Raw genomic sequence first — 71,171 nt, forward strand, 5'->3', positions numbered from 1 at the left:
CAAGTGTGTCTTTGCATGTGTGTATGTGACTCCTCACGTGCAGCTGTGCACTCTTGCTGTATCACCCCCGTCGTCAGTCAACCCCCCTCTCCAGCAGCGCCCTGGGGGCCTTCATTATGTAAGAAAGACATTACTGCAGAACAGAGGCAGAGAGGCAGAGAGACATTACTGCAGAACAGAGGCAGGCAGCCCTGATAACTCTGGCAGCCTCTGCTTCAATACAACCCGCCTAGGCCCCCATAACTCCCTCACACACACACACACACACACACACACACACACACACACACACACACACACACACACACACACACACACACACACACACACACACACACACACACACAGAGTCAAAGCCTGCAGCTGGATAATGGTGAGGATTGAGGACTTTTCATATTTGTAGTCGAGCTTGTTGAACAATACAGGAAATATCAGTTAATCATATTTAACATTATAGTACATTTTCTTCTCTTTTCTTTTGTGTCAACTACTCTCAATCCCTCCATAAACCATCTGTGTTCAATTATCCCCTCTACATACAAGCATACAACCATTCACATATTTCTCCACTGCAATTTCTTAATCTTTTCCATCTCTTCTCCTCCCTTCTCAGCGGTCCCCTTCCCCCTGGCCCACCGGCTGACCATGAAGGAGGTGTTTGACGCCGAGGGCCGGCCGCGGGTGGACCTGCTTAAAGCTCACCTCACCAAGGAGGGCCGGCTGGAGGAGGCCGTGGCCCTGCGCATCATCGATGAGGGTGCCGCCATCCTGCGCCAGGAGCGCACTATGTTGGACATTGAGGCACCAGTCACGGGTATGGTATAGAGATGAAGAATCAGGGAATGCTAAAATTTGAGGGGGAGGGTGATGAATGTAAATTAATCTCTAATTTAATCAGTGGAAAATGGTTAATTGCTGATTTAAAGCTTAACTTGATATCAGTTAAATACAATGTGAAAAACTCCATGTCACACATACACACACATAAAAAAATCTACGTGTGTGTACATGATTGTATGCACGCTTGAGTGACAAGCGAATAGATCACACACTTGCACAGTGAGGGCACAGATAGCAACAGTCAAACAGAGAGAAAGAGAGACGGGAAAAGAGATGGAGCTGCGGAGCAAAAGGCAGAAAGATCAGTAATTACATATTAATCAGATTCCATTCGTCGATTCATTAATCTGCCATATGTATCTGCCACCCTTTTAATATGAACTGTTGTTCGGTCGCACTTCACTGAGAGAACCAATTGGCACTTATGCACCTCACAATAGCAGGCGCTGGCTTTGGTAATATCTGCATGTATTCCCCTGCCAGGGAAATGGTATGAACCGAGGAGAATGTGGAGGGGAGGAGGGGGAGATTGAGATCGATGGAGAACAAAATGGAAAACAAGTTTCTGAGACGATGACAGAGAAGACAGACACGCAGGCAGGCAGACTTAGACTCTCTCCACCTATTGACACTGCTTGGTTAATGTATTTGCGTGTAGTTGCATGTGTTTGTGTGTGCGTTTATGCAAATGCGAGCTGTGAGATAATTCTGTGTGGGTTGCGTGCCCACGCAGAGTGGGAACATAGCTCGGCTTTCACAGGTACAGATCCCCGGGGACGACGACAGATAGACAGGCAGATGGAGAGACAGTCGATCATAAGCAGCTTAGTGCAGAGGTTCTCAAACATGCTCATTCCCAAGGAGCAACATATTGATCCATGTTTCCAAGTTTCTCCGCTTCTACAGATTCTGACCCAGAAACACCCACCTGAGAGGATTTTTTTGTCTTCGTTAGCTGCGATTGGAAATAGCCTTAACTTTCAGAGATAAATCTATGTCAGAATAATGCAGATTCTCAAATACAATGTTGAGGAGAGGGTCTAAACTCTTTAAAATGCGGTAAGATAGACCAACTAGTGAGTAGTCAGGCAGGTGGACAGCTGACAGGTTTTTACATTGTCACACGAAGGCTTCAGGGAGAATAAAGAGACAGGTCTGAGGAGGCAGACTGATATGGCTCAATTTCACTCATGCCATTTTGGATTCCCAATTCCCAGTTCAAATTAAAGAGAATGCTTTAGGAGTAGGCACAAAATCAGACATTAACATGGCAAGCAGATGGAGAGACAGACAGACGTAGCCAGTCAGACAGATGCAAAATGGCCATCGTAAAATGGCTGCAGAGGGGAACTATGACAGCAACTAAAAGTGAAAGGAGAGGCCAGACAGATGGTGAGGGAGGCGGATAGGAAGATGTATGCTGGCAGATCATACAGACAGACAGTCCTGAAGTCTTTCAAAATATGAAGCATTCAGAATATGAAGTCTGATCTGAATTAGATCCAATAGTCCTGGATATGAAATGCTTGCTGTGAAGTCTTATTATATCATCACTGGAATAAATATCTGTTGATGTAAATGCAGTGCAACAGCAAATGATAGTGCCATGTAGTACCATGTAAACAAAAACATCTTAGGTATTTTAGCCAGATGATAAAGAGTCTACAGCCTTGCTAGCAGCTGTGTGAGACTGTAGGCATAGTGGTACTTTGAGCTGAATGCTAACATCAGCATACTAACATGCTCACAATGGCAATGCTAACATGATGATGATGATGATTAGCAAGTATTATGTTTATCAGTGTTCACCATCTTAGCTCTGTGTGTTGGCATGCTAATGTGCTGAGTTCAGGCTGATCTCATTCATTTTACAGGTATCCAGGTGGTTGTAAGTCAAAATATAGTTCAAAAGTTATAATTTTATCCTGATGATGGTGCTAAATGAGAAATTAGGGAATCATCAATATTATTACAGTTCATCCCGAGGGAAGCGTGGATACCAATTTACATCCCAATCCAGACAATAGTTGTTGGAACAAAGTGGCCAACCAACAATTCACAGGCAGACATTGCCATCCAGAGAGCCATGCTTGCTAGCGTGGATAAAAACAAAATGAGAGGATCTTTTCCAAATCCCTGAGGAATCCCTTTTCTGACAACCTTTTTTGACTTTTCTAACATCTCAAAGTGACTACATTCTTCTACAAAATATCATTTTTGGTAGATTTTGGCTAGATTTTTTTTTAATTTTGTTAGACAATTTAGTGATGTATGTAGATCAGCAGATTGGACAGATTAAAAGTCAGCCACATGGAACCACTGAAGCAGGGGTGGACATGCATTCACAGTAACTGAATTGTGGAAACTGATTATGTGACTGCAGATCTATTGTTATGATAATCATAATACTATTGTGTGCCATTTCCACAGTGTGTGGAGATATCCATGGCCAGTTCTTCGACCTGATGAAGTTGTTTGAAGTTGGAGGTTCTCCTGCCAACACACGCTACCTCTTCCTAGGGGACTATGTGGACAGGGGCTACTTCAGTATTGAGGTAAAATCGGACCCATTATCTACCAGTGTGCATTCTTCCCTATAGCATATACCTCATATCCTCATTTGACTGTGTATGCATCCAATCAAACATATTGTAAGCTCCCTATATTGTGTATACAGTAAGCTTACAACTAAATCCATGCCCATAATAATGTATATTGCCCAGAAGACTATTATACAATTTCCGTGGGCAATGTTTATTTCACTGTTGAGGTACACGGTTATACCACTGTAGAGTATTTAATTTGTTATGAATGTGCAAAACATTCAGATTAGCACTGACACACCATACATGTTTCTGATAATGTTCATACCAAGGTGATATAACCTAAAATTCACCAACAAAGACCTGCTATCATAAAGATCAGCTTTCACCCACTAATTAGATTTAGCAGCCTGTGTTCGCCTATAGGACATAATAGATTCAAGGTCAGTAATTACTATATAGCATCCTCCTCACTGAAATATGTATGGGAACTGAATGTAGATAGTATACTACACAGAGGGCCGTTTGGACATTTGATTCTTTACGTGAGTGCAATAACATATTCTTGTGATTACATTGTCTGGAAGAAATGCATCACAGATGTGACTTGAATGTATAATTATACAAACATATGGTGAACGCCTTTGCTTGTTGAGCCACTGTGGCATAAGGGATGTATCACTGACATGGAGTGAGTTTGGGGAGCAATATTTAGGCCACCTTCCTGACACACTTCAAGGGCACATAGACAGAGGACTTAATGTGGAGCAGGGATGTTAGTGAGTAAAGGTGTGAGAACACCCTCTGAGCCATTTGTAGGGTTAACAAAGTGATAACAGTGAGAACATATTGAGTAGTAGGCTGTGCGATTCTATGTCTTACACACAACAACTGGAATTTTGTACTCATTTTCCCCCCTGTTAATCAGCACGGTTTGATTTGGGATAATTCTTTTCCAAATCCTGTTTACGTCTATCTTTAGACTGGGGTAAGGATCAATTCGCTTTCAGCTCAATTAATTTAGGCAGTGGATGCTTCATTCAGAGAAGGAATTCCTAGTAGCAGCTCCATCGTGATTCTGTGTCACGCTTTGAATTTCCAGTTTGAGTTTAATGAGGGGAACTGAAAGTGAAATAACTCCGCCTCATACAATTACTCGCAAGCAATGGTGTGCCAAAGCAAATGCTGATTTCACTGTGGTGTGTGGTTTAAAGGAACAGCTCAACATTTTGGGAAATACTATTCACTTTCTTGTTTAGAGGTTGACAAGAAGATTGATACCATTCATATTAATGCATTATAAATGTGTCCAAAATGCTTAGGTTTCCTATGCAGCTGTTGATCTCTAATCACTTTTATGCTTTTTCTTCCCTGGTGAACTTTTAGTGTGTGTTATACTTGTGGTCACTGAAAATCCTCTACCCAAAGACGCTCTTTCTTCTACGGGGAAACCATGAATGTAGACATCTGACAGAATATTTCACCTTCAAACAAGAATGTGAGTAGCTCTTTTGTTTTCTCCTCCTTTTATATGCTCCACCTCTCTTTCAACCGACTTACCCCCCTCTATATTTCTGTTGTTTTTTTACTCCCTCAAGCGCCATCTATTCTTTTTGTTGAAGTTACTGTACAGTTGTGTAAGATTGCAATCATTATTTTCAGTATCGATTCATTTGCTGATTATTTTCTTGATGAACTGATTCCTTTGGTCTAAAAAATGTCATGAAATTGCTTAAAGGCTGACATCTAACAGTACGAAACCCAAAGATATCAAATTTCCTATCTTTTTCATCTTACTAAGAAAGCCAGTAAATATTCACACAGGAGAAGCTGGAACAGAGACATTTGGGGCATGTTTTGCTTAAAGACTAAAAGACTATATTGGCATCTAGTGGTGAGGTTGAACACCTAAATACTCTGCCCTCATCCTTCCCTTTCCAAGGACATAGGAGAACATACAGTTTTGGCATATTTGGCATCTCTGCTCTGGGCTATTGCAGAAACATAGCAACTTCATGGAAGGGGACACGCTACCTATGTAGATATAAAGGGCTCATTTTAAGGTAAAGAAAACAGGATTATTAGTTTCAGGTGATCATACAGTAATTAAAACATACTTTTGAAAATTATATACCATTTCTGCCAAGTTCCATATCCACTAAATTCCCCTAAATTCTGCATACTGCACCTTTAAAATTCTACAAACTGCAACCTTTAAACAACAGAATTGATCATTTGCTTATCCTCACCTCTCTTAGATACTGTTGCTATGCCTGTCAAATTCCTCATCCTCACATGGCATCTATGCACCTTCCACGATAATAATGGCAACCAGACGCCTAGTATTTTTTGAAGCATTGACAATATGATGGAAGAAGACAAACACAGGCTTCTCGTTTCTAGCCGGGGACCATCAACTTTGCCAGCTGAAATGAGCCAATAACATTAACATTACGCTCGATGAGTTGGTTGATGATCCATGTAGAAAACATAGAAAGAAACAAACTGCATTGGTCTTGTTTTCAGTATAGTCCTGCAGCATGATAATGAAAACTGTAAGATCCAACTGCTTCTTAACTTACACACTTTGTCAATCTGTGGGTTCGGTTAGTATACTTGAAAATATGAACGATAAAGCATAAATCTAGCCTCTGTTTCATATGGCTTTGGTTCCTAGAGTGTAAGCTTCTAATAATCTAATATAGAGCAAGTCAGAACGTCTAAGATTAACCTAAACTCTGATAGGATCCAGGACTTGCTTGATACTGCGGGGGAATACTACACAGTGGATGTGCTATTGTGACCTGACCTTCTTTCTTTTTTTTTTTTTAGCTAATGAAATGCTCTTTGGTCTTGGAAGTAATGCTGAGTTAAGTTTTTACAACACGACATTTGCAGCTTACAATAGTGCTGATTACACACTCCATTACTCACACTTTTGTTGCCTTTTTTGTGTTTTTTTTGGTTTTGGAAAGCTCTTTATGTATGTAGTACAGCTCTTACTTCAGCCTCATGCACACCACTTCCCCTCCCCCCAAATTCCATCACCGTCCGTTCTTCCTCCGCTTCCTTTTTCTGCTACTGGCAGTCTCTTCCCGCCCTCATTTCCCACACTCCGATCCATCCCTCTTCTGCTCCTTCTATCCTTCCTCGTTTCCTATTTCTCACTCTCTCTCTCTCTCTCTCTCTCTCTCTCTCGTCTGTTCTCCTCCTCCGGCTTTCATCCACCTCTTCCTCTCCCTCCCCCGGTCTCTCTCCTCCTCTCTGACTCTCTCCCTGTGAGTTTCGGCGTCCTGTCCGAGAGTGGGTGATTAGCAGCAAATTAATTTGGCCCTTAATGATTGGCTCAGGGACTTACTCCTCTGTGTCTGATTGGCCATGGGACGATGAAGCTAATTTCCCTTGGTGCTCGTAGCGAATAGTGGTCGCCCTCAATTACCATCTGCTGTGTGTGTGAGTGTGTATGTGTGAGTCTGTGTGTGTGTACCACAAGTGTGTGCAAGTGCATGTACTATGACTGTCTTCATAAATGTTTGAGTGTGTATGTGTGTATGTCTGTGTGTGTGAGTGTGATGAGTTGACAACTGGTGGACCAGCAATAATGAGCTCTTGCTCTACACAAGGCAGATGGAGAGGTTGACAAATACACTCCTCGCTGTCACACACTCACACACAGACACACAACACACACACACACACACACAAATGCTGGCTACTGTACATTGGCACTCTGCAATACCGGCTTTGATTGTGTACGTGTCGTTCTCATGTCCTCAAACTCTCCCGTCTCCTTCCCATCCCTCTTCTCTCCTCCCTTGTCATCTCCTCTCCTTCCTCTCCTTCTCTCACCGCTCTTAACCTCTCCGCCTTCTCCTGTCTCCTCCTATCAATCTCTCTGCTTCTCTCTTTATGAAATTATCATTCTCCCTTTCTCTCCTCCCTCCTGCTTGCTCTCATCCAAAATCCACCCTTCTCTCTCCCTTTTTTTCTTCTTCTTCTTCTATCTCTCTCTCTCTCTCTCTCTCTTCTCCGATCTCCTTTCAGCTATTTTAATCCTGTGATATTGTTTTGTGTCAGATGTATTGTAACGCCCATGTGTGAAATGTACTTTAAAGATGCTGCGTGTTGGATGTCTTCATTGATATCACTGCCAAATCAAAGGAGTTTTTTTATAAATCAAAAAATCTGCCTCACAGTGTCTCTCCACTGCTTCATGCTTACCTTTGGGTCAGATTTTGTTCACTAGAAACAGAATCATAGTCTTTGTTGCATTAATAATACACTGTAATGTGGAGCATTTTTTCCACAAATGTACATTTCTTTTCGGAGAAGTGGCATTTTTAAATCATCAGAGAGCAGAGACACAGGTCATATGGGACTGCTGGAGAAGAGATGGCTGCATAAATTAATAATGTGTTATGTTGAAAATCCTACATGTTAGCGCTTTTACACCCAAGTGAACTAAATTATGTTTTCAGAGGATCCGTACGAGTCTGTTTGAAGCCTTCATATGACGGAGGGTCTTCAGATCCGTCCATGTAAAAGCTCCATGTTTGTTTGTTCTCTGTGCTCCTTGTGCAGTGTGAAATGGTGACAGGGACCGACTGTACGTTCACAGAGATGTTGGTGATTCAAAGCATGTCAAAAAGGCACTTTGTCTCAAGTCTTGAAATACGCCCTCCTCTCCTCCTTCTCTCCCTCCTTCCTCTCTAACCACCTCCAGGTAAGATCAAGTACTCGGAGCAGGTGTACGACTCCTGCATGGAGGCGTTTGATTGCTTGCCCCTGGCAGCCCTGATGAACCAGCAGTTCCTGTGTGTGCATGGGGGGCTTTCACCAGAGATTCACACGCTGGACGACATCAAGAAGGTACAAAAAGAGCTACACACACACACACACACACACACACACACACCATTTATAATGAGCAAATCTACCCTACAAAGGCAAAACACTTACTACTTATTTTGTCACATTTGAGTTAAGATGAGAATCAGACTTGTTCACATCTCTTTTACCATGCAAATCCCATCGAAATATGATGTCAAAGAAATGAGAAAACAGCTTTCTTTTAATAGTACAGTAACTACAAAACAAAGCTGACTAAAGAGCAAGCCAAACTGCAGCTTTACTGGCTGTGTAGTTACTGCATTCAAGCTTTGTATAGCTGCCCAGGCTGCTGTAACTGCACTTTGGCTCGGTAAACTAGAAGCTGCTGTCACTCTTACTCTGCCACAGGGACACAGCCAACTAGAGAACTGTGCTAATACAAAGCTAGCTGGACTTAGCTAAAGCTAAAACTACATTCATTTTTTTAATTTTTCCTTAGCTGTGAATGAATAATAACATATTTTTATGAATGGACAACGTTGTATTTCAGTGTGTCTACATGACTGGAAATGAGATAGTATCTTAATTCTGTCTCAGTGGAGAAAAACATGCTAATGCTGACTAGCTTAGCAGATCTCAGTTGGTGCCATCACTTATCATTTGACACAGTGGGCTTAAGCTCATTTTAAATAGTAAATTAATTTATTGTGTTAATTAAAACAGAGATACATTGAATCCCTATGTACTATGTACTGTTAATAATCAATGTTTGTTTTCCTAAATAAACCAGTTAAAATGTTGCTGAAAAAACAAATGCTAACAGTTAAGGGCAGAAATTGGATCTTTTGGGGTATTTACAATAATGACCCTGAAAAGACATAAAATGTAGGCATTACAACCTGTCTAGCTATTATACAATTTTCTCTCTAAACTTTCCTGCTTCTGTCGGTACACTGCCTTTGTAGGGAAGAAGACACATTAGCAAGAATTTAGTAAAATTGTCATACTTCTACTCGCTAAGAAAAATAATGCTAATGTATGTTATCAACGTATGTGCAGCACATACATACTTAAGCTTCTATTCAGCGATGTGTTGTATACTCAGGGGTTTAATAAGAATCCAGCACCAGAGAATGAGAGCCGCACACATGCTGTATGTATACAGTTCACATACAGACTACAAAGGCACACACATGAACACACAGACATGAAAACACACACTTCCTCGTCTAATGGCAGTGTTTCCATGGTGAATCTGCTGGTGTGACATCTCCCTCCTATGTGGTTAGGGTTGCCATGGAGATGCTCTGACAGTATGTTTGTGTGTGTGTGTGTATGTGCATGTGTGTGCATGTGTAGGCTATGTGTTTGCTTTTCTTTCTCCTCTGATTTACACTATAGGCGCTGGTGCATTTCTGTGCAGTTTATATCACTTCCTAAAATGTTGTGTTTCTTTGTGTCAGTGTATTTCTTTGTGTGACGGAGCATTCGTGTTTACATTTTTGTGTATTTCTCTGTGTGTGTTTGCATGTGTGTTCTATGTCCTAGTTGGACCGGTTCAAGGAGCCCCCAGCGTTTGGGCCCATGTGTGACCTGTTGTGGGCAGACCCCCTGGAAGACTTTGGCAATGAGAAGACCCAGGAGTACTTTGGCCACAACACAGTCAGAGGCTGCTCCTATTTCTACAGGTACTGTGACCAAATGACTCTTCACAGTGTCCACCTTGACACCAGCATAAAGAAATATTGCATAAGAGTCCTGACAGTTTATTTTAGACTCCGATGTGAGTGAATATAGTCTGGTAGCCTTAGATCCCTATGCTGATGAAGCTCAGAGATATGAACTAACTTGTTATCCAAATAAGCCAGACTGAATGCAATATTCTGGTATAAAAATACACATTGGGAACACTATTTTTTAAATTAACAGCTGACAGATGCAGCCATAAATAAGACTGATCCTGGAATGTGTTCCTGTGTGCCTTGTGTTGGGTTTATTCGAAATGTTCTCGAATGATCTAGGTGCCTCATGATCGCCTGCCATCAGCTAGATATGACTTTCATCTACAAATCATAAATCTAATAAGTTTTTAGGTGGACTTCAGGCTGTTGGTTTGGGATGCTGGTGATGAGAAGAGAGAGAAAGAGAGATGCCTGCTGTGTGGTTACACCAGATCCAAGATCCAATAACAATCACTGGGATTTGTGCAAGAGACTGAAAAATCTTGGCCAGTTTGCATACACACACACACACACACACACACACACACACACACACACACACACACAGACACACACAGAGGCAGGCATTGAGTATATGAGCAAACACATAACCGCAGCACATTCACAAACACACAGTTAGGTTTCAGCATGAAACGATATCCCACAATCCCCAGGGAGACTGCACGGTTCTGTTGCTATGACGACTGGCTACTCCTGCCAGATATGGAGTGATATTAAGATACAGTGAGAGAAAGAGGGAGAGCAACATAGAAGGAGGGTGGTGGTGGTGGTGGTGGTGGTGATGATGCTGGTGCTGGTGGGAATGGAAGATGAAAGATGGAAATAAAAAAATGAAAATGGAGAAATGACAGGAAGCTGAAAGACAGATGGAGCATCTGTGCATTCGTACGTCTTGAAGTCAGTGTTATGACATGTTGTCTGTGGTTGAACACAGTGATTTTCCCTGTTTAGCAGACACAGCATCAATCGACCAACCAGTGTGCACTTGGCCCCCATAGCACTGGCCATAAACCTTGCTCAGGTCTGCCTGAGCTCACTGATGCCCCCTGCTGGTCTCAGTAAGACATGACATTTGAAAACAAGAGGCCTACTCATCTCCCACTGGTGGACCCTAAATACTTCCATCTGTTTTTGTGGTTTACAGCAGTCTTGCTTATAACATGACATGTTTGTTATGCAAAGTGGTTTTTACTGGATCTTTTGGATATTTTTCTTGCATTGCCCCAGTTCACATGCATTTACTTGCTGTTTCTCCTCCTCTCTTTCTGTCTCTTTGTCCCCAGTTACCCGGCAGTGTGCGAGTTCTTACAGACCAACAACCTGCTGTCAATCATCAGAGCGCATGAAGCACAGGATGCTGGGTAAGCTTCGCTGACTGACTGGCACGGCTCAGTCCTTCTTTCAGCTTGACAGGAAGCACCATTTAATGTAAAGGCTTAATGTACCTCGACATTTCATGTACTGCGCTGGTATTTTTCTTTTGTCAGGGAATTACCACATTATTCCTTCAGTTACCCTCAAACTGAGTTATAAGCATTGTTCGAGTTTGTTATCAAAGAACGTGTGACTGAGGAGCACAAGCAGCAGTAACAGGAACTAAGTCATCTCTTGAAAACAGCGCAGTAAGACGAAGAGTCATGAAAGGTTGTTATAAAATAAAGGGGGGAAAACACACTTTTCTGACCCACAAATCCATTCCTGGCATCTGTTAGTGAAAATCCTCTAAATATAATGCAGCATTTAAGGCAGCACTGTTCTGATTTGGGCTGTTTCTGAACCCATTAGCACCATTTTATCTGTGATGAAGCTGTGCAGTTTGGGTAATAGTCCATGAGTCTTGTGTTGGTCAATAGAAATTATATTTTAATAGGTTTTGTACATGTGAGTAGAAGTTATTCTATAGTTGATTTTAAAAATGTTTGTTTTTTTTCACTTTCGCACTTGAAGTTAATCAAGCAACTCCATACAATAAAATAATCTTAAATTGATTATAATGTTCTAAAAGACTGTAAAGTGGTCTGTGCCCATGTGTGTGGCAAGCAGCCAATCAAGAGCCTGTTTGTTACAGAGTCATGAATTTACCTTAATTTGATAGGCTCATGGTCAGACACAGTGCACAGTGGTCAGCTATGGACAAAGTTTTCAAACTGTGCTGATGATTAATTAGCATTGATGATTTAACATAGAGAAGCTGCACTGAACACTGGCAAAAACACTACAGTGAAAGACATAATTAAGATCACTGTAATCAGAAAACAGCCAACACACTCTGCTAGACACCTGGATTATCTTTTAATAATAAATAAACTGGAGTCTTAATTATCAAATCCTCCAGGGACCCTGCTAGAAGAGGCTGCTTATGTTCTTTGTTTGTGGGCACTAATGAATTATGTGTGCTTGCTTGTGTGCATTTGCATGCCTGAAGTCAGGTCTTTGTGTACATAAAACTAATTGCACCCACACTTGTTTTTTATTGTCTCTAGGTCTCTACATCTGGCCCTAAAAAGTTTCAGTGCCCTACTCAATGGCACTTACCTTACCTTGATTTCCTCAGCCGTGCCAAGGACTCTGTCCTCTTTATTTGGTTTTAAATGTGTGGTTGTCTTGCCTTCAGCCACAAATCCTCAGTTTTCATCCACAATGTTTAGTTTGAGTGGCTGTAATGTGGGTGTGTTGTTTGTCTCTCTTTCCTCAGTTATCGTATGTACAGGAAGAGTCAGACTACAGGTTTCCCCTCTCTCATCACCATCTTCTCTGCTCCAAACTATCTGGATGTCTATAACAACAAAGGTCTGACACACACACACATGCACAAATACATAAATACACACTTGCATAGATAATTTATGCACACATACTGAAGCATGAGCACTCCGGTGCAATTATTGTAGACTGAACAGTATGTTATTTCTCATGCAAGACTGAACGTTACATAACAATAGAAACAGCTGATGATGAAGTTGTTATGTATTAATAACTACACACTGAATGTTGGTAGTGGATACTTTCAAAACAAATAATGTTCTTCTAATATGACCCCAATAAATTCACTTATTTTGCAGATTTCTTTACAAAATGTGATCATGTACAACAGTGCAACTAATCAAAAGACTAATGTACGTGTGTCTGTGTGTGTGTGTGTGTGTGTGTGTGTGTGTGTGTGTGTGTGTGTCCAGCGGCGGTGCTGAAATATGAGAACAACGTGATGAACATCCGTCAGTTTAACTGTTCTCCTCATCCATACTGGCTGCCCAACTTCATGGACGTCTTCACCTGGTCGCTGCCTTTCGTGGGAGAAAAGGGTATCTCACACATTCACACACATGCACACACATATATCCTCCTTCTTAGACTCTCACACATATGATACAGTTATAATGTTTTTGGAGAATCCTCTCCTAGACTAAGCTGAAATGCCGTTCAGTTCAAATGATTTTATCACTGAATCTAAATCTGGGGTTATTTGAGGTTTGTTGGCTTTTGGGTTCAAACCCGGACAGATCACCATGTTTTAAAGAGCCTCAAGAATGACAAATCCTGCTTTTGGGGGCTGACATGATTTTGTGCAACATGTTTGATTTAAACTGGCAGACTCTGGTCAGACTTGTGTATCCTAAAGCAGTAAAAGCATAAAAAGCACAAACTTCACTGTTGATAAGCTGCTTTACAGTTTTATTTAGAGGCATAAATCTCGTTTAAAGTACTATAAAATAGCAGCTTTTCTGGCTCAGTTCACTCTTGTACAATAAATTAAAACAATGAAATCTGACGTAAAAATCGAAGTCGTCTTTGTTATATCACTGGAAATTATATTTGTGATACATTTGTATGTGCTAAAGCTTCTGGATCATCTATGAACATAAAACAGTGAACCATTCTGATAAAGGTGCAAATGGCCTTTTTTGAATATATGTGATCCTTTTCCCACTCTTCATTGGGTCATGTACTTCGGACACCTTTAGATCCCTTTCATACACTTAATATTGTTCTGATACCACTTTTAAAAATGCATTGTCTGAATACAGCTATTATATCAGCTTAAAAAAGTGGACAACCCTTACTTACAGGATTAGAGATTGGTGGGTAGCCAGAGCTTAGTCGGATTTGTCCTTCACTGCGTCCCTGGTTAAGTATGAGCGTGTCTCTGTTTTGCCCTGCAGTGACTGAAATGCTAGTCAACGTCCTGAGTATCTGCTCTGACGACGAACTCATGAACGATGGCGAGGAGATCTTCGACGGTAAGGAACACACAGCAGTGTGATTTTAACCACATGCAAGCATGAATGAATAAATAGCTGAAATATATTCCCTTATGTCTCATTTTGTGATGATTCTGCAAGAAATCACATTAATGACAGAGATTTTGTGTTTGACTCTCTCACAGCCAGCGCAGCAGCAGCCAGGAAAGAGGTGATCAAGAACAAGATACGAGCCATCGGGAAGATGGCCAAAATGTTCTCAGTTCTACGGTGGGTCGACTTCTGATTAAACATCGACGTGTCTCTTTGAACTTCTCAAGAAGTTCTCAAACAGTCACCAGATTGTTGCTTTTCTTTAACTCACATTCCGAGTGTTTTAATTAGCAAAGTGTGTTTTTTGAGAGTTTGCAGGTGCACGCCGTGAGGAAGTGTGTAATTCTCTGTTGTTCTCTCTTCATCACCTGCTTTCTCTTTTTATCCACACATCTGTCACGCACACACACGCCATGTCTGTCCGTCTCTCAGGGAGGAGAGTGAGAACGTGTTGACCCTGAAGGGGCTGACCCCTACAGGCATGCTGCCAAGCGGAGTGTTGTCTGGGGGCAAACAGACCCTGCAGAGCGGTGAGTGTTTTTACTCATCCACACACACGCTTATACACACACACACACTCAGACTTAACCCTGAACACACAAACAGATAGAAAACACCCACAAAGTACACACAAGGCCACCTTCAGATTCTCCAGCCTTCTTTCCTCTTCTCCTCCTCGACTGCTGATTATCTCCTCTCATCCTTCTGCCTCACTCTCTCCACCTCACCTCACCGGCGCTGAGGATACTAACAGCCTGCTCCTCATGTGTGTGAGTGAGAGACAGAAAATAAGAAGTAGTAGTGTAAACAGATAAACACCTCCAGACAGCCAAAGTGCGTGTGTCTGCATGTGTGATTGAGATAACGAGCTAACACCAGCTACTGCTAACACCAGGTGCCCTCTAACCCTGCAATGGCCTCAGTGCTGCTCTGAGAGCCCCACATGAATAAAGCCTGAAACATGCTTTTGAGTTTACAGATCTGGAGGTGTCGTGTGTAACTATTTGTATTGGTATCATCGACAAAAGTTACACTTTTAACATTTGCACATGTATAGGGTAGGTCTCACAGCGTCGTGAAGAGAGGTCACCTTACTGCAAGCTGCACATCGATCTACTACATTTTCCTTCTGTGTGATTTTTTGTGTTTAGATTCCTTTTTTTAACAACTTGCCGGTTGTTGGACTTGATAACCTTTTCTGCTCAAATGGTCAGTATTTTTTCAGAAGTACCTACATATAACTCCAACACATGAGACGCGCTGAGATTTTGACAGCGGGTACATCAACTCCTTGACAAGCCTCTGCGAGCGATTAACACCCATATTCCCCATCTTTGCGCCCTTAACCAAAGACATTAACACATATCTGCACAGAAGCATGTTTCAGCCTTCACTCCTTTCTTCTTCTCCTCTTTCTTTCTTTGTACTTCATCTCCTCTCTCGGACTCTGTCATCTCCTCTCTCTTCCTGTCCTCCTCTCTCTCTCTTCTTCTTTTATGTTTGACCATCCTTCAGCTACCATTGAGGCCATTGAAGCCATCGAGACAGTTAAGGATGCTGAAGGTAAAATCCCACTCATTTCACTGTGTGTGTGTGTGTGTGCGTGTGTGCGCGATTGTGTGCAGCATGGCTGCGCTCTCAGCCACCCATGCTCATAAGGTCATAGATTTTTCTTACCCACGATGCACTGAGCTCTTCTAACCGCATCAGCGCTCGCAACAAAGCCTAAAAACCGCTGCACGCTGAAGCCACCACATTAAAACACACTAACACACAAACATACACACACTCTCTTTTTTCCTTCTCTTGGGAAACAGGAACTACACACTACAGCTTCTCTCCCAACACACACACACACACACACATTTATTTACACCCTATTCAGATGTAACACACACTGCACATCGCACACAATGTTTTCTTACACACACACATAGATAAGAAGAGCGGGGCTGTAGGTAGGAGTGGGTGTTGTGAAGGAAGACGGGGTCACTCAGACCTCCTTTCGTCTGCGGTGTGTTAGTCTTTTTTTCTTTATATTCTGTAGTTGCTGTAGTTCTGTAGAAAATGAACATGCGATCAATCTGTTCCTTTACAAGCAAACAGCAGAACAGCTGCAGAAATATAGATGTATATTCATTTTACAAACCAATCCCAAAATATTTCATATGTGGGAGAATATTCTAAACTTAAGATTTGCTTTTCACTGACCTTCTGATCATATCCCATGGTCTCAAATGGTTCACATGACCTAAGTTTTTATACCGTACTTTGCACATGTGACGACACCTGAGTAAGTTCCATTTGCTGAAGAAGACTTTTTGATGTGGTTGAAGTCTGTGCAAAGTTCCTCTTTAGTGTAAAATATTTCACCACAGATATGTGCTCTCATGGTAATAAAATAATAAGTGTCAAAAAAAAGAAAAAGAAGATCAATTTGGCAGATTTCATGGAATTAGGTTTCACTCAAGAGGCCCCAAAAAGAAAAAACATGTCTGTATGGCTAAAAGAAGCCAGGACAGGTCTGCCAGGTTCTCGCTGTGCTTCTGAACAGATTGTGGTCATGGTATTTGTGTTTACTATATTGTATTTTGTGTAGGCTTTATAGGTTATTACACGCTTTACCTAACTGTAGTCTTTATGTTTGTATATTAATGCTGTCTGTAGCTGACCCGAATTACAGCCCATAATTTGTTTAAGCAAATAAATTATGGGCATCTCTCGTGTTATGTTTTTCTGTTATGTAATTTGATTTGTTAGTTGGGTGTTAGCTGTCTGCTGGGTAACATGGTGTCAAACTGTATTTGTGAGTAGCTGCATGCATGCAAAGGTAACGTGACAGTAGCCGTTGTTCAAAAGTGGCGATAATCTCTTTAGACAGACCTCCTGAACAGCACAGGAGCATCTGTCCACACAGAGAATGCAACTCAGCTAAATTCAAAACCTCATGTTGTGAGATTGTGTTGGTTTTCGTGGAACTAGTTTCGATAACAAACACAGTCACAAGCTTTAATTGTCCCCCAAAATATGATTCAGTTTTGTCTAATGTAAAGTGATCCTCCAGGATTGTAGAACTGCTCTTCAATAAACATGGAAAACTCAAATAAAAGAGTCTTTTTTAGAAAAGAAAAAGAAAGACTGGTCAAAATTGAAGCTGTAAAACCTGAGATATCATGAGTTTTGGTCCCTAGTTTGGCTCAGGCTCCAAAAATGCATAATTCAACCAGTATTTGGACCTTTTGTATGTCGTTTGAATAATCCATACAGAAGCAGAGAAATATAAAACAAGTTGTGTTTTTATGGGAGAGTTGTGTGCTGGAACTATTTCTTGGCGAGGACCAGTCACTTCCTTAAGTCTCTTTGTCATTTTGTTATCATGAAGTTTCCAGCAGAGACTTCAAAAGGTCACTATGCTGGGCCAAGAAGTAGTTCCAGCACACAGCTCCATGTAAAACCACACATCGTCTGCATACAAGTTTTACCCTTTTTTTTTCAGGACAGTGCCAGCTTGGCTAGCTTGTCATTTAACTCTTGCCAAGAAAGAGAGGGTTAGTGAGTTTTACCCAAAACTGTCAAACTTTCTTTCTCCAAGCCCAAGCCGAGGTAGCCCTGACGACATCCTCCCAATGACTAATCCTGAGGAATAGTTGTGCCAAGTTCATTATTACAAATTCGATCAAATTAAGCCAAAATCTATAATGTGGACAATAAAGACATGAACTTCACAAATGGCCTGACACCTTTCCTTTTATATTTGCTCATAGACGACTTCATTTTAGGATTAAGCGGCAACTCTTTAAACAGTCGGATTGCTGTCAAAAACTCGTCACGTCAGAGACGCATTTTAATAACTTATGAACGACCGCTTCTGTGCAGCTCTGCTTTGTTCCATACCAGGTGTCTACTGATCTAGGATCAAAGGCCAGGTCGCACTGATTGTCACATTCACTGTGAGCCAGAGGTCGAACTAATCCTAGCTCAGCATTCAGACAACAGATGAACACTGGCTGATGTGTGTGGTGTATGAACGCTGTTGATGTGCATATATGACAGAACCTTGTTTATCCAAACCCAAAACTAAAGGGAGCAAAATCTGGATCAAAATGTCTTTACTGGTATGCTCAAATGAAACCATTAAAAAGACGAAATACACTTCAAAACATACACTTAACGCTTTGTAAAAGTTTTTCTTATCTCATTTCATAAATTAATAAAATGTTTGGAATTTCAGTCCTTTTCAGTGCTCTGAATATTTGCTTCAAGCCTCCAGGGGTTTGGATACACAAGATTCTACTAAATGTCTTGTTAAATATTAACTCTACGTGTGTGTATGTATGTATGTGTGTGTGTGTGTGTGTGTGTGTGTGTGTGTGTGTGTTGCGTGTGTGGGTGGGTGCTTTCCCGCTTGTCTCCCGCAGCCATCCGAGGCTTCTCCCCGCAGCATCGGATCAGCAGCTTCGAGGAGGCCAAAGGTCTGGACCGCATCAACGAGCGGATGCCACCGCGGCGCGATGCCGTCAACAGCGTGGGCCTGTCGATGGGCCGCATGAACATGGGAGAGCCCAATGGGACCGACAGCAACAGCAATATACAGTGATGGACATCCACTCCCACATGCCCAGACACATACCTGCAGTTACAACACTGATATGGTACTCATTTATAGATACCTGTACATAGGCATATATACACAAGAGAAATCTCTCCCTCTCTCACACACACACACACACATACAAACACAGTATTTCATACATTTAATAGGCTTCACACACAAGCGATCACACACACACAGACATGATTATCTTCCCTCTTCCCGTTGCCCTCAGCTGTATGTAAAGGCATGAGCATACCCGGACTTTACCACCAAAAGGCTGAGTCTCTTCACTGAACTGATCAACCCTATTTAGAGAACTACAACTCCCATGTACCTGCACAACAACAACAACAACAACAACAACAACAACAAAAGGAAAGAAAACACGAAACAAAATCACGCCCCATGCAAAACAGGAGGTGCTGCTGGTCACCGCGTGTATCACCATTGGGTTAACAGTGTCAGCATGACGTGGCCGTGTCGCTGGAGTGTGTTTTGTCGGGCTGGGCGGGCAGGCGGGCGGGCATGTGTTTTGCACGGAGGGAGTGTAGGGGAGGGGGTGGGTGTGTTGTGCATTTAAGATATGTATGCTTCTTTTTCCTGTTTGCATCCCGAAACAGGAAGCGGAACCAAACTTGCAATGGGTTGATTTTCTAGGGTCGTGGATATGCCTGCCTGCGTGCGTGCACATGATTCAACGTGTAAATGTCCGTGTGGTTGTATTTGAAGAAAAAAAAAAGAAAGTGTTTTCGTTCGCAAAAACACGTGCAGATCGGCGAAAAGATACATTTTTGACGTGAGGAGTGTTACGGTTGGCTTATCTGTCGCCGTGAGATGTGTGACGAAGAATATCTCAGCTGCAGTCTAATCTGAGCCCTCGCTGTCCTTTCATTCTCGGGAGGAGATTCCCGTTTGCTTTTGTAGCACTACACTGCACCCACCCTCCACTTGAAGTCGAGTGGAAGCCCCACCCCCATTCACCCCTTCATCCCCTCTGGTCCCAGGCCAGTTAGCTCTCGGGAAAGGCTTCAAACTGGGTCCCTGGGTCAGATTGCGAGCAAGTGTTTCTCCCTACCTGTCGTGTGTAAATAGGATACATAGAAAGGTTTTATTGCACATCTGATGCATATGGTCACAGGATACAAGATGCAGTATAGCGGAAGTAGAATGCTTTATATATAATGTGAGGGAGCCAGGGGGGAGTTGAAATGTGAAGTCATACTCTACTCATTGTCTTTCTACATCCTCTCTTTCTTCCCGCTTTGGTTGCTGTCTGTGACCAAACAGCAGTGACAGCTGGGAAACCTCCAGCCTAAAAAGCAGGAAATGATATTTTACAGAGGAAACAGACTCTTCTGGTGAAGGCAGCAGCCAAGACAACAAGAAGAAGTCAGAAGAAAAAGGTCTTTGTAAAGCATTTATATTAACGCATCAGTGCATGCAGAGTTAAGTTCTTTGATAATAATGTGAAGATTATATTTGTGCTCTGTGTTTCACTATGGTAGGAAATTCTTTTCTTCTTGTTTTGCTGGCTAATATAAATGAACTGAGGAATAATGAGTAATTTATTTTGTACATAATGTTGATTTTATTTATTTTTTGTATTAATTTTGTGTTATACTTTCATTTTTTTTCATGTTTTCTTTTTTCTTTTCGTTCTTTTTCACGACCTGTGTTTCCAGTTTTTTTTTTCTTCTTTTCGACACTGTACAGAATGACAGTACGCTTCTATTCAAAAGTGTCGAGTCCACGTTCTCTCCTCTCTTCTTTGTCGATGTACAGGAGTTGTTTTTAATGATACATATGAATAACGATAAACAAATATTAAACTAGCATTGACCATACTATATACAGAGGCACAGGCATTCAGGCAGCCAAAAGCATGATTGCATGGTTAAAATTTGCGCTGTTCAAAGCAAAAAGCAGCAAAGACACATTTTAACAGAAGAGCTGGTGTGTTGCCGTCACAATTTAAAGGAAAAAAAAGTGTACTCTCTGATCATAATTCTTGATGATTCCTCTTGTTATTTGATATTTATGATTCTATGATTATTATGATTCTATTTATTATGGACATTATTCTTAATATTTAAGCTCTCTCTCTCTGCTGGTTGCTCTTCATGTTGCGTTGCTCCTTGGTTGATCTTGTTGTGCTTCTTTGGGAGAGGTGAACCCCCCTGGGAGACCCTGTGCCATAGAAATTGTGCCACGGTTCTTTCTCTCTCTCTCTCTTTCTCTATTTCTTTCTCTCTCTCTCTCTCTCTCTCTCTCTCTCTCTCTCTCTCTCTCTCTCTCTCTCTCTCTCTCTCTTTCTGTCTTGACTCCCCAGTCACTAACACTGTAAGCATGCCCCATGGGACGATCCACTTTTTTACTCTTGAATAAAATATGCATGAACCTTTGGTATGGATACTGAGCCTTTATTTCCTTGCCACTGAGCATCTACACACAAACACCCACACCCTCCACACACACACACACACACACACACACACAGATAAACCAGAAGAAGCACCCTGAGTTCATCAAGGCCAGTCAAACTGACTCGACCCGTCATACAGTTACTAAATCAAGGTTTACATAGTGGAAAAGTATGATAATCATGTTCTCAACTCAACTCAACACACCTGTTCACTGCACAGAGCTGAACCCTGTCATGTAGGAACAACAGGCAGCTTTAGAAGATAAGAAAACTGTACTATAATACTTCCTTAATAGCTTTATTGTTTGTATGTTCACTTTACAAGCACCTGTAGCTGGACTGATTTCAGGAGTATACTAATTATTCTAAACACTCTTACTTACAGTAGCTTGATTAAGATTCATAATGGTGGAGGATAACTAAATACATACATTTAATTACTGTACTTAAAGATCCCCTCAAGACATGTTTTAAGGAAAAAAAAAACCCTACTGTGAATGATAATTTGTGTCCAGAGTCTATAAATATGTAGATATAATATAGGTTGACTTCATTGTAAAGTCAACACATGCTTCACATTTCCATTTCACACTGGTGTAAGTTGAATATTGGACCATTATTGGCTTCAAAACTAGTTATGGTAAATAGTAAACGACTGCATTTATCTAGTGCCTTTCTATTCTATCTAGTCTTTACACTACAAGCCACATCCACCATTCACACACATACATATTCAAAACCTGATGGCACAGCTATTAGGAACACTTTAGGCTTTAGAATCATGCCCAAGGACAGTTCGGCAAGTAGACCGGAGGGACCGGAGGAACCGGAGATCAAACGGCATGGACATCCTGTTCTACCTCATGAGCAGACACCACACATCACCAAGTTGTCAAGATGTCACAATCATTTGTAGGTCCACCCTTTGAAATCAGATATTCAATTGAAAACAGCCTATTGTATCAAACTCTCCACATTCATCATTCTGTATAGTAAAGCTCAAACATTCAACTGTAGGAAGAGGAAGAAAAACACATTTTGGAGTGGAGGGGGACTTTATGTTGAAATTCCCCACCCGACTAAGAAACTATACAAACCAAAATCTTGGTACTTACAAATCATTTTATTTAAATGTTGGTGAAATATGAATTATTTGATTTAGTTTAAATTTATTAAGCATGAAAAACTTGGTAAAAACAAACAACAAACCCAGAATCAGTATTTAAACTGCCCCCTAAACATATGATATGTGTATAATCATATAATGTAAGGTTCACTTTGTGTCCTCATTAAACCCCCTAAATCTCCACATTAGCTGTGTTCGCGGTATAAGACACATACTCCCTGCTAAATGCTAAAAATAATTTGGAAGGAAATCATTTGCTGTGACCTTCACATTCCCCTGACTTCAACTCCCAAGATTCTGCGGAAGGGAGTCATCGCGCTCCACAACTAATCAAAATACCAATTAAGGGAATATCTTTTGGAAAAGTCATCCCAGACTTCTCAGGATATATGATAAGAAGCATTAACACCGTTATGTATTAAACATATATGTATATTTGTCATCTGTCTGTAAATTGTACTTTTTGACTGGGTATCCAAATGATTTTAACATAGGGGACAAAAAATGACCACCAACATATCAGCCTGTTTGCCTATTTGACTATTTCACAATTTAACTGGAAGCCAACTCTCCAGTACAAAGTTAAAAATCGGTTAGCATTACAAAATTATTTATAGTTTCATAAAACTTCCTCTTTCACAATACTCTTTTATAAACATTGAATTACTTCATATCCCCATGCTCTCTCTATTTCTCTCTCTCTCTCTCTCTTTCTCTCTCCATTTCCTTCTCTCCCTCCCTCTCTCTGTATTCCGGGAAGACTTAAACACAGGTAGAGAAATAATACACTGAGAAATCGAAACTGAAAGTGGTGGATGATGAGCAATGGGGCGGAGAGAAGAAGAAGCAGAAGAGAGGCAGAAAGAAAAGACAAAGGACTATCTCTCATTCCGATCACAGCAAAGACAACAAGGTGAGTGCCTGCATACATCTCTCCCTGGTTTAGTTGCATAATGTAACTTAGATGGAGTTAGACTAACTATACATTGTCAGACTGGATTTTTTTTCTCTTAACAGTGAGAGAGATCACACATGTTGTCTGAGCTCAGTAGGAGAAGCTTGTCTGTTTTTAAGCCCAATATTTCAAGCTAGGTTATGTGTGTTTGGTGCACAAAATAACCTTATTATTTGATATGACATTGTATATAGTTACTACCGACTAGTATAAACTATAGCAATTGTGCTTGAACTGGAATGAATTGTGTGTTTAACTTGCATTTCTCTCCACACAACTCCCAGTTATGTCACAGCACATGTTTATCTATAAACAGAATATAACTGGCCACACATGCAACACACTCATCAAAAATCTGAATTCAAGTGTATCTACGAGCAGGATTCCTGACATCACAACTAGTTTGGATGACAGTCGTGGTCCAATGTGCAATTTATGAGTGTAATGTGGAAACTCGAAACCTCCAGTGCACAAACACTGAGAATGACCTCATATTGAAGTTTAGACATCTTGTATCCAGCAGTTCAACTTTTGAAATGAAATCTATTTGCATATTTATAGATTCTGGATTTTTAATAAGCTGGAAGGAGGACTTTTTTTTTTTTTTTTTTAATTTTTTATGCAAAAAACACATCAGATTCACACTCTTATTCAAAGCAGTATATTTTGTATATGTCTTAAAACATTTCTGGAGGGTTAGAGTTTTAACTGGTAGCCTTTATGTAATATTTGCTATTATTGAGAGAACCTTGAATGTCCAAAATGAGGTTAACATCCAATATTTAACACATATTTCTCACTTGACTACCACAAAGTTAAGACTTTAAATGGTTTTGAAATGTTTTGTATGAGAGTTGGCTCTGCACACTGAGTGATAAAAGCGCACTCTGACACTGGGTGACTGCTCCCTCACAGATGCAGTGCCTCAGAGATCAGGATGCTCTCATCCCTCGACCTCGTGGGGATTTGCCGAAGGTGTGTGCTGCGACGCTGGCTGCCCTGACAATAGGAGGCATATGGGTTTCATCTACTGAAAGGTTATTTGGCTGGGTTGCCATGGTATTACTCATCCTGACCCTTGGCCCTGTGCTGCATGGAGTGTGTCTGCTGGCAGAGGAAATGCTGCACCACACAAACACTAGGTGAGAGATAGGAGCTCCTGTTTTTGCATGTGCATTGCAATTTGCATTTTGTTCATGTGAGAAAGAAGTCAATTTGGATTTCATTGCGTGTGGTCTGATGTGACGTGGGTTTATTTCTGAATGATAAATATTCATTAGAGTGACTTTAATATACGCAATGTTAAACATCAACAACTAATAGATTGGGATTCCTTGGTATAACATGACAGTTTCTGTGGTACACACGGGTATAGTTAGTATAGTTGCTAAATGAAGTCCACGTTTCCCAGAAATCTAGTTGCTTTCTATCTCACACAACATCTGGCATGTCATCACTTTTGTTGCATCACTGTGTGTACAAACTCTCTCTTTTGCTTTACTCCATCTCTGTTTTTCTTACCAGATATCGAGGCAGAGCGCTGGTGAGCCAGGTGCTACCAGCCTGTGGTTTGGGGGGGAGGACCCTGCTGGCTGCAGTGCTGGCAATAGTTCTGCTCCACCTGGCTGGAGATCCTCTCTCGCACCAAGGTCAAAGCTGGAAACTCCTCTTCTTAACCGCTGGTCTCTACCCGCTGTTTAAAAGCCTGGGAGTGCTGGTGAGGTCCAGACAACAACGAACATCATTGTCTTTGTGTTTCTGCCGATAAACACACACACACACACACACACACACACACACACACACACACACACACACACACACACACACACACACACACACACACACACACACACACACACACACAAACACAAAAAAATCATATAGATGTTGGTCTCTGAATATAAAAAATGTATTCTGTATTAAAGTGTTATCAAGCCAGGTAGGAGTGGGCATTACAACTTGCAGGATCTCAACTTTGTTTATGTTTTAGTAGCTACTGAAAACCAATTTTATGATTAGTTTAAAAAAACAATACTTCATTTATCTAATGAGGCCTCACTGTCTGTCGCTGCCCCAGAAAAAAGCCTCTGATGTGGCAATGAGTCTTTGAACAAAACATAGCCAACACAAATGTGACAAGGTGAACATTCAGCACTGTCACACAGAAATGAGACCAGTGTTTGTACAACAGCCTGATCTCTGATGTCATTCTCAAATTGAGCTCCACTGAGGACGTCCACTGAGTCATTTATCAGCACTCAATGTTGGGTAAGCATTCATATACTAAATGATATCTGGCATAAATTCCACCATTCTGTAATATGACCTAAATCAACTACAAAAGCGACATTTCAATCTAGTCTAACCAGTCTAACAATCAGCAGAAAGGAAATTAGTGTGTGAGTGTGAGAAGCACAACCAACTCCCTCTTTACCTGCACCCACACGTTCATACATCCCTCAACAGCCAGCTAAAAAACTGACTAACATCTTGTACAACTTCTCATTTCACATTAAACAAGTTTTTAGTCTACTTTGAGCCTAATTTAAAGGAAAGTTAGGGTTAGGGGTAGGGTTAAGCAATTTCTTTGGAGGTTAAGGTGGTAAATAGATAGATAAACACGTTATTGATCCCAATCATCTATTCCAGTTACACTTATAAAAGGTAATCAGTATAAATAGACTAAGAAGTGATGATTGCATGTACTTCTTGTCCTGGAGAAGTAGAAAAACTGGCAGAGATACTATGTCTCTCTCTTTACAATCCTCAATCATTTAGATCATTTAGAGTACCTCACTCAGGTCAGGGCAAAGTCATAACATTACTTTTTACCCTGCCTCCACACCCAGGTTCAGGTATGTTATCAGACACCTCAATTTTGTTTTCGCTTCAGCAGCTACCACCCACACCTTTACACCCATATCCAGAACATCTTCTTCGTCTTTAAGCTGTTTATTAATGAGGGTTGCACTTCATGTGCTTGATGACAACTAGCTCTTGTTCCCTTTGACTTAAAACACACTTACTGCAAATGAATGTAATGTAATATGAAAAGATAACTGTCATCATTACAGCTCACAGCGCCACGGTACATGTGAAAAATAGCTCGGTTTTAACATAAGAGGATTATACTTCAGACAGACAAGTTCCTATATGAGGACACTCCTTGAAGCGTGTGTTGATTGTAATTGATATGGCATTTCCAGGGTAAAAATAGGCTGGAAAATATGCCTCCGCCAGCGAGAATGACCAAATGCTCACACTGTTCTCAAAGACTGGATGTGTAATTTTTTGAACAAAGCTCGCAAAAAACCATTGTAGATTCAAATCCAGCTCAAGCTCTAATATAGTCGCCCTACATGGAAAGGGGTAGCTTGGGTCCAGGGAGGCCCCTTTTCAGTTGTTGGTGAGGTGTTTTGAGGTCCTGCATGGGTATTTCTGTGCAGGGTCCTTCGGATGTGGAGGTGTCAGACATCTGCGAGGGGAGGAAGATGAATGTAGCACATGGCCTGGCCTGGTCCTTCTACCTGGGCTACCTGAAACTGGTGCTGCCAAGTCAGTAACAACAAAACACACACACACACCATTTGATTTCTGTTCTTTGAATTTTGCAGCCATCTTTTGAATACGAGTTTTACCTGCGCAGACTTTACTATGTACTTAATATAGTTGGATATAGAGTACTCCTTTTATACGTACAACCCCAACTAGAACATGTTGTAAATTGAGAAAATGAAATATAATCCTACACTCTTTTTATATGCAACACTCCAAGTAAAATATGCAATATATTGAGTATTCATTGAATTATAATCCTACACTAATGAATTAATATGAATAAACAGATGTGTGTGTTTGTGTGTGTCCACTCAGGATTAGAGGACTCCATCGCAGCATTTCGGGCCACGCACCAGGCCAGCGCTCAATCCTGGGGTCGCGGCTCCAAGAAGCTCCTCATCCTCATACCAGTAAACGCCAACATCTCTCACAAGCTGGGAGACGAGGACAACAACATCCATTTCTACGACAACCTCCCTAACAACGAAATAGACAGGGCGGGGGTACGGGGACGGGTCTACAAGCACAGCGTCTACAGAGTAGTGGATGAGGATGGGAAGGTTGGTGAGAAGTCCCTGAACAGGTTAATCACAGACCTGTATGCCTGTATTATTCTAAATTTAATACCTGGTATTGGATTACTACATAAACTTCTCTCAGGTGCAGCATAAAATATTCAGTTACTATTAAATAAGGTAAGAGGAGAAGCTGCAGTTTGAGCTACTTGTGCTGTAATTCAACTCAGTGTCGGTTTTCTTATTGCCAGTGTGGGCTGGAAGACTCAGTGTGCTGATGTTTTCTTCCTTTGATCAGATTTGTAAAGACTGCATGACTTAAATGTGAGAACGAGAGAGAGAGAGAAAGAGAGAGAGAGAGTCGGAGTAAAGTCATTTAAGGGGCTGCTTCAGTACTTTTTTTTTCAACATTCCAAGATGTCAATGTGCTCCATATTCAATCTGTTTGATGTAGCAAATCTTAGAATGATTGTACTCGAAATCACCTTTGTAGTCTAGCCGAGGGGGAAATAAAAAAAGTTTCCAGCTTGATGAAGGCAGCCTGAGTTTCATGTGAGACCAAAATAGCCTCCAATTATTTCAAAGTGATTACCAAAATGATATTACGCCTTCATTTTCATTTTCTTTTTTTTTCTTTTTTCTTTTTTTTACAGCTGCAGCCAATAAACAGTGTCAAGGTCTCAATAAAATAAGATAAAGATCAGTGGTAGAAAGTAGTATGAACTCCAGTACTGGGCCTGTTCTTAACTTAACAGTATTTCCATTATACTTCTACTTATTTCTACTCCACTATATATTGACTTCAAGGTTACTTCAGATTAATAATAAACATACAAAACATTAGACAATCTTATAAATTAGGGCTTCAACTAGTGATTATTTTCATTGTTAATTATAAAATAGCAACCACTTGTAATGGATAAATGTCTACAGAGAGTCTATGGTGTAAGTTTAAATGAACTATAAAATAAACTCAGCACAGATGCCTTGTACTTAAAGATATAAATGAACTAATGTACAAGATATGTAAACATAGCTAAAAGGCATACATGAAACGAATAAATATGTTATTAACAGACCTAGAGCGCTGACCTTATTTCCACAGCAAAACATTAGTACCACCTGCTGGTTAAACCTGAGAACTCACCAGTGTATTGAAGCACAGTGACAGCACCATCTACTTGTAAAGCATGGTAATCAAACATATGTGTTGCTAGATTTTAAAGGATTATTTATCCAGGAAATGTATTTATCTCTGCTTGTCTTTTTCCCCCATTGTGTGTGTGTGTGTGTTTGTGTGTGTATGTGTGTGTGTGAACAGGCATATGATTGTGTGGTGGAATATGCAACCCCACTGCTGACCCTCTACAACATGTCTCAGGAGAGCAGCGCTGGTTTCGGGGAGGCCGAGCGCAGGCAGCAGGTCCTGCTCTTCTACAGGACCCTGCAGGACATACTGGAGCAGTCGTTGGAGTGCCGTAACCGCTACAAACTCATCCTGCTCAATGGTAGTGTGTGTGTGTGTGTGTGTGTGTGTGTGTGTGTGTGTATATGTGTGTGTGTAGCCATGAGACAGACTGCTTTTAGGGGGGGATTTCAGCTTTTAGCTTATCCACTGTCCCACAAGGATTGACAATCAGGATTAGTGTATTTATGGATTCTTTTTGCAATTTATGTGTTTTTAAAAAGGCTTTGTTGATTCACACAGGCCTTCTGCTCTACGGTGTGTAACTGAAATCTGAAATGAAGGATGATGTTTGGCCCTATTGTGAACTTTTAATCTTTGTATTGGCAGTGAACAACCCAGTATCACCATATAAATGCTCCACCTTAGATTATTATTAACAAAGATAACCTTTTGAATAAGTGAATGTATTGCATAGGTCAACCATTAAGACTGACCACTTATCTTTTCTTCTTCTTCTTCTTCTTCCTCTAGACGAGCATGTGGACGACCCTCACTTCCTGTCTAAGGCCATCGTCAGACACTTGGAGCAGCAGGAGAAAGAGGAGTTCTGCCTCACTCCTCCACCTCACCAGGAGATGGAGCACCCGTTTGCCACTGCTTCAAAAGTGCTGCTGAACGGCCAGCCCGTAATAGATGAGTGGCACCACCAGGAGCCAATGAGCAGGGAGCCCACGCTCATGATCAGCCTGGAAAAACCTCAGCCTCTCAGGGAACCTGTCGAGGTCACCTACCATTCTGAGGGGAAATGACAACCTTAAATGCACCACAGCGATGGGGGAAAAAGACATGAATACACACACGTCATCAATTACCGTATTGTGTCCGGTTGTACGATATTCATTTCATATACAAACCTGATATATGTAGAATTACTTAAAGTGTCCTGAGATACTTGTTACTGAATTTGAATGTAAAATATTAAATGAATGTATTACTTTAACAACATTTACTATCAATGTGTGTTTTATTTGACTTTTTCTTTAATTAAACCATCAATTAATCCACAGCATAGATCAGGGGTGTCAAACTCATTTTAGTTCAAGGGCCCAGTTTGATCTCAAGGGCCAGACCAGTAAAACCATTGCATAATAACCTAGAAATAATATATAATATATATATTATAGCTTTACTAGAATAAACCATCTATAGAATAGATTTTAAAGTTCTGCTACTGGTCTACAAATCACTGAATGGTTTAGTCCAGAATACATGAATGACATGTTAGTAGAATATAAACCCAGTAGAGCTCTGAGATCTACTGACTCAGGTCAGATAGTTGAGCCCAGAGTTCAAACTAAACATGGTGAAGCAGCTTTTAGCTGTTATGCTGCACACAACTGGAACAAACTACCAGCACAACTGAAATCAGCCCCAACTGTGAACACTTTTAAATCCAGGTTAAAAACACTTCTCTTCTCCTGTGCTTATGATTGAACTCTTTTAAAGCACTTTACATTTAATTTTTTTATTTGCACTGTATGTCATTTTAATGATTTTAATGCAAATCATTATTTTATGCTCTATTTTAGTCTAGCTTTTTATTTTCTTTCTTTCTTTCTACACTTTGTTTCATTTTTATTATAATTGGGTTCTTTTTTTAATTGTATGTTTTAATATTTACAATTTTTACTATAATTGGGTTTTATTTATTTATTTTAATTGTAAGTTTTTATACTTCCAATTCTTACTGTTAAACATCTGTTTTTATGTAAAGCACATTGAGTTGCTCCTGGGTATGAAATGTGCTATATAAATGAAGCTGCCTTACCTTGCCTTGTCTATTAACTGAAGAAATCAATATATCAATATATTAATGGTTTAAAGTTGACAATAATATGTTTTGAATATGAATTCTGGTCAGGGTGCGAAAAACCTCTGAAGCAGCAGAAAAAAATGGAATTACTTTTCTGCAATTTTCATATTGCAAACTTATACAGTGGACTGGGTTTGACCCCGGTTCTGGCCCGTGGGCCATATATTTGACACCCCTGGCATAGATCTTCAAACTGTTTGGCTGGCTCATTCAATAGTCTCATGCAGACTGGTTTTATGGCATTTAAGGCTCTCTGCACAATTTTAAGCTTCTATTTTTTTTATTTGGGATGTTTATAATGCTCACATTTAATGAAAAACTAAGAGTATAAGGATGTGAGACAGAGAAGAGGGGAAGAGTACAAACGTTGCAGGCAGGAGAGCTCAGATAAAGACATGATGTTTACTGAGAGAAGGAGGAAGAAAGACAAGAGTGGACTTTATGACTGAATAAACAAAGGAATCAGTCACAAGACACCTGATACCACGCCTGTTTCTCTGCCTCTCACGTGCACACACACACACACACACACACACACGACACAGACACACACACATACCTCCTGACTGAGAGTGCAGCCGTTGAAACTGCTCTGCTTTGTTGCATCAGAAATGTTTACAACCTGTCTCTCTTCCTGACGAGGCTGAGGGGAGAAAGAAGACAGGGTGATCTGATTCAAACTACGCTGCATTTGAATTACTCTTATTTTAACAGTTTGTAATGTGTGTAAATGTAGCTAATGAAAAAAAACACACCCTGAAATCAAACAATGGAGCATTGTTTTTTAACCTCAGCTGCACTGTGCATGAAGAACACTTAGGCAGGCACAGGTCAATAGGCCGTCCCTATAGGCTATGAGTGTTCAATAGTCAGTTCACTTGCCTTGCCTCAGGAGCTGTGATGATCCACACACACGCACATACACACACACAGGTCACACAGGTTTAACCTCTGATAACACTAATGTCAAGCAGCAGTTTTCTTATTGATCTTAAAGGTGTTCAACTTGTGTTTTAAAGGTGCTATATGATGAATTCATACCCCACACTTCAGACCACCAGGGGGCAGGGCAGCATATCACCATAAACTCTGGGTGTCCGTTACGTTATGCTTAGCTAGCACAGAATCAATCATGTATTATCAGCGCTCTGTTGGCTAGCAAACTAAATCTCTAAGTACGAGAGCAATATCAATTCAGTGCTAACGTTGAGCTAATATTTGCTTAAATAAATCTAGGCTCCTCTGGTATGAGTCTTCTGTGCTGTATTCATGTTCTGAAATGTTTTTATTTCCTCTTATTTATTTTATCTGTTGTCTATTTTTTAGTGTCTATTTTACTGCTTTTTAAAATATATTTAATTGTTTTTATTATTTCTATCTCAAGTGCTTTAGTCTAAAACTGTTTAACTTATCAGTCATCTGTTAAGCTCTTTGAATTGCACTAACCTGTATGACAGGTTCTTAGAAATTATTGATTGGAGTAGTAAGCAGCACAAACCTGCATCTAAATTGTTTCCCTCTATCACAGGTCAGCTCTGATCAGTAGCTAATGTAAAGATCATTAAACAATACTAGATTGTGTTTAAATTGTATTGGAGTATAGAAAATGATGTGTACAACAGATCAGTGCATATGTGTTTAGTCAGTTATGTTGAGTGAATAACTAATAATGAACTGACAATTTTGAAAGGTTAATTCAATGAGCAATTTATTAACTAACATCAAATATTTGCTTTTCATTACTTCTCAAAAATGAAACAACTGGCTTTCTTTTCTCCATTTCAAATTCATTTCATATTATTGTCAACTGAAAACCACTGAGGGTTTTTTTTGTCCTTATAAAAAAAGTTGAACAGAAAAAAGTAACTTGAGGGTTAAGGTCAGTCATCAGTAATATCTGTCATCAGTTCTAACCACTTCATACTAAACAATTAATCAATTCATGGGAAAATCTGGATTGTTCATTAATGTAGAATTGAAACAGCCATTACAGTAAACACTGAATTGTCTCTAATAAATAATAAACTACTTCACAGCCCCACACTGTTTATGTCTTCTATATCCTGTCCTCATCAGGATGAGTGTGTTTGTGTGTTCTTTGTGATCATCACGTTGCTTCTCTGTTAGATAAGTTATTTTTAAAACACCCTGAGCTGCTCTGTCTCTGGTCTGTGACCAGGGACAGGTCTGACCTGTTCTCCGGCGAACACCACACATCACTGGCAGCAGACATCAGCTGACACACTGATGCTGATGGATGGATAACACTAACAGGATTGTGACTTCATGCACAGGAGGACGCGAGCTGTCTACTTGAGTAAACAACCACTGAATACCAGTCATCTGAGCTCATCTGAACAATGACACCAGAGCAGTTGGGGGCTTTTTACAAACATTTCTGATTGGCAGTTAGAGCCTCAGAAGCCCACACTATAAAGTTAATTAAGTTTAGCCAGCAAGACTTTTATAAAAATATTTTTGAAGTGAACTGAACTTCTGATTTTTTTATAAAAAGGAAGAATTTATTCAATATAACATAAACAGCTATTTTCATAGTGAATTGACAAACGCTCATCTATACTGCGCAATGCCAGCATTTCCTCCTAACTCTGGTGGTTTGCATGACTGTGTGTCAAATACTGTCTGAAAAGCCATGAGAAAAAGACACACATATGTAGCCACTGGCATTACTGGCAGGCCGTAGTTCCCCAGATGTTCCACAGAATAATACTTCCTCCTTGGTGGTGAGGCTTTTGTTACGACAACATCTGATCTGAAAGTGATTGGTTAGCAGCAGTGACGTCACAGGGGCTAGATTTCACAAGAAGGTGACTCAGGAATGAGAAGTTGGGTCTGCAAGATCACTACTTTACTCTTCAGTGCCTGGTGTCATTTAGTACCAGGAAACTGCACTGTCAGACAAATGGTCTTATTAGTTAGCAGTACTGATTCATATGTGTGTGTGTGTGTATGCGTGCGAACTGTTTAATTACACTTCTATCTGTAGATATATGTCATAGAATAAATGTGGTTTTATGTTTTTGTCAATGTCAGCAGAGACCAGGCTTCAAAGTCTCTTAAAAGTGAACAACTAAATCTTTAAATCAATATTAAAACTGATTAGGGAGCCAGTGAAGAGCAGCTAGGACCAGCATAGTCGATTACATCTCCATGATCCATGCACAACCACTACTTTAAGGTGTTTGCAAATAGCTAAAGTAAAAATAGTAAAAGTATTTCTTATGTTTATTAACAAACCATGATTCTAATTTAAGATTATGTGGTTACATTCATCTTAAGCAAAGGATGGAGAGGGAACTCTTTACCGTGTGTGTGTGTGTGTGTGTGAGTATGGTGTGGTGTGTCAGATCATGTTACTCACCTGTGAGTAAGGCAAGGATCACGCCACCATGTCTGGACCTGATGTTCTTTAACAAACAAAAGCACACTCACAGCCTCCCAGGCATCATGCGACTATACACTAGAATCAGATACGAAAATAAGAATTTACTGTGAAGTGACATAAAGAACAATTAAAGTGTTTTTAAAAATTCTAACAAGTAAAGTAAGATTTGGTTCAATCTGTCTATAAAATCCTTGGAAATATTTGATGTATCACAGGTTTTAACTGGACTAGTCAAATAAACTTTATTTCACTTTGAATGCTGTAAATCCTTAACAGCTATTTTTATCAATGGATAAAATGACACAGGTATATATTATCTGATGAATGTCTGCACTAGTTTATTAAATACAAATATAATTGTTATACATAAAAATGATCAATTGCCTACAACTGCAGTATCATTCTATTCTGGATTCTGTAGAAATCATTGAAATAATAAGCAGCAGGCTTATTTTAGACGTTATGTACTGTTGACTTTATTAAATAAGGACAGTGACACAAACCACAAAGCAGAGAAATGACACCCTGCTACAACAAATTAAAAGTGTCAAGGAGATTATGTGTAATTCAGCATTTTGAGAATAACAGTATTCCTATGTACAGGTTGGTTGTCAGGGAGTTTGGTTTGTGTTTTGGGAGAATGTAGGGGAACCTCTCCCTCCTGTTGCCATCAGGGCTTTTTTCTAAATAAAAAACTCAGGTGGGGCACTTCTGACTGTCCCTCTGTCTGGGTTTTTCCATGAAGGCCCTCAGGCGGGAAGACACCCTGTCTGTGTGTCTGTGTGTCTCAGAGGTGCATATCAATTAAAAAACACCTCAGTGTACTGTATAAAGAAACAAGTAAAGTAGAAGTAACTGTAAACTCAATCATTTCTAATCTTTAAACGTACTTGTCATTCCATTTTTTGTGTTCTGACTCTTGCTAAGGTCTAATTTTCCCACTAAAATATGCTCAATTAAATTAAAACAACAGATAATGTTTTATCTTCTATATGTTTTTCTTCATATATGTGGCTACTTTATGTGATCATATAAAGGTTATGTGCTATTCAGAGTTTGCTGTCCTCGCAGACTGTAGCTTGCGGTTAAAGTATATTTAACCTCTGACACTTGGCTGTGGTCATTTACTTCTCTTTGACACTGAATAAACCACATTGTAACTTGTGGTAGTTATATGTAAATGGTTAGTAAATTTCCACTGTAGCCCATAAGTCTATTCAGCGTAGGTGGAAGAAATATTTAGAACTAATGACTGAAGTTTTTATGATGTGAAATTACCATAGTACAAGAATAAGTCCTGCATTAATAAGCTTTTTAAGTACTTGTGTGTTAATGTTAGTAAGTCTTGTAAAAGTATGTGTTGTTATTATGTTATATTTTTGGATAATTAAAATGATGCATTAATATGTCAGCAGAATTTTAATCTTGTTGGTTAAGATGGAGCAACATTAACAACTTTATTTGGGACAATAGATCCAGTAACTACACCTCTGAAATACAGTAAATATAGTGAAGAAAAACACATATATGTTAATGCAGAGTGATAAGTATCTCAAACCCGTACTTAAAGTCCTCCTCCACTCCTACAGTCGAATGTTTGAGTTTCACTGTGCAGAACGGAGTTTGTGCACAGTTTGTTTCTACATCTATTAGCTGTCAGTGGAAAGTACCTGAACGTTAAATGGTGGACCTATGAGCTGGATTTATAACATCACAACTAGTTTGGAAGCCAATCATGGTCCAGTACAGGTGTGATGAGGAAACTGAAATCCCCAAGTGCGCAAACACCGAGAATGGACTTTGGACTGAAGTAGGAGTCATCTTAAGCCCAGCAGTTAAACGTCTGACATGAACTATATTGACCTATTTAATGATTCTGGATTTTTTTTATGTGGGAGAAATGACATTTAAACTAGTAGTTCATAAACTTTTCCACATCAAGTACCTTTAAAGTGAAACAAATCAGACCACGGACCCCCATCTGATAAGATCTATGCTTGTTATATGAGTGTATGAAAGAATGACTAAAATAGTAATACATCCTGTCATTGTGATACTGGGAATTAATTACTCCCCTTTTTGGTGGGAAACCCCTGAAACCCCCCCACGGATCCCTGGCAGTCCTTGGACCCAAACTACTGATGTAAAGAATATTAACTTAATAATTTTCTATATTTTCTTTTATATACATGTTTTAAGATATTTACATCTAAAAACATGTCTGGAGGGCGTCTTTTAATACAATAGGCTATGTCATTAATTACTCCACCACTATGAATATTAATGAAGTTAATAAGTTAGTGTCAGTATTAGTTTGTATAAGAAGAGAACGAGTGAATGTACAAATAATAAATATAAAAACAATATTATATTATATTACAGTTTTCTTGTTTTCCACAGAACAGTTGTTCTACGTGACGAGGCTCAGCTATACCGTGCAATGCCCAGACATGTTGCGTTAGACGCCTCCAAGGAACTTTCTCGATTGGATTGAAGCGGTTAGTCCCGCCCACACGTGAGAGCTCAGCTGATGCAACCAAGCGCACCTCCTATATAAAGTCTCGGCTCACAGCTGCCAGTCGCTCAGCTCACCTAATACAATACATGGAGAAGATACAGAGCAAACGTGCGGAGGAGACACCGGAGCTTAACAAACAGGAATCAGGATGGTCTATACGACGGCTTTGTCCTTTGGACACGGAGTGCGCGTCTTGTCTGAAGAAGAAAGTTTCACGAACATGATAGGAAAGTACTTCCTCCAGCTCACATCCCCGGGCGGAATGGAGAGCTCAGCCCGGCGAGGAAGCGTCGAGAGCTGCGATGAGCCTGACAACCACTCACCATGTAAGTAGTTTGAAAAGTTAAAAGTAGATAGTTTAGTGAATTAAACACAGTGAATTAAAGTTTTTCTCCTTGGTTACGATAGATAAAGATGAAAGAAAGAAAAGAAAAAAAAAAACATGTAATAAAACATGAATTGTAGCAAGTCGAGTTACTTACAGAAAAGTTAAATACTGACCTAACAACATTTAATATTAATGCGCTAATGGCATAATTAGCTACTAACACTATATTCATTGGCGGAAGAACAAATAGTTTGGTTAATTTCTTTGATGTTTCTGATGCAACGTTGGGTCAGCTGATGTGCTGATCTACTGAGCTACTGAGCTGCTGATGCTCAGCCTTTATTGTGATGAGTAAGATGTTAGTGCAGCATTTTAAAAATAAAATGATAGGGCAAGAGTCAAGCTCCTGATTTTGCTTACATCTGCAATACTCTAGCATTGCAATTACAATTTACTGTCAGCTGCAGAACAAAACAAACACTATTATGATGTACTTACTCTGAATTAATGCTGCTTATTCTAACAGTGCCTTTGTTTTCTTTCCACAGTTGCCAACTTGGATGCTGGTTTGGAGCATGAAGAGAGACTCCTTCAACAAGATGTGACCCGTCAGATAGAGCGATGTCTGACAGAGGCCAAAGCTTCCACCCTCCACTGCCAGGTTCTGCTGCTGCCTTGCCAAATGACCACCAGGGTCGGCCAGGACGTGGTGCGCTCCTCGGCAGACGAGCCGTGCGGGCTGCGGGGCGCTTCCGTCAAGGTCTACGTAGAGGGCAAGGATGGCCTCAAGTCCCTGGGGAGCATCTCTCCAGACCCGAGCGTCACCCCCACCTTTGAGCTGTCGGTGGTCTTTAAAGCAGTGAAAGATGACGGCTGGCCGCCTCTCAAGCACCTCTTCGATACCAGCAAAGTGTTGAAGCTGAGACCAGAGTACCGGCTGGTGAAGAGGAAGCTCTACTCCTCTGCCAGCCCTGTCATTCATGATTTCTACTAGGGCTGAAATGAAAAACCACTGTTTGTCTTTTCTGTGTGAATATTCTTGACCTCATGTTTTAAATGTCAGGCTACATGCACAAGAGTTGGCCTGGCACACACTGGAGTTGATTGTGTTGTATTTAAGCTTTAGAGAAGTGGATGGTGTTCTGTTATGATGTATGAATGTCTAACTTCATGCAGGAGGTCAACCTGCTTGTGTTTGTGCACACTGTAACTACTATGACCACAGTATTTTGCACAGATGGGTTGAATGTTCAAAGTGTACACTGGAAACGTGAAAACTTCTTCTCAGGAATGGGCGGGTCTCATTCCCAAATTGTGCCGTACTTTTGTTATTATGGAAATGTGAAATAAACATTTTTTTACACTAATTTTATATCCTTGTTTTTTGGCTTTCTTGTGTTTACAGCACTTTTATAATTCACTTATCACTTTACATACATTGGCCCTTTTTCCTCAGCTCACGTGCCAAAGATATCAAGCTCAAAACTTGTTTACGAGTGAGGAAAATGATTACACAGGGTTGTTTGGTGTGGCAGATCATTAAAGCAGGTTTAGACCAGTATACAGCTGATGACAGATTACTTGGTATTGCAAGAAAACATGTTGCAGAAGAGAGAGGAGGAGTCTCTACCAATGAAAGACCAATGACCATAGATGGATCACTCACTTACTCCACAGCATTAACTATTTGGACTAGTGTTGAGTTTAGATCAAATAATCTTTTTTATTTAACAAATGTACAACAGAACACATGATACATGTATCAGCTACCCAAACACAAAACTCTACATGGTCCATCACACAGGTACAAAACTGGTTTTTGTCCTCCCATCTAACACACATTACACAGACATGTTTCTGAAGCTGTTTACAAAGCACACTCTGGCTATAGCCTAAGTCAGTGGTTCCCAACCTGGGTGTCGGGACCCCCACAATGAGTCGCTGGATTGATCAAAAGGGTAGCAAGATGATAGGACAGGATAGAGAGAGAGAGAGAAAAAAAAGCATTTTGGGCACAAAATTCAGATTTAAAAAATGATGTAATACTTTATTTCTTGTGGGTTTCTGTATTTTATCTACTTCAGCCTCTAAAAGTTAAAGTCCTCTTTCTAGAACTGCAAGCCAAGTTAAATAATCAGTAGTCAATCAAGAGAAGATTAATGAGCAACTATTTTGATAATTAAATAATTGCTTCAGTCATTTAGACGCAAAAATTAAACAAAAAGCTGGTTTCAGCTTCTCAAATGTGATGATTTATTGCTTTTCATCAAAGGTGATGATAAACTGAATATCTTTGTGTTTTGGACTGTTAGTCACAAAATCACATTTAGAGATGTAAATTTGGACTTTGGAGAACTTTAAAGCACATTTTTCACTATTTTCTGACATTTTATGGACAAAATGATAAACTGATGAATCAGGACAATAATCAGTAACTTAAGTGACAATGTGTAATGAGGGGTCCCTGGTAGACCTTGCTTCATGTTAAGGGGCCACAGGTCAAACAGGTTTGGAAACCACTGTCTTAAGTGCCACATAGAAATGCATCAATACTCTTTCAGCAACAACAAGCTGATGTTTATATTAATATGTTTTCACTCACTGCCAGCCGTCTCACAAAGCACAATGAGTTTCCTTTTTCGATTGATTTCCTGAAGTTATCATCACATGGTAGTGCAGCTCCGAGCAGGGACTGTTCTGTTTGGAAACTCTCTGTTGATGCTTTTAAGGACTCCAACGTGACATGTGACAATCTGCTGCTTAACAGCAACAAAACACAGATGTGAGATGATAAATTTGTTGATTACTTTTCTGATTAACGTACTAATCAGTCTATAAAATGTCAGAAAACAGTGAAAAAAGAATTCCCTTCAGCCAAAGGTCAAGTATTCAAATGCTTGTTTTGTCCCAACACCAGTTTAAAACCCAAATATACTCAATTTACAATCATATAAAACGGTGAAAAACAACAAATACTCACATTTGAGAAGTAAGTGTTGATGGTGCGCCTCCAGTCTACTGGTTAAGACGCATACATATAACCGCAAGGTATGCAATTCAAATCTGCCTCTGTCACTCTCCCCCTTTAATTCCTGTCATCTCTCCACTGTTCATACAATAAAAAGCATAACCCCCCACCCCACCCCCCAAAAAATTCCTGTCAATTGACGAGAAATTGTATTGAATAATTATGCATTATCAAAAAGGAACAAATGCATTTCACCACATGTACAACAGCTAGTTTTTCTGTCTTTTTGTCAGATTCTGAGTTGTACTTGAACGCACCGCCAAAGAGACTTTTAAAAATGGTTACTGCTCTCAACCGGGTCCCAAAACTATTAATGTCAATTTAAACTAACCTGCTGACTGTGATGGATCACACATATCAAGGAGGTTTCATGTCACTGAATGAATGAAGCTGATTTTTATGTTTAATTTCATCCTGAATTTAAGTGAGCTCGGTGCTGCATGAACACAGGTTGGCAATCTAATCTTGTTCTTTGGGAAAAAGGGTAAATTATATGCAGTTAACCGGCTAAAACAGGCAAATTCACTGGTGCTCCTTTGTGTGTTGGCCAATGCAGTCTGATCAATTATAAACTTCATCCAGTTCTTCCATGTATGACAAAAAGGGAAGTAAATGCAGATGTTTAGATGTTTGATATGTTTTTTTTAGTTGATGTCAGAATCACATTTGAAGAATGATCAAACTAATCTGTGTGGTGTTAACCTGACATGCAGTTGTGGAATTAAATGCATGATTCAACATGATCAAATCTGACAAGAAGAACTCATCCTGCTCTCCATCACCTGATCATAAACAAACATTTGCTGGTGAAAATATCCTTCTCAGTGAACTACCTTCACTGGTGAAATGATACTCGGGGGGGACAGCGCTGGCTCGTTTAGCTCACAGCGCTGCATGTTAACCAATCATAGGAAGTGGAGAGGAGGAAACTCAATGCAGCTCTCTCAGACACATTTTTTTACACACACGCACGCACGCACGCACACACACACACACACACACACACACATCTGCACATCCCCTCCTCTTCGCCAGAACACGGACGCATTAGTGTGTCCGCTCACACACCGGACACACAGAGACGGCACAGTCCTCCACAGAAAACAACCAAAGTGACCAGTAAGTATTCAGCTCCGAGCTCCTCTGACTCCAAGAGCGGCTCTTTGTCTCTCTTTCAGCGTCTTCTTCTCACAAATCTCGAGTCTATTTCTTCATTTTGAGGTCGGCCTCCATGGCGCTACGGCGACCCCTGGTGCCTCCATCCTGTAGCAGAGAAACAGATGGAGGAAGAAACCAGAGGGGAAAAAAAAAAGACAGAAAGAGAGGGAGAGCAGGAGAAATAGTTAACATAAAAGGACGGAGAGGTCAAAGGTCAGCTGGGCCGAATGAAAGGGGTGGGGTGGGGGCCCGGATGTGTTTGACCTGTGATTGACCTGACAGCATAGTCCACCTTGGAGGGCTTCCTCCCCAAATGAAGAACAGAAAAAAAACAAAAAACAAAAAAAAGATGATTAAAAAGGAATAACTGAACAGAAAAGAAGGAGAAAAGAAATTAGAACATGCAGAAACACGGACACACGGACGGTCGCACGTCAACAGAAAAACACAGGAAACCGGCATGGAGTCATTAACCGAAGGTCGACGGAAGCTCGGGTGATGAAAGGTTACTGGAGCCTGTGTGTGTGTGTGTGTGTGTGTGTGTGTGTGTGTCTGTGTGTGTGTTCGAGTGGGCAAACACAACTTAAAAGTTGATGAGGGTGATACAGACATGTGTGTAACTGTGTGTGTGTGTGTGTGTGTGTGTGTGTGTGTGTGAGAGAGAGAAACTGTTGTGAGAAAAACAAAGAGAGTGACAGAGGCTCTTTAACTCTTCTGTCTGTTTCTTTATGTAATCTTAATCACATTGTCACTGCTGATTCCAGTATTTGACTGAGGTGCGTCACTTTAATGGTCAGAGTGACTGTACACTGTGTTTCATCTGAGTTATAATACCTAACTGACACACATTAGAAAACCGTTCAAAGCCTGACTCATGGTACACTGTTTGTTCAAGCTCAAGGAAGTTGTACTATAACTTCCCTGAATTACATCAAGCTAAATTTAGCTGCATATCAGTTAGCTGAACTTGATGTTTTAGACTGATTAATCTGTTGGTTAGTTTCTTGATTAATCAAGGTCTATAAAATGTTTAAAAATTGCAATCATTTTCTAAGAGGTCACCATGATGTCATCCATTTCATTTGCTAGTTATTCATTTTTAAGATTTTCAATTTAATTTTAATTTAAGATTTAATTCAAAACAACAACTGAAACAATGATTTCAAATCAGAATAACTGCAGATTTCTGTCACCTGAGTAATTGATTAATTCTTGCAGCTCTGCTTTAATGGTTCCAACAAACACATTCTTTGCTTGTTTACTTGTTCTGTGCTTGTTAAATAATACAGCTTATATACTTTTGTTTTAATTATTTCTAATCCCAAATAACCTTTAATCTATTTAATTCAGTTCACTGAAGACAGAGGCTGTTTATGAAATTTAATGAACTCGTGATAGCACCTTTACCAAAACTGCTGTGCTTTATTACTAATTAACATCAACATTACTGCTTTGGTTTATATTATTCAGATCCACACTTCAGGCCACTAATGAACTGAACAGAGAGAAAGAAAAGAATAGAGGTGTATAGCAGAAGTGTGTGTGTTTCTGTGTGTGCGTTGAGACAAGCGTGTGCGGAGCGTGGACCTGGTTCTGGTGAAATCTGAGGGAGAACCTGAATACTTACAAAGAGAGAGAGAAGGAAAGCAGGAGAGGCCATTGGGACACTGTCCTGTAGAAGGACAAACATTGGAGTGAGAAAGAGAGAGAAAACACACACATGTGCGTGAGAAAGCAAGAATCATACAAACTCTGCGTCCGGCACAGAGGTACGCGGGGGGGGGTGTGGGGCGAGCGTCCATATGACCTCTGCACGGCACATAAACACACACACACACACACACACCATCAAACAAACACACACACACAACATCAAACACGCAGACTCCCATATGCAGGTAGTAAATAGTGACATTAATAACGCACACACAGACACACACAGACACACACAGTACATAGAGGCATCAGACATTAACAAGCACAGGCAGCTTCACTTCCATACAAACAAACTGATGTATTTAAAACAGCTGATGAACACTACACTTCAGTTCATATTATGGCTCCTATCAAAATATCTTAATTTTCATCCGTGTACTACTAATGTTTTTCCTTGTTGGATTATTACTATTGCTTGCTCAGCAGTTTAATTTCCACTTCAGCAGGGCTTGCTCTGGAAAAACAGCTCAACAAGATTTAAAACAATTAATATAATTGTGGAATTTGTCAAATATTTTAAGAAAAGTTCAAACTCCACTTGTACTTCCAGACCACCCATTAAAATATTCCATGTCCGAAAATGACTTCTCTATATTCCCTAATCCTTAAAAAAAAAAGCTGTGATCATCAGGAACCCTGTTAGAGACACACTCGCAACACTAACCATTTATATAATCATGAGAAGAAATACACACATACACACACACACACACACACACACACACACACAGAACAGCAGATAAGAAAATTCATCGCAGACAGAAGCGGACAGTCAGGGGCGGACGAACAGCTGAGTCAGGGACAGGCAGATGCAGACAGACAGACAGAGAGACAGAAGTTAGTGAGGAGGACGAGCAGCCAGCATGCAGCAGACATGAAGCAGCTGGGAATTCAAGGCCAAAGATTAATCCACTGAAGGACAGCGAGCATAGAGGAGTGAGGAACCGGTACAGAGGCACTCAGATCCAGAGATGTCACGTGTGTTGAACAAAGTGGGAAGTTCTGACTTTTGTACAATGTGTAGAAATATGATGATGTGTGTATTTCAAATATAATCAGTGTCTTGTGAGAGGTTGAGCCTGTGGTTGACTCATCACACCATAAGCATTCATGTAACATCATTGTAGCGCTGGCTCTGGTGCTACGTGTTAATATTTCAGCATAAATTACGCTGAGTGTGACAAAATTCAGTGATAGTAAGCAAAATAAGCCTAAGTAGCATAAATACAGCCGAAGTGATGTAACAAGGTATATTTTTGTATGTGTAGCCTATAACGTCAAGTACTATGTCAAAAGCTAGTGGATTTCTTTGCAGAACAGAAGGTTAAACTGTAATCTGAGGCTGTTCAATCTAGCTGTGTATACATTAGCAAAATATAGTCTGATGCTGATGGAAGGGAAACACAACATTCAAATTAATACTGTGCAAGGATCAAGTACATAATCGTCTTAAAAGTAATAATATTCTAGTATCCAATTTGCTCCGATCAAGTCAGTTCAAATATCCTGGTTTTTGTTAATCCACCAAATCATTCCATGTTAAATGTTATGGGTCACTGTCAGTCGGTGCATGTGGAGCTTTAGGCGGATAATGTGCAGAAATTAATGTGACTGCTCCCAAACTCAGGAGGGTTGCACTTAAGAATTGAGATGGAAGGAAATGTATTTATTAAGTTGTATTTCAGTGAAAATATGTGTTTGAAACATATTGACCAAACTAGATTATTGTTAGAATCCACTGGGTATTCAACCTAGCTTCAGCTGCCATCCTGAGGGAAGAAAAAGTAACTGATGTCCAGGTGATGTGCTGAAGTCCAGTCTGAGGTTGAAATATTAGTGAATAAATTACAAACTGCCCAAGACATAAGAATTCTATTGGTAGGAGAGTTTCCCTTTCCATATGGTATATTTATGTATTTTCATACAGATTTTAAACAACGTCATTCTGTCAGCTGTCATACCTGTACTGTTTTATAAGCAAAAGATTCATAACTATGTAAATGGGGAATGTTAAAAACAATCTGTGAGACCTTTCACTACCTGCAAATAATCATATTGTTGATTAGACCTCTGCTCAGGAGTTTTCTGATGGAACAAATCTTGTTCTACTTAAAACAATCTGTTGTCCCGGCCTGACAGGAGCAGAGATGTCAGCAGTCTTTTAACAAATGCTCCAGAGAAGAGGCTTCATCTGCCAATGCCAGTGAAAATGTGTTTCAAAACATTAACAGTGAAATCTTAGAACGCTTTCTGAGAATCAAAGATGTGTTTTATGCATCCAGAGACTTTTAAAGGAACCCCCCCTCAACCCACCCGCCCCATTTTGCACAACCCACCTTCTCAGCCGGCTCGCCCGGCTTACGGTTTCCCTCCCTGCCTCGGAGGCTCTTGGCGGAGATGGCGCTCTCTGAGGTCTGCATGATGAGCTGGGTGGCCAGGAACTGCTGCACGTGCTCCAGGACGTCGCGCTGCATCTCCAGCGCCATGTGATACACGTCATGGTCTGAAGAGTTGTACATGACGGCGTTCTGAAACATCAGCATGATGTCGCGCTGGAACTCGGCGGTGGTACGGATCACGCCAGACTCGATGTTCTTCTTAATGGCCGACAGGTCCATGGGTCTGGAAGTGGTGGAGTGGAGGGAGATGTGGGTGTTAAGTTTGTGTTGACTGTAACCAATTAACAGTAGGTTTAAATGGTTTTTAGCACTGTTAACATTCAGCATCTCTAATCAACAACACTGCTTTGGCAACATAATTCAACAGTGGTGTGTGTGATCTAACCTGTGTACGATGCTGTGGTAACCGGGGGCAATGTCGTCTGACACGGGCTGTAAGAAGACGCTGGCATACCTGAGAGACACAAGATATGAGCAACAGTATAAAAACAGCATTGAAATCTAAGTTAACATGCATTTTATCTCAACAGAGAGGTAAACAAATCCGTTCTAGTGCAACTGTGTGTAAGACTGTAATGTAATCTTGCTCTAAAGTTAGTAAAGAAAGCACAAAATAAAAAATGTTAAATAAATAAAGTTTGGTCCAGATTTAGCCTTAATTAGAGTTTCCTGCTCCTGTCTGTGTTTGTGTCACAGCTATTGGCTAGCAGCTATTGTTGTAGTAAACTTAACACTCATCCCCTCTTCTGTTTTACAGGGAAGGCAATTAACAAAAATCTGTTTATAGAGGTTTATAAATGATGTAACTACCATTGAAGACAGCAAGGTTATGTGCTCAGTGCTAATACTATAAAGAAGACTGATTCTGATACTTTTTACACCCAACTTTGACAGTTTTAAGGCTAAAATAAATGAATGCATTCACAGTATGTTCACAGTAGTATGGTATTTTAGTCATCATGTTGGAAGATAAAAAAAGATCACAGAAAACATTTGCTGAATAAAGCAAAAATGAAGTGATAAATAAAAGCCAGAAAATAAAACATTGCATATATAATAAAAAATGATTGACTTCTTTATGTGCCTGTGGTGCCTTATTCATTAATATCTCCTAATATTGATCGCCCTCTGTTGGAAAAGAATGCACATGCTGTTTGATGGCACAACAGCTCATTAACAATCAGCCTGATGCTGGAAATCTTTCTAACAGAAACTGAATGGGAGGGTGTCTGGCTAAAATATTTTGGCCAATGAGAACTCTGATTTGTTGTCGAGGTGGAGCCACGTCATGAAGCTTCACCTGTGGTTGGCAGCGGCCCTCCACACCAGCATAATGGCTTTCTTCCAGATCTTCTGAGCCTGAACGGCCTCCTGGTCCTCACCACATGTAGACCTGATGCAGGCAGAGAGATGACAGAGGAAGTGAGGCCAGAGTGGGGAGTGAAGAGAGGAATGTCCAGTTCAGAGTGAAAAAAAGGGAAGCAGAAGAGGAACAAGAGTGGCAGAGACACAAAAGCGTGTACTGTGAGTTTTTTACGTCAGTGGCCAAAAGACTGCTTAGCTCAGACAAATGGAAACCTAATCTGATTCAGAGGTCGTGACATGAATATTCATGACGAATGCCAGCTAAGCCTTATCTAGATTTAAAGCTGCAGTTCTCCTAAAAATGCTGCAGTAAGGGCAAAGGTTATTTCAGTGCATGACCCTGCATTCACACAAGCTCCTGATTCCCTTTTACATATAAATAGAACACAAATGATAAAAATGCAGCTCTTAACACATTTATTAGTCACTCCTACACCCATAATCACATGTGGACACTTACAGCTGTGAAGAGGAGGCAGGGCTGCTGGCCAGTGAATCTGCTGTGTAGCGTTGGGAGGCCGGTCCGTAGCCGTCTTCACTCTCGCTGGCTGCCCTTTCCACCTCTGACAAATAGGGACCCTCCCCCTCGCCGCAATCCTCTTTCAGCTCCATCCCTTCTTCGGGGTCCCCTTCGCTCCCCGCCTCCTCCTCCTTCACCTCCTGGAGTCAAGAACACACATAGATAAATGTAGAGTTAAATGCCTGCATTTTACAAACTGTGCTGTGTATGTGAGTAAGTACACATAAGGGTGTGACCTTGGACTCTTTCCCAGACACAGAGCTGTCCTCAGAGTCTGTGGGACAATAAAAAAATGAGAGGAGGATTAGAAAATAAACATAGAAGCATGATTGTGTGTGTGTGTGTGTGTGTGTGTGTGTGTGTGTGTGTGTGTGTTTACGCCACCTACCTAGGCAAGGTGGGTTGGGCTCAGGTTGACTCCACTCCTCTACCTCGCTCTTCACTGTTGCTTCGGTGGCCACCTTCCCATCTTCTGTGACTTCACATCCTGTTGCGCCGTCATCAGAGGTGACAGAAGAAGTGACATCACTTCCAGTCACCTCAGGTCCCTCGCAGTTTCCCTTCAACTGCTGTTCTCTTTTTGTGTCTGCTTGATTCTGGGTCTCGAGACCAGCAGAGGTCGGGGCGGCCATCACAGCCACATCCTGAGACTCCTGTGTGGGGTCAGAGTCTTGGACTGAGGGGGTAGGGTCTGAAGCCTTCAGCTCCTGGGTCTCCCAAGGGCCTGGGAGAGTGTGTCCTTCTGAGACGGCCTCTTCGCACAGAGAGAGAGCTGCTTCCACTGCCGCCGCGTCCAAAGCCTCCACAGAGTCATCCACCTGTGAAGCAAGAGAGGAGATGATGAACAAAGAGAAAGATCATGGAGGAGACAGACCTAAGTGGTTGAAGAAGCACCCTGATGATAGTGAAGCATAGTGAAGCATAGTGCATACTCATTGCAGTGTTAACAATGTCTCAGCAAATGTTCATGGTGACAAGTATCATATCTACAGAGGGTGGTTTCATAAAGCAACATTACCAGTTTAAAAGTCACCATGGAGACCTCTTCCTTCAGACTAACTTGGTCCTAATTAGGTTAGCTTTCATGCTTAGCTTCACCTCAGACTTAACCAGTGTTATAATGAATCTTACACACAGTGTTTTCTTTGTTACTGCTCTGTGAACAGACTATTATATTCTTCTAAATGTGTCAAATTATCTACACAGTATTCCAGTTAATTAATGTTTTTTTAATGCACTGCAATTAAAATATCACTAATAACCACGTCTGACCCATGACTGTAGTGTAGCCACATGGTAAGAAGCATTTTCACCATTTGTTCCCTCTTAAAATGTCATTAAAGAATAAGCCTGTTTAAAAAAAGCCCTGAAGTTATCTACAAATTGATGTCTTTACTTTTACAAACCAAAGCATTTTTTGCTATAAAATAAATGACCTGGCAGGGTTCTGGTCCTAATTTATACTTTAAAACTGTCATATTGCATATCTTGTGCATTCATTTGAGGCAGTAAATGATCTAAAGAGAACTTGTATTTCTGAGACAGTAAAGGACTTACAGATGACTTCAGTCTCTAAATGTATCAAAGTTCACTGCTGCTCTCTTCTGCTTTGTAATTGCTGCGGTTTTGTTCATTTTTGTTTCCAACATCACAGTATTGTCAGTTTTCATTTTATGTGATTTGTGCTGGTTTGTGTTTGATGTCTCACAGCTGCGTTTCAAAGTCATAAATAAGCTTTTTAAATTAAGTTTTCAAATCAGGGCTTGACTTGATCGCATTAGTTATGAGTTGGCTTTATATAAAAAGTTTAATCCTGGTTTGGTTTGTTCAAGCTGATTAAAGACACAACGGTATTTTTCTGCACTGGGAATCGGTCACGACAGGTCAAACATTTGGATGTTTTGTGTTCATGAAGCATGTGATGAGACACCTTAAAAAATGGATAGAGTGAAGTTCATTCTGATCTTTGCAAGCACGACAAAAACACACTCTGACAGTCACCAAACAAAGTGATTCAATATGAAACAGAGTGTTGCTATAATAAAAAGCAGCATTTTCTCTCTTTTCAAAGTTTGGAGATTCAAGGAGTTTTACCATTTTTTTAAGTCAGACATGAAAATAAAGACATTCCTTTTCCACATATTGCCATTATTGCCTACCATGTGATTATATGAAGCTTGTTACACTATCATCACATACTCTCTACTCTGATCTCTATCTGGTCTGGAATGATGCAAGCAGATGTGGACACAGTACGTACCTTCTCCTCTATGATGGCAATGATGTCTCCCACTGTTTCCAGGTCCAGTTCGTCTCCCATGTAAGACACAGCTACCAGGTCCTCTTCTACTAACCCCGTCTCGTCACTGAGCTCTGTCTTAATTTCAGCTTCCCCCTCTGCAGACACACAGGAGAAAGAATACTTAAGGACACAAGCACAAATAAAACCTCACTGCAATAAGTAGATCATCTTCATCATTAGGCTTTACACCGATCTTGATCGGCTATATCGGATCGGCCGATATTTAGCATTTTATGCAATTTGTGAAATCGGTTGTAATGTCTTAATTCGCCGATCCGATCAATGTCGTCATGCTGAAACTTTTTGCAGATGCTCCCGTTGCATAGATTGCAGATGGCTTGTGTTTTATCTGTCTCATTTACTCCGAAGAAGTATTATTTACCTGTGATGACCTCATGACTGGTTGGTAGGGGAGTGGCAGCGGTGGCTGTCTGTACTCCGTTGGTAAGGCTTCCAGTAGAGTCTCCATCAGCAACCTGAGAGCAGTAGACACAGGCAATACAATAGTGATGTTTTTATCCAGCACTGATGGTGGTAATAATCCAACCAAGTCTGCAAGACCAACTGACTCTATACAGTAAGTTTGAGGTAGTTACAGCTGAATTTTGCATAAAGCTTGATGTGATGATTTAACATTATCTTGAACTATTCTTTCTTGTAATAATCTGATGTTTAAATAGAATCTGAGCTGGTTCTCACCAGGCGGGGGCTAGCTGAGATGAGGTTGCCTTTTTTCAGCAGTTCTGACAGGAGAGGAGAAGGTGGCGGTGTGGCCTTCTGGGCCAGGAGTCTCTTCTGTGGTGAGTCCTCGACTAGTGTGGCCAGGCCTCCGTCTTTAGGTCCTGGGCCTGGAGCCTCTGTTGCTGGTAGAAACACTCCGACCCCCTGGGCCTGGCACAGGCAGAGAGTAATCAGAGAGAGTGTTTGGCACAGTGAGCTGCAGTATCTCAAAAATGTCCATCTAGTAGGACTTTTGATTGCCAAAAACCAGCATAATGAGAGATGATCTGTTTCCACTGATGAGGAAACAAGCTGGAGGTGCAGAGAGGCACTCAAATATTGTTACACTACGTCTATTGATACACTAAGAACTTTAATTTCACCAAAGATAATGATGCTGAATTACACAACATATAAAGCAAATACTGGTGTGTGTGTGTGTATATATATATATATATATATATGAGGATGTTCTTACAACAGGGTGGATGCTGGTGTCGTCGGAGGCGACACTTCCTGTATCCATGGGCGGTGTGGCGACCGAAGAGTCAGTCTGAGAATCTATGGTGGGGGGGCTGGCACCCAGAGGAGACCGTACAGTTACACTGGGTAGACGCTTAGGTGTGTTTTTGACTGCCTGACGAGCTGTGACGAGGAGACAGAGAAAATTCATTGATCTATCTATTACAGAGAGAAGGGAATGACATTTCAAATAAATCCCCACATGGTAGAATGATGTTCAGATTTCCTGAAGAAATTTCAACGAAGAGCCAGCAAACCTACCCTGATATGCAGTTTCTGTGGCTTTCCTCTTCTGCTCTGCTTCCTCCTCATCCTGCTTCTTCTTTCTGGATTTTGGAGAAACAAATACTTTTAGTTACTGAGCCAAAATGTCAAATGGACAAATAGACACTTTGACCAAAGTCAAGCGATCATTTAAGCTATTTGGATTCATCCTCTGGTTACCATGCACATCTATAGCAAACTCCATATCAATCCATCCAACAGATGTTGAATTATTTCACTTTCTGGACACATTGTGTGATTGAAATCTGGAATCCATCTCTTGAAAATATGTTTTTGGTCACACATTGAATATACAACATCAAAAGCATCTAAAGGATTTGCAAATAAAAGGTCTTACACTGTGATCTCTGTCCACAGGTCCTTCAGCTGGGAGTCCATGTGTCCCGTCTGTATCAGGTCCACCTCCTTCTTCAACTTCCTGTCAGCATAGAAAGCACAGAGGGGGTTAAAAGGTCACATCTCACAGGCTTTATAGATCTATCTTTCGAGCATGTAGGTACCTGTACTGCTCTTGCGTGTCTCGCAGTAGTTTTTTCAGCTCCTCTATCCTCTCAGTGGTCAGCCTGCGTACAATGACATCTTCTATAGTCTCAACAACCTCGCCCTTCTCGCCACGCTTACGCCTGGAACACAGCAGAGCACAAACACTCGAAATCAACTCTCAAAATGTGGTCAAAAAACCTCAAAAGTAGCAACACATTATTGTGATTGTGCACATATGTGTGTGTGTGTGTGTGTGTGTGTGTGTGTATTGGGGTACTGACTTAGGTGCTTCAGTGGCTTCCAGCAGCTCAGAGTATTGTGAGGCACAGTGCTGAGAAACAGAGAGAAAATGTTTTATCCTCCAGCAAATGTTCATCTGTGTTTGCTCAAAAGACAAACGGACCTACTGACTTATACACAGAGTGACTTCAACAAATTATGAAAATGTTGTGTTGCTTTATATCCCGCTCACCTTCTGTGAGAACCAGTCGGGTGGACGACCCGGTTCTGAAAAAGGCTTGATGGCTCGACTTACTGACACCCTGGAAGGCAAAGAGAGATTCCTCAGAATAGAGTCAGAGAAGAAACACTTGACATGTTGGGAAAATCTGAGAATAAATGTATGCACTGCCTCATTCAAATGACAAACACATATGGATGTAGAAATATACAGAATGCAAGTAATCCAGGTATTGTAAATCATATAAGCAGCTCTGCCACATCTTTTGTCAAAAGGGTCACCACGATCACCACATTTGTAAATACATATTTCAATTCATTACTTGGTTCAGAACTTGGGTTTTCCTTATAAACTCTATATTGATCATCAATGTCATGTTCCACCTCTAAATAAACTCCTACTCGTCATTTTTCAGACTTGACAGCCTGCCCAGGTCTGACCCCTAGTGGTCAAAATTTAGACTAACTGCTGCACTGAACAGCACATGGACTGAAGTTTTTGCACATTTTTCCTAAGAATGGACTTTAAAAGATAATGCATAAAAACTGATTTCAATTTGGAAGTGATTGATTGATACTCTTTTTTTTACTGAGTAGATTAATACTGAAGAGTTAAACTTGATTTAATGGATTGGTTTGTTTTCTTTCTTTTTACATTTTGACATGTTATTACACAGTCAATCTTTTACTAATCTCTAATTTAAAAATGTGACATTTTCAAAATTCATTCTCAGTAGTTTTTTTTTTTTTTGTTAACTAGTGTTTCAGTGGTTCAAATATCAGCAAACTGATTTACCTACAGATAAACACAGCACTCTTCCATTCTATGTCTCCTCCTTCCTGTACTTCCATGACAACATTTAAATACAATGAGTGTATTTTTGAGAGGGTTTTTCTATTTACCAGTTTTGGTCGCCACTCCTCATAACAGAGGAGGCCAGGCACAGTTTCTCCCTGACTGACCAGGGCTCCGTCGGCCCCACATTCAGTATCTTGTGTTCTGTGAAGGGAAAAAAAATCGTACACATATCAGAAACAGAATCATCTTTTTTGGCCAAGTACGTGAAGTATGTGTACACATAAAATGAATTTGACTCTGGCTCTCAGTGCATTTACACAGAATAACATCAATGATCTTCATAAATGTACACAAGGAATAACTCTGTACAGGTGAAACTGTTTCTGTGGACTGTAAACTGGATACAAATAGTACAATGAAGTCAAGAGTGCTGAGATAAAGATTAAATGGTGAGAAAAAGACGTTACCTTATATAGATATAGTATGTAGTAAAATGGAGTGCACATTTTGTGTTATAAACTAAAATAAATGTGTCTAATTTGTAGATGCAGTGTATGTTATAATACAACATTATAGTTATAGTGCTATATGTACACAGTAATTATAACATGTTTTGGTATTATTAGCTACTTTCTGACTATAACTGAATCTCAACCCGTTCATCTGTATTGTTTTGATCGGATTTGTTTACAAACATGAATATGACGGCCCAGTTTCCATACAACCTAAATAAAGGATACATTCTGCGGCGATTTAAAATAAAATATTTAAAAAAGAGCGGTAGTAGCGCCGGGTGTTTAATATAAAATTCTGTATTATTTACGTTTATCAAAGTTAGCCCGCTATTGTTAGCTTGTATCGTTTGTAGAATATGCTTTTAACATTGAGTATAGCTATACACTTCATATTTGTTTAAGTGTTGGGGCTCGAAAACATTTTAAAAATCATTAACAACTCATGAAAGTAGTTATAATTTACGTTACCGAGGATAATAACCTACAATTAGCTAATATTTAATGAACGTTAGGAGCGCTAGCTGGGGGAACACATTCATGAGACACACACAGGTACGCGGTGTATCGTTTTATTAAGAAACTATGCCGCTCTGTCCGAACTAACTACATACGGTACAATATTTGGAGCGTCTTTGCTGTTAGTTTATACTATTTATTCACCAAGAAACCAGAGAAAGAGTTATAAAGCATTACTCACTGCCGATACCGCTCGCCATTTCTTTTGTGACACGGCCGTGAGCCCAACTTCCGCCGGACTGTTTTCAGTGAGACACGCGTTAAACTGAACTGAACTCAGAGCTAAGAAAAAAATGGTTAAAAATTGTATGAAGCGCGTACACTGATGTCTGACTGAGCAGCGGTGCAAAGAGTTGAAGTTTAGGTTCAAAATCTAAATAAAATATCAGTCAGGTGTCCAAAGAAAAGAGGTTTTCTCGTTTTCTTCGCTGTAATCATACTGTTTAGTGGCTATTAAAAGATCTCCTTATGTGTTTCCTCTGTAATGGGGGCCAAAATTCACAGTCTGTCCACACAGTCAATTAAAAGTTGATGTGAAGCCTATGAGGCTTAAGCAGTCTAAGTTAATCATATCAAGTGTATATCTGCCCCTGTGCCACATTTACAGTCTTTTTAGGATCAAATTCCCTCTGTGTTGAGCTGTGGTGGAAGTATAGTAACAAAAAGAGGGACTTTGGCACTAAAAAGACAGCTTACAATTCATATTAACTTAAGATAAACCTTTAAACGATTACAGCAGCGTTGTCCTTCAAACTGATATCCAAAGCATCCTGGTTTGATGCAGAGTTTAATGTCATTTTTGATGTTTGATCCTCCTTATTTTATGATGGCATGAACGCTTTTGCAAACATTTCAACCCAGTGTCACACCCATGTTGTGTCTTTCCAGAAAGTAATGTCCTGAGTGAAAATGTGAGTTGGTGTTGTGAGCAGGATTGTGGACAAAATGTTATAACAAAAGTCTAATTAGACTGAAGTCCTCCAACTAAACACCACTCCATTAGGATATTTTTGACCACACAACAAAAAGTTATAATTTGATTAAATTATTAAATTTCCCATTTTCTTGAATTAATTTAGTTTTCTGTAATTTGCATCTGTCTATGCAATCGTTCAAATGTTGTTTCAATGTACTCTATACATTGTCAGTAAGGTGGTGGTGATAGGAAAATGCAAAGACATTTCTGTTCATTTAAATGTATCGTTTGTTTGTTGATCTATCTCAAATTTACAGATGGTGATATCATCTTTAAAACCCCCAGATATGCAGAAACAGTACTTAGACCACACATCTGTGTCATCAAAGGTAGGTAAGGTCCTTGTTGTGAGGTCAAAGCAGTCTCAAATAGAGCTGATTACATGCCATACACACACACATCCCATAACCAACTATTGTTGCATGCTTAGTTACATTAACATCTAAATGTCTGTAGTTGTGTGTGCTGGAATCTGCTTGAGTCACTTGAGTCAGCGGAGGCTAAACATTCTTGAACTAAACTTTGCATTTTGTGTCTTTCCCTTCTGCACTTCAATACAAGAAAAAAAGAAAATTGTTCATGTGTTACTTTTTCACTTACTGTCAGGTAGAGGCAACTTATTGGATCTACTGACTGAAATGATTGTTCACATATGAGAAGAACACTGGAGTTGTGTTAGTGCCAATTCAGGCCAAATTTAATTTACTTAACTTAAGATTGATGTTATATTCTATCAGTAAATTATAATTTCATGACACACATTGTGGATATAAGTGTGCTCTGTTGCACACCCATCAGTGATGTAGAGGTGTACTGACACTGCAGTGAAGTGAGACGTTAAACCACTGGAGGTCAGCAAAGACACATTTTTCAGTTTATGAGAAGCATTTTTTGTTTGTTTCAGGAGGTGAGTGTGGTGAAATAAGTTTTTTTGCTGTCTACTTAACAAAATTCCTTCAATTACTGAAATGTTTATTCTCTTGCACTGCTTGTTTTGTGGCTTTTGATTTATAAAATGTGCTCACCATGATACTGTTGTGACCCTTGTCCTAAATTTTGTCCTTAAAATTTGAATTACAGTGCCTATAAAAAAGTATTCACCCCCTTGGATGTTGTCCCCTTTTATTGCTTTTATAAATTGAATCATGCTTAATATAATTTGGCTTAAAATAAAAAAGAATTTACAAAAAATAAAACCTATTTAGTCTCAAAGTGAAAACAGATTTCTACAAAGTAATGGAGCATTTTAGCCATCAGACTGCACATCACCACAAACACACCATGCCCACCCTGAAACACGATGGTGGTAGCGTCATGCTGTGGGGAGGCTTCATGGCCGCACACCCTGGGAGGCTTGTAAAGGTAGAAGGTAAAATGAATACAGCAAAAAATCCTGGAGGACAATCTGTTTCAGTCTGGAAGAGAACTGCCACTTCGGAGATTTATTTTCAGCAAGACAATGACCTGAAGCATACAGTGAAAGCTACACAGAAATGGTTTAAAGACACCAAGGTGAATGTTCTGGAGGGGCCGAGTCAAAGCCCAGACCTCAATCTAATAAAGAATTGGTGGCTGAACTTAAAAAGAGCTGTTCACGCCCGATCACAGAGCAACCTGACACATTTTGAGCCGTTTTGCAAAGAAGAATGGAGTAAAAGTGTCCAGTCCAGTGTCCACTGTGTCCAGATGTGCAAGCCTGATTGAGACCTATCCACTCACACTCAGTGCTGTGAGTCACTTACTTACATTATATATTGTTAATTCATTGACATTACTTTGCAGAAATCTGTTTTCACTTTAACATTATATAGGATGTTTTTGTAAATTATTAAAAAAAAAAAGAAAAAGCCAAATTATATTGATCATGATTCAATTAATCAAAGAAATAAAAGAGGAAAACATCCAAGGTGAATACTTTTTATAGGCACCGTATACACACCTGGACAATGATGTATAAATGTCTAACAGGCTTTTCATATTCACTAGCTAGAGAACATGAATGTCTGTCATCGACATTTGGTTCCCAGCAAGTTTCTGTTATTTCTATATTGGGAAAAACTGCAAACAAGAAATGTGTTTATTCTGAACCTGGAATGTTATGCATGTTTGTGAACTTATGTTTCAAAATAAACCACAATGTTTTATTGTTTTAAAATGTTTTCATTGTGGTGATTCCAATCAATCAAACTGTAATTTGTTATTTGACAAACCAAAAACACAACCCCCTCTTTCTTCAGCTGGATTTAAACAGAAATTTACCTCAAGTGCTGGCAACTCAATATCTGTTCCACCATCTCCACTTTTAAATGACAAATAAAAAAAACTTCTGTTCTGACATCGGACAAATAAAGTGTAACCATTGTTTTAAGAGAGTTGACAAAATGAAGACATTCACAACCATTTAAATATTGGCAGTCTTTATTTCAACAAGACTAAAATGTTGTTTAATATACATTTTTCTCTTACAATTTAACATCTATCTCATCTTGTTTTTTCCATAACATTTAGGAGATACTCTGACAAGTAAAAATCTGGTGTACTGTTATGGCCTCTTTTAGAGACATCTAAAAACGGCTGCTCTTTATTTACACATTTTTTATTCTTTTCAGTCACTCGCTCACTCTCTCCTCAGATAGTGAGCTCTTTCTGTTCTTGTGGGCCAAAGGCAGATGGAAAGGTTTCAACACCTGTCCAACTCAACTTCACAGTCACTAGAACTGAAGTTAACTCTGTGGATCAAATGAACAACATCCAGCAGCTGGAACACAACTCCCTGCCAGCCGGAAAATGTTGCTGCCCTGGCCCGCAAGCACAGACATTTACCATCATCGCCCCAAAACATTTCCTCTGACTCTCAGAAAGTTGGGTTTTCTTCACACTCAACACAACTCCCTCCACATGACAAGAACACATGCACAAGCCCTTGTAGAAATGTTGGTGGTACACAGAAAGCAGGAGAATTGAACCGGTCACATGCAGACGGAACGCCAAATCAAGCTGCTGAAGCTCAGCTCCATCACGGATTTTAGGTGAGTTTGCATAGATGTTCCTTCCATGTAAGATAATTGATATAGATGTCCTCACTGATTCATTCCAAGTCTTCACAACTGGACTGATCATTAGGAACATCACTTTTGATTAAAATTTAATGTAAGCTTACAATCAACTTGTCAATTTTGAAGCTGAACAAGTAGAGAAAAGGCTGTTTACTATTTACCGTCTGTCCTGACTGCAGCTGCTTGGTTCAGACTTGCAAGGTTTAAAATGCAATTAACAAAAAGGCATATTTAAAGCCCCCCAAAATCTGATACCAATTAAATCAAATACTCTGTGACATTAATAATATTTCCACCTACATTATGCATATCAAAACATTCAGAATACTGTATTTTTTTTTTGGATCATCTATGTCAGTTCTAGGAGAATGTTTGCAATGACAATAAGACACATACATAAGTTACTGTACAAAGGCTACATGAGGCAGCATCATTTTAGAGATGAAATGTCCAGGTAATGCAACTTACACACCCCATTATCAAATTAACAGAAAATCTTATGTTGTGCTCGTCAGCTGGTGACACGCTCAAAACCCTACGAGAGAATCTGAGCAGATTATTGATACAAATCATTAACACCTACATTCTTTTTTTTTTTTTACCTTAAAAAAATTGCTAATAATGTACCGAGGTTAAAAACAGAAAGAAAAAAAAAAAAAAAAAGATCAGATCAGGCACCATACATTGCATTCATTTTGGTAGCATTTGTGAAAACACTTTCAACCTGGTGTTGAAATGATGAGAAGGTGAAGATGAGGATAGGTAGATCAAATGCTTCAGGATGAGTCTGTTTATACTGACACAGGCTGTTTTTAAAGAGGTACAATGTGTATTTTGTGGGGAACTGGGGGGGTGTGGGGCAAAAAAAAAAAAGCCCCTTAAAACTGTGCACACCTTCTGAAAAGTGCCCCCCCCCCTCCATTCCATCCATTATCTGTGCACGTTGTCCTCTTCCAACCGCCTACAACTAGCAGTAAAATCCACTGTAGTACCTAATATATATCTTCATACCAAAAACAAAAAATAGCTAAAAATTACAACACCTCTTCAACATAAACCCTGTATTAAAATAATCTTTTTTCTTGATTTCATTTGATCAAAAGCACTGTCTTTTGTTCCTCTTCTCTAAGTTTAATGTGAAAACACTCTGAACGTACACGTCGCGCCCTTTTCTTTTCAAAAAAACGTAAGACTGTAGAGAGTCAGATCCTCTGTGCTGAACTGAGCTTACAGTACAACAAACAAAAACAAGCACAAAAAAACCCAACAAAAATAAAAACAGGGCATTCGGGACTTGTCAGCTTTGCCTTCTTCAGGGGTAACGCCAGGGGAGTCCCTCTCTCTCTTTTTTTTCTGAGGCGCGATTAACTTTCACCATCAAGATGCCGGCCGCGCAGTCTCTCAACTCTTATCAGACACTTTCAAAACTCAACATCACTAGATTTGCATTGACAATGAGAGCATTTGTGAGGTATGACCATTACTGTGGAACTGTTTTAGCTGAGACCACTCAATCGCAAATTAATGAAGCAATTAAAAAAAAACAAAAAAAAAACATTAAGGTTGTGATAATAGCTCATATGCATGTTTGGGCTCGCAGAGAGGCACAGAAAGCTCTTCTAAAAAAAGAAATGATTCCATCTCTGGAACGAACACAAAACACCTGTGCTGTGACTTCTCGCTGTAGCTTCTGAGAGATGACTTTCTAAACATCTCGGCAAAAGCAAAACAGACAAAAAGCTCACACCGTTCATTCGCTGAGATCAACAAGTCTATACTACTGCAGCCGGCTTCATCATTTCCGCCTGGCTGATGCACTGATTGGCTCACTATATATTATTTGTTGATCTCAGAATCATTGAAACAGAAAAGAATAACCTCAGAACTATGAAGTTATGTCCCATCACAGGCACTCAGTTTTAGTCATTGGATAGGAATCATTGAAGAAGGCACACAAATGAATTATGATATTAAATTGCCAGAGTAAGACAATTATATAATGTTTGTAATGCTGCAGCCAGAACCATACTGTAGCTCCAAAAGAGCCATAAGGAGTAAAGGTTTACCTGGGAGGGGGAAAAAAAGGGGGCGGAAAAGGTGGCAAAATCATATTGCTGTACACTGATGTCCTTAAAAACATACAAACAAATAATTAAAAGTGAAGTTATTGTAATATTAAGAAGAGTCTCCCCCTCCCCCTCCCCTTCCCCCCAATGGCGGACAGTCCAAGGTCCTGAAGGCAGTCTTTTTAAAGTCTCTCTGACAGGTTTCCCCCTTCGCTCCGTCATTCCTGGTCGTTCTCTTCCTCTCTCCTTGCCCGGCCGGTTCTATCTCAAGTGGGGGGCGAGCAGGGTCAGAGCGAGCCCGCAGAGCGCCAGCGCCATGCTTCCCTGTGTGGCGACTGCGGCCGACGAGCTCTGCACCGGGTTGACCCGCGGCTTGACGGGGTGAGGCGGGGTGGAGAAATACATGTCCTGGTCTGTGTCGCAGGATGGCGAGTCACAGCCGCTGCCGCTCTCTTCTCCTCCGCTGCTCTCCTCATCTGGACACAAAAAAGAAAGAAAAAAAGAAAGACAGTAAGAAAAATGAAAGGGGTCGGATTTGTTATGAGTGTGATAATTCGTTGTTAAGAAATTTCCGTCCTCACCGTCCCCGCCGTTTTCGATAGAGAGGTCTTGGCCATTGTGTGCCGCTTTCAGCCTACTCGTCATTTCCCTCAAAACTGCGATCTGGCTGCGGATCATAATGTCTGGCTTCGTTATGTCCACCTCCACGTCAGGGTTGGACACCTGATTGGCCAGTCCGCTGCCTATGACCACCGACTCGTACCTGTGTGAAACAGAGCGGGCGTTCAGGATGTCGCATCGTCTTGAAATTAATTTGAGATTTGTTTTCTCTCACAAGCATGACGTCCTTACCTGCTTTGTGCCGTTCCGTTCCAGCAGTCGTCCCCAGGTGCGATCCTTTCACCTGTGCACACCGTCTCTGGCAACGTTGACCAGAACTTCTTTGCGTGTTTCAGCTTCTTCTTCACGTCACTTGTCTGAGTAGCAAACATAAATAACATTCAGACACACAATTCTTCAGGAAAGGAAACACATGAGTCTAGTTGCGCCGTGTGTGTTTTTTAATAGAGCGTACCAGTCTGTCTAAGCTCGTCCCTGCAGCGGTGGTGGGTCTGGCGTCGGGGCTGTAAGGGCGGAAGCGGCCGGTGAAGCCCGTTTCCTTGACGGCACGTTTGGAACGGAAGGCCGAGCTCAGTTTCGGCTGCCCACATCCCTGGAAAACCTTTCAAGGGGCGAACAGAAAAGCAGAAAGCAGAGTAAGTGAAACTGAATCTTTTTTATTTCTTGATTCTAAAATTTTAAAAAGATGGTGAAAGAGATACTGACTTTCTGTGAAACTTGCATGCTGTTCTCCTGCATGTTCATGATGGCTTCGGAGATCTTCACGTCGATGGGATCCGTGACCGATTCGAAATTAAAGGGACCTTCGAGCCTCTCCGCTAAACTGAGCATGGCATCTGAAAAACAGAACATTTCAACACTTTAGAAGGCCATTCATTGGGAAAGCTTCTGTCTGAGGTTGGTGTTGCCGACAGGCGCCACTAGGGGGAAGCACATGGCCGTGAGCAGGAATTAGTTAACCAGTGAAAGGAGCTCTCAGATTATAGCAGAGTAAAACTGTTGCACAGTGAAAGCAGACAGTGGCAGACATGTAATGATGGTATAGAGACAAGGTGAACATCTTTTTGTCACACAAGTCTGTCACGTAGTATAAAAATAATACACACGCAGAAGAGAGCAGAGGATACAAACACACACATACATCAACCCAAATGCAATGAAACTGATCTGCTCCCGTGTTTACTAAACACAGGAGCTGCATTCATCCTGTGGGCCACAACACGTACGATTTGTACCAGCCCTCCCTGTTCTGCTTTACTTATACAGATTACTAAAGAATGGAGACGTGTTTGTACATGTTTTTTTTTCCTTTTTTTTTTTTTTACAATAAGCACTATGTTTCTTTGTGAAACATGTCCTCGCCAAACTGTAGCAAGCTAAAAATGTGTCATGGCCACAAATGTAAAGAGGGGTGAATGTTTAGATAACGGTTGGATTAGATAAGGTTGATACGAGCGCAGGAGCGGAAACTTTGAAAAGAGCACAAAAAGCAGGGAGTTATATAAATATGCTCTGCTGCCAAATCAAACACTTTAAGCCATTATGGTTATAGGTTGGTTTCATAATGGCTGCAGAAGGTGTTCTTGCTTGGCGTGACGGTCATTTACCGAGGAAGTTGTTCCACTCTGTGTCCAAGTCGGCCTGGTTGGCAAAACATCCACGCATCACGTTCAGACAGTAATTCTGGCAGGGCTTCAGCTCTACTTGGCCGGAGCAGTAGGGACAGTACAACATCTTCATGGCCGCACGCACACAGCTGGGAGACGCGTTGACCTGCAGGAGGCAGAGGGCAGTTAGCAGACTGTTATCATTGCGCCGCGGTTCACAGCGGAGAAACACTCACTCACACACATACTTAGACAGTGAAAAAGCATGACCATTAATTCTGGGAGCCGACTCCGCAAAGCAGCATAATCTAATCATCAATTAATCACTCAGTGCAGTGGAAAAACATGTCATACCAGAGCAGTCAGAGTGGTTTATGTTATCAGAGACACAGTAATGAAACCACAGACAGTTTTTCCCAGAAAGATATGAGGTCAGACAACATAGGGTAAGGGGTGGGGGGGATGGACCACGTTTTTGGGAACACTTTAGATCTAATGACGTATCAATGCTTTTGAACTGAAGATAAAAGCTTTAAATGATCATCCTTCTTCCTTACCGTTGAAACTTTGTTGACGACCTCTGGCATGAGCGCCAGGCCGCGGACGAAGGTGCGTGCTGCAACGAACGCCCGTGTCAGCTGAATGCGGAGCTTGCGGGGCACGTCGCCGAAGGGCTGCAGCTGATCCGTGTGCCGGCTGACGCACTCCATGTAGGCGTCGCTGAACTCGTACTGCACGTTGACCAGCCGGAACATCCTCTCCAGGAGCTCGGCCCAGAAGTCTGACAGCATGGAGTCCAGGTTGACGGCGGCGCTGCCCGACACGTAGTACCGCGTCAGGGACTCGAAGAAGTTCTTGAAGAGCTCTGCGTTCTGCACGTACATCATCCCGTACGTCCGCACGAACATGTTGTGGAGCGAGGCCTCGGCGTTCTTCAAGAGCTCACGGAAAAACTCTGGAGAAAACAGAAAGGTAGGAGGGTTAGGGGTTATAGTGTGATGACCAAATGCTGATGTTTCCAGAAAAAGCCAGGACAAAACAATCCTCAATGTTAACATTTCAGTGTCCATCTATAGCGAGGGATTTATTTTAAAGAGGTTAAGAAGGAAATCCAATTTGGCTCAAATATTGTTTGGAACATCTGCAGATACCGAGGCCTGATTTCATCTATCCTTACTACTCCTTTTTTATTTTTTTATTTCACTTGTTTGGGTTTAGCAGATTCAGACTTAATGGATATCCTTTCACAGAACAATGCACAATCAGATTATTATTATACACACATTCCAACATGACCACAGTGTATGTAAATAACCGTTACATACTGCATTATAGCAAATCTGAAGATCTTGAGAGTTCTTTGGCTATTTTATTGATTTTTATTTATCTCTCCTGACACTTATTTTAAAAATATTTAAAGATAAGTGTCAGGGGAAGACTTTGTTTGTACAGTGAACCTTACTTAAATTGCATATGACAATAAACGCTTTGACTTGACTCTCCTCCGCCTGCACTACTGCCACCATTTAAAATCTGATTGATGGTTTTCCACCTGTGCTTGTGTCCTGGCATTTTTGAGTATCTCAACTGAAACAGATTAGGCATAAAATCTTGGCTGAAAGGCAAAAGGAATGTGTGATGGGATGTGGGACAGTTGGAAATTAGATCACAAGAGGGAGTTGGGTGGTTGGGGGGGGGGGCAAAAGGTGGAGCCGGAGCATCTGTGTCAGGCCGAGCCAGCCAGCCAAAGTATGAGAAGCGGCGCTGCTCTTCGTCTCGGGCGGACTTGCCATTCAGTGGAGACGTCTCTCCACATCAAGCCGCTTCAAACTGACCACCATCAATGGCATTTTTCTGTTGTCACATTCCATTCGCTCTCCTTTTCTCTCGGCTTCTCTTGGACTGTCCTTCAGAGGCATTTTCAATAGGATTACTGAATAATGCGACCCCCCCCCCCCCCACTCCCTCCTCCTCCTCCCCTCTCCCTTCCCATATATGGACCTGTACCCCCCCATCCAGCCCTGCATCTCCCTCCTCTCCGCTGCTTTCACTTCATCAGTTCCTTCAGAGAGCTCTCTTCAGTAGAGACAGGGAACAATGACCTACTTCATCCTGAGGAATGTCCATCACCCCCCCCCCCCACACACACACACCCTCCTCACTGCTTTCCCCCACCCCCAATAATCCAGGCCCCCCTATCCCACGCCCCCCCCCCCCAAAAAAAACGTTCTTAATCTGAACAAAATGAGAATTCCACAGTCTCTAAAAAATGCTTGACCTTCAGTCTTGCGTGCATGCGAGCCTACGCTCACCACCTTTTCAATCATCTCTCCTTCTTTTTTTTTCCCTCCATCAACTCCCCCCATTTCACCCATCGCTTGTCCCCCCCCTCCATACGCGCAAAACTTCTGTCCCCGCTGCTGTTCCTCTGGGTGCCCTCTGTTTCGGCTTTGAAATGTAAAGTTCCCATGCTCTCACAGAGGGAGTCACTACTAAACGCTCCCTGCCACCAGTGGACACACAGACACACAGACACACACAAACACACACACACACACACACACACACACACACACACAGTCCCCGAGTAGTGCTGTCACTTCCACTTCAGACTGACACACTAAAAAGAAAAAATGAGGAAAGGGAGGGAGGAGTGAGGGGGTGAGGAGGGCGGCTTGGGGCGGGTTAAGTTGAGGGCTTTTTTAACTCCAAATCCCCACTGTGTCACCAAGGATACCGGAAACATTGCAGCCCCTCCATTTACCTCCCCGGCATCATTGCCACACCAACCCCCCCCCCTCCACCCAAACCTCCAACACACACACACACACACACACAAAGCCAGGGGACAGGGCACCAAGTTCCACGCTCCATTGACAGAGATTAAAACAAAAGGTCCACCCCCCACCCCTGGAATGTCATAGTAGCCACAAGTTTAAAGTCAGTGAAAGGAGACGGAGGAGGTGAAGAGGAGGAGGAGGAAGAATCCCAAATGTACTAGCAGAGTGGTAATGCCTATATGCTAGACAGATAAGCTCAGTAATGAGCTTGGTTAAAAAGATGTGTGTGTGTGTGTGTGTGTGTGCGGTGCAGAGGCTGTTTTGGCCCGAGCGAGGGTCTGAAGCATGAGCAGCATTACAGAGGCATCTTGCATTGTCATTAAAAAACAGTTTATGACACGCAGCCGTCTGCCAATGGGGCTGAGGAAGCCGAGCGCTCCCTCCGGATTTTTCCCTTAAAAAAATGCGCCTGTCACTCGGCAGTGGTCTGCGAGAATGTGGGTGAAAGGTTACGAGAGAGAGAGAGAGAGAGAGAGAGAGAGAGAGAGAGAAGAGAGAGAGAGAGAGAGAGAGAGAGAGAGAGAGAGAGAGAGAGAGAGAGAGAGAGAGAGAGAGAGAGAGAGAGAGAGAGAGAGAGAGAGAGAGAGAGAGAGAGAGAGAGAGAGAGAGAGAGAGAGAGAGAGAGAGAGAGAGAGAGAGAGCTGTAAGTGGAAATGTAAAGGAAAAAAGAAGAATGGCTCCTGCCTCTGGATGTATCTGTCTTTTCCCTTCCTCGCCCCCGTCACTGTTTCCCCACATGTTACAGAGGAGCCCTAAATTATGAGCGATGTTCTTAGGCTGCGATCCATCACGGAACAGAAGAGCTGACCGATCTCCTCCCACTTCCTCCTTCGAGAAGCTGCCCCCTGCCCCGACCTACCCCTTCAATCCATGTCCCTATAAACTCTGCTCCTCCCCAAATCTCAGCCCAGGCAGTAATTGCCCTGCTCTTCTCCCCTTTCTTATGGGATGAGATTCTGTCCCTCCTGCTGTTGTACTTCAGTGCTGTGGATGGATGTCTCTCGGTGGTGTGTGTGTGTGTGTGTGTGTGTGTGTGTGTGTGTGTGTGTGTGAGCAAGGGGGTGGGGGGCCTTAATCCAACTGCTTAAATCCCAGACATATGCTTGCTCTGTTGGACAGGGTCAGTGCAACAGGACAGACAGGCTGAGGCCAGGACAAACACACAGTGAGGAGACACAGAGAGGGGAAGAGAACTATTTCTGGCTCTGGTCTTAATTGGCCATGACTCCCAGCTCCAGGCGCATGATGAGAGCCTGCCTAATCACATACACCACTTCCTGAGTTTGTTGGTGTGTGTGTGTGTGTGTGTGTGTGTGTGTGTGAGCGCATGTTGTTGCATCTGTCTTCATGTAACATTCGCAGCTGTGTTTATGCACATCTGCAGTTCCACTCCTCCGCAAGCTAACGTCATCGCTGCCTGCCGTTCCATCTTCGGGGACGGTAAAATGCGACGATAAAGCGCTTCCTGTGCCAGGTTTGGGCCTACAGGAAATGGGGCCCGCTTCTGGGTGTCTTAATGTGACGACAGCGGATAAAGAAAAAATTAAAATGTGGAAGCAACCTGAGCCTGTCAGAGTATCCAGTGAGAGGGAGGTCTAATGGTGCAGGTGGAGGACAGCGCAGCAGGCCTTTGTAAAGAGATCCTACATCTAACAGTTGAGAGACGGCAGAGACCTGCCGGCAGTGATGAGGTGGGGGGACGGTAAATGAAATGCAGGGCAGCTCAGTTCTGCCCTCTATTGGCCAACTATGTGACCCTACAGCTGTGAGGGCTTCTACCAATTTCTGTTGTTCTTTTACAACAGTAAAAAGATGGTGCCGTTTTGGTGGTGTAGTGTAGGGTGGGTTAATGAGGACTTTCTATCAAGTTGAAACACTGTAAAACAGGAAATTGTTTTCAGTAAGTTCTACTATCAGTTCCTCAAAAATCAGAGCTCATTTACAGTCTCACCATTTTTCTCTAATGTTAAAGGTACAGTATGCAGGATTTGCTCAACAACAGAGAGACAGAGAGAGAGAGAGAGAGAGAGAGAGAGAGAGAGAGAGACAGAGAGAGAGAGATGAGAGAGAGAGAGAGAGAGAGAGAGAGAGAGAGAGAGAGAGAGAGAGAGAGCGTGAGAGTGAATGAAGAGATGCTACCGAAAACACAGCGGTGAATCGGATGGATGGAATTTTATGATTGTTTCAACGGTGGTTATGTTCTGCGAGCGCAAATAAACAACCCCTACCCACACCCCCCACACAACCTTACAGGAAGGTGGCGGATTTTGTGAGATGCAACCCCAGCCCTCGGTCAAGCAGACACAAGAGAGAGCAGAGGAGAGAGATGATTTAGTGATGTAACTTGGTTGCTACATGTTTGTGAGTCTTAACCTCACAACCTGGGGGCACATTGCACACAAGGGTTGATAAGCAGAAGCGTCCCAAACACAGCAAAATACAGGCAGAGGGCAGAGTCTCTGTCATGGTGTAATTCTAGTGGGTCACTGTGATTAATGAGGGAGATTTTTGTTTTCCTTTTTTAAACGAAAATCCTACATAGTATACCTTTCAAGTAACATTTTTGAAGTTCTCCTTTTTGTTGTCTTTGGTAGAACCTATGGTGATAAGCTGTAATTGTAGGTATCTTTGGGCCCTCACCTTCCAGAGATCTTAGTGTGTCGCCTGTGTGACGTCAATGCTAGCTGAGAAGAGGAAAAAATCGTACGAAGCTTCACACACAAACACAAGTGAGTTGGAGTGCGAGTGTGTTGTGTTAGCTCTGCCTGTCCTCTCTGGTGGACCAACTGCTGCTGGCTGATGGAAAATGCATCACTAACTTTGGGCTGTTTGTGATTTATCCTGGGAACGTCGCCACCGACATCCAGTTCCTAATGCTGAAAAAGCAAGGGCTTTCATCAGTGGTTCAATCACCATTGTGGTCCCTCATTTGGCCATAGATAGTGACTTAACAGGCATTTATTTAAATGGTTATAAACAATCATGAGGGAAGACATCCATTACACAATAAATACTTCACCAACTGTAGCGTTTAGAAACTTAAATACACAAAATGTCACTTTTATGTAACCAGAGGAATCTTTCTCTCTTTGATATAGCAACAGATTCTGCTCTCCATCACTTACTGAAGATGTTACAAGGCTAGTTGAGGAAAAGTTGAAGTTTGTCAGCTTACATTTAATTCTAAAGAGACCATTTTACTGCCAGACTTCATGTTTAAATCTGTATTTTGACCTGCTGAAAAAAAAAAGATCTACCGAGAAGTTTTGGGATGCCATGATTAATAATTTAACTTTTATGTAATGATTATTCAATAAGTCAACTGCCAGAGAAGTAACTGACAACTATTTTGATAACTGTTTAACTATGTTTTAAGAAAATGCAAAAATCAACTGCTTTCATTTTGTCAAATGTGAGTAAGTAAAAAGTGTTCTTATTTTTCTCAAAGTGAATATATTTACATTTTGATGCTGGTCACACAAAACAAGACTTTTGGAAACATCGCAATGAGCTCTGGGAACTTGTGAGAGACTTTTTCTTTTTCTTCTTCTTTTTTTTTTACTATTTGGCACCATTTTATAAAACCAAAACATATTTGAGAAACAAAAAAGACAATCATGAAAATCATTATTGTTGGTTGCGGCCCCTAAAACAGAGTTATAGAAAGCAGCAGTTGAGTCGTGTAAGAAAGCAGTAAAGACATGAGAAAAAAAAGAAGAGCCACATTTGAGAAAAACGCACAGTGAAACATGATCATTGAGCAGCGAGACAGAGAAAAAGAGAGCGATGGAAAGAGAAAGAAGGGGTCTGAGGGGTAAAGAGAGGGCTTTTTTTTGGAGGGGGGGGGGGGGCTGAGTGAGGCATGAGATGGGGACAAAGGGCAGTAAGAGAGGAGAAAAAAGAGGGGCGGGACGGCTCAAGCAGCCACTGCATTCCGACACGTCACATTCCTGTTCACATCTGGCTGCAATACACACGCTCCCCGTTACTGGCGATCCCTCGCTCTCTTTCACAGACACATAAGACCTGGCAGATCTGAAGGTTTCTGACCTGCATGTGCACGGGCACGCACGTGTACACACAAATACACAACAGGTAAGCCTACATCCTGAATGTATGAACACTTCTATATATCTAGAAGTAAAAACTTTCTTTTTTCCATCAATCTTCATCCTCTCTCCTCCTCCTCATCCTCATCATCATGCCACGGTTAAGGTAGGGGGTCGGGGGGGTGAGGGTACTTAAAGCTGCCCCACTTCCTCAGTGACTCAGCACTGTTGCATGTTCCCATGCGCTCCCACCCTCAGCAACAGAAACCTGATCCCAATATTTACAGGCGTACACACATGTGCTCTCTCACACACACACACACACACACACACAGAGAGAGGAACAGGAAGTACAGAGAAGACTGGATCTGAAAATGTGTGTGGTCCGTCTGGAAGTGTGTGTGTCCCTCTAGAGAGAAGGAAAAGCGGGTGGTGAGGGGGGACCAGGCGGTGGTGGTGGTGGTGGGAGGGGGTGAGGGTGGATGATGAGGCAGGGAGCTGAGACGTTGAGAAACAGGTGGACGGGGCCCAACGGACACAGACTGACTGTCTCCGTTCAGAGCAGTGCGCTGGCAGGTGGAAGCGTCCGTCAAAAAAATCATGCGGCACAAGTGCTGCCGCGATGGGGGACGCTGTGGTGAGCAGCAGAATGTAGACACTGAAAAAGGTGGCTGTCGTGCATATGTGTGTGTGTGTGTGTTTGTTTGCGTAAGTGTGTTTGCTTACTGTCAAAGTGGTCGTGCCTCTGTTTGAAGGTGGATTGTAGGTTGGTGCTAAGCCTGGAGACGGGCACTTTGATGTCCGTGTGGCTCTGCTGGCTCAGCTTCTCCTCCATCTCCACGGTGCAGCAGGAGAAGCCCTGCGGACACACTTTGAGGGGGGCTCCTGGAAGAAGAAGAGCAGAAGCGCTACTGTTACACAACAAGCGAGACCACCATCATGAATCACATCACCGCAGAATACATGCAAGTCAAAGTTAAGCCTGTCAGAATACAAAATGTGCTCAGCTGGAAGGATTTCAAACACGAGCGAAACCTCGAAAAGTGATTAAATTTATAAAATAAACTTTGGGTTTTGTACACCTACAGAGCGGCTTTGTCAGCATCTGTGTGGTTACTATGATAAACTACTATTGGCCAACTTTAATAGACATTCTCCTTGTTGGAAACATCAATCAATCATTAACACATAACCTTGCTTTTCTATGGGAAAAAACCTTAAAATTTACTAAGGGAACAACTTCACCCCTTCACCAAATCAAATGCAGCCTGGGTGTGAAAACCCCCTTAACTGCACTTAAGTGGAATAATTGCAACACTCCGCTCAGAGCGCTCTTTAGCCAGCCACTTTATAGAGGCTTGCTCTTATCCTGGCGCTCCCCTCCACCCTCCCCTGTACTGATTGATAGTTCAGAGCTGAAGCTATTCCAAGAGAGCTGCGTCCTTCTAAAACACAGACTTTGAAGACGAGAGGATTAACTCTTCACCGGCTTTGCAGGTGAAGCCATGTGCGCACAGATGCAGATGAAAACCGAAAATGACATTATAAATAAGGCAGGAAAGCACAGATCTTTCTTTTTTTTTCTGTTGCACCGTGAATGGGGAAAGCACCTTTTTTTTTTGAGAATGCATATGTATGACTGCCATGTGACCCCCAAGCGTCTGACTGATCACGTGACACATTTCTGAAGTGGGTGATGCTCCTTTTTTATTCAGCGTTGTGACCAAACAACATGAATCCACTCTCAACTAGAGAGCTGCAGGCTTAAGAGGCTCTTTACAGGAGAGATGTGAAGTGTTTTCTGTTGTTTCGGAATTAAAAACATAGCTGGAGAAATGTTCTGACGCTTCTGAAATGCTCATTTAGATAAACCACCATTTAATAATAATAAAAAAAAGGCTTTTAAACCGATCCGCATAATTGAGAATATGGCAGCACACTGAGTCAAAAACCTATCCCGCTTCCTAATCGGAACCATTATTCAAAAAAACTTTAATACTGCGTTTGATAAGGGAGCGGCTACAAACTTTGTCCAAAAAAAAAAAAAAAAAAAAGGAGTGTTCAACGTCCCAATTAAAGCGGAGGGGGTCAGGGGAGGACGAATGCAAAGTTGCAGCTGCAATAATGTTTTGTTTTAAAAACGTGGCTGATGGAATTCGGGAGAACACAGGGATCCTTTCACTGCATTGCAGGCACCAACGGCCTTGTTTGGTTTT

At 41.2% G+C, this 71,171-nt stretch overlaps 5 protein-coding genes across 8 annotated transcripts in view; 3 read left to right on the top strand and 2 right to left on the bottom strand.

Annotated features, from left to right (window-relative positions):
* Positions 1-771: 771 nt before the first annotated feature.
* Positions 772-20,386, top strand: LOC128363380 (protein phosphatase 3 catalytic subunit alpha-like). 4 transcript variants are annotated; one of them, XM_053324370.1, is made up of 13 exons: positions 772-814; positions 3,271-3,426; positions 4,268-4,284; positions 4,770-4,881; positions 8,107-8,252; positions 9,762-9,901; positions 11,239-11,316; positions 12,651-12,745; positions 13,132-13,257; positions 14,116-14,193; positions 14,340-14,424; positions 14,680-14,777; positions 20,165-20,386. In XM_053324370.1, exons 1-13 carry the CDS (start codon positions 787-789, stop codon positions 20,266-20,268), a joined length of 1,263 nt encoding a protein of 420 aa, XP_053180345.1. In that variant the 5' UTR covers positions 772-786; the 3' UTR covers positions 20,269-20,386. The 4 variants fall into 4 exon arrangements, with proteins under 4 accessions (XP_053180345.1, XP_053180343.1, XP_053180346.1 ...); XM_053324368.1 differs by lacking the exons at positions 4,268-4,284; positions 20,165-20,386 and adding exons at positions 15,763-15,810; positions 18,666-18,844 and having other exon boundaries at positions 3,271-3,395; XM_053324371.1 differs by lacking the exon at positions 4,268-4,284 and having other exon boundaries at positions 3,271-3,395.
* Positions 20,387-23,238: 2,852 nt separating this feature from the next.
* Positions 23,239-29,751, top strand: sting1 (stimulator of interferon response cGAMP interactor 1). The gene is made up of 7 exons (XM_053324372.1): positions 23,239-23,302; positions 24,260-24,486; positions 24,869-25,061; positions 26,794-26,902; positions 27,221-27,465; positions 28,742-28,928; positions 29,360-29,751. The coding sequence occupies exons 2-7, from the start codon at positions 24,260-24,262 to the stop codon at positions 29,635-29,637; spliced, it is 1,239 nt and encodes a 412-aa protein (XP_053180347.1). The 5' UTR covers positions 23,239-23,302; the 3' UTR covers positions 29,638-29,751.
* A 6,931-nt stretch (positions 29,752-36,682) lies between these two features.
* Positions 36,683-38,320, top strand: si:ch211-39i2.2 (DNA damage-inducible transcript 4-like protein-like). The gene is made up of 2 exons (XM_053324391.1): positions 36,683-36,951; positions 37,502-38,320. Exons 1-2 carry the CDS (start codon positions 36,774-36,776, stop codon positions 37,945-37,947), a joined length of 624 nt encoding a protein of 207 aa, XP_053180366.1. The 5' UTR covers positions 36,683-36,773; the 3' UTR covers positions 37,948-38,320.
* Positions 38,321-38,651: 331 nt separating this feature from the next.
* brd8b (bromodomain containing 8b) lies at positions 38,652-53,969 on the bottom strand. The gene is made up of 18 exons (XM_053324363.1): positions 53,922-53,969; positions 52,814-52,910; positions 51,924-51,993; positions 51,733-51,782; positions 51,469-51,591; positions 51,306-51,386; positions 50,945-51,009; positions 50,640-50,806; positions 50,141-50,332; positions 49,824-49,917; positions 49,400-49,536; positions 47,528-47,957; positions 47,376-47,413; positions 47,080-47,279; positions 46,555-46,647; positions 45,640-45,708; positions 45,192-45,477; positions 38,652-41,244 (listed from the first exon to the last, which is right to left on the bottom strand). Exons 1-18 carry the CDS (start codon positions 53,938-53,940, stop codon positions 41,185-41,187), a joined length of 2,271 nt encoding a protein of 756 aa, XP_053180338.1. The 5' UTR covers positions 53,941-53,969; the 3' UTR covers positions 38,652-41,184.
* Positions 53,970-57,116: 3,147 nt separating this feature from the next.
* gpc4 (glypican 4) overlaps positions 57,117-71,171 on the bottom strand; it is a 33,779-nt gene continuing 19,724 nt past the window's right edge. Inside the window, exons 2-9 of the mRNA XM_053324367.1 lie at positions 69,682-69,840; positions 62,624-63,021; positions 62,067-62,232; positions 61,165-61,295; positions 60,914-61,060; positions 60,691-60,815; positions 60,420-60,601; positions 57,117-60,314 (exon numbers count right to left, since the gene is read on the bottom strand). Coding sequence (XP_053180342.1) covers positions 60,100-60,314; positions 60,420-60,601; positions 60,691-60,815; positions 60,914-61,060; positions 61,165-61,295; positions 62,067-62,232; positions 62,624-63,021; positions 69,682-69,840 — 1,523 coding nt within the window. The 3' untranslated portion in view covers positions 57,117-60,099. The remainder of the gene's footprint in view (positions 60,315-60,419; positions 60,602-60,690; positions 60,816-60,913; positions 61,061-61,164; positions 61,296-62,066; positions 62,233-62,623; positions 63,022-69,681; positions 69,841-71,171) is intronic.

The sequence above is a fragment of the Scomber japonicus genome, chromosome 8, assembly GCF_027409825.1.
Source record: "Scomber japonicus isolate fScoJap1 chromosome 8, fScoJap1.pri, whole genome shotgun sequence".
Taxonomy (NCBI): Eukaryota; Metazoa; Chordata; class Actinopteri; order Scombriformes; family Scombridae; genus Scomber; species Scomber japonicus.

What these genes read in the sequence shown, in the direction of transcription:
- LOC128363380 (XM_053324368.1), top strand. Translation starts at nt 787, where the DNA reads ATGTTGGACATTGAGGCACCAGTCACGG. An exon ending in TTTCACCTTCAAACAAGAAT is followed by an intron (nt 4,882 to 8,106) that starts GTGAGTAGCTCT and finishes AACCACCTCCAG; the next exon opens with GTAAGATCAAGTACTCGGAG. An exon ending in GGCTGCTCCTATTTCTACAG is followed by an intron (nt 9,902 to 11,238) that starts GTACTGTGACCA and finishes CTTTGTCCCCAG; the next exon opens with TTACCCGGCAGTGTGCGAGT.
- sting1 (XM_053324372.1), top strand. Translation starts at nt 24,260, where the DNA reads ATGCAGTGCCTCAGAGATCAGGATGCTCTCATCCCTCGACCTCGTGGG. An exon ending in TTAAAAGCCTGGGAGTGCTG is followed by an intron (nt 25,062 to 26,793) that starts GTGAGGTCCAGA and finishes ATTTCTGTGCAG; the next exon opens with GGTCCTTCGGATGTGGAGGT. An exon ending in CAAACTCATCCTGCTCAATG is followed by an intron (nt 28,929 to 29,359) that starts GTAGTGTGTGTG and finishes TTCTTCCTCTAG; the next exon opens with ACGAGCATGTGGACGACCCT.
- si:ch211-39i2.2 (XM_053324391.1), top strand. Translation starts at nt 36,774, where the DNA reads ATGGTCTATACGACGGCTTTGTCCTTTGGACACGGAGTGCGCGTCTTG. An exon ending in GCCTGACAACCACTCACCAT is followed by an intron (nt 36,952 to 37,501) that starts GTAAGTAGTTTG and finishes TTCTTTCCACAG; the next exon opens with TTGCCAACTTGGATGCTGGT.
- brd8b (XM_053324363.1), bottom strand. An exon ending in GACACGCAAGAGCAGTACAG is followed by an intron (nt 51,387 to 51,468) that starts GTACCTACATGC and finishes CTATGCTGACAG; the next exon opens with GAAGTTGAAGAAGGAGGTGG. An exon ending in ACACCAGCATCCACCCTGTT is followed by an intron (nt 50,333 to 50,639) that starts GTAAGAACATCC and finishes TGCCTGTGCCAG; the next exon opens with GCCCAGGGGGTCGGAGTGTT.